Here is a 55,378-nt window from a genome sequence, read left to right as displayed (position 1 = left end):
CTCCCCAGTGTGAGGATGGAGAACATATTGTCTGTACATAACTGTTTTCTGCTGGGGAAGATCCTCAATATTAGAAGAAGACACTTTGATAGTGCTTTTAAACTTTTAATATTTCATAAAATCTTAATCAATGAAATTTTTGAGAGGTTTTGTTTTCAAACATCTGTTCTGCTTTTTAGCATATAACAATGAAAGCCACAACAATGTTATGGTATGTCATGAGAAAAAAAAAAAAAAATTGTGCCCCATCGTGAGAATGAGGAAAGATTTAGAAGAAAAACCTGAAATTGCCACGCTGGATTGGTGCTCCAGTTGTGGTTTTTTTTTTGAGGGGTGTGTGTAGGTGTCATATTCCCATTATGACAATGTATCATCCATCCTTCTCTTCGGAACACCATCCAGCACTGTAGACAAGTAATTTTCCTTTGGTACCTTGGGACAGTTTGTTCCCCTGCCTTCATTAGTCCTTCATTAGTCAATCATCCAGTCAATGGGAAAAAAAATAAGCCAGATCGGTTTGCAGTCACAGACAGAGGGGATTCCAGCAAAACCTCAGTCTTTCCCAGTGCTGCAGATCCAGCTGCAGACACTTGGTGGAGCAGGATATTCACAAATTGCTTCTCACTGCACGCTGCTGGCTCTGCCTGTTCCTAAAGAAAGCTTGGTGGAAAAGCACATTTTTTCACTTGTTTTTCTTCTTGCCCTCTCCACAGAAAGTTGTAAGAGGTTCAGGCAGCTCATGCACCCTTCAGTTCCCTCCTCGCCCAGGGCCACAGAAAGGAAAGCTGCACATGCAGCATTGTGCCATAAGGAACAGCTGCTGGATCCTAAGCCCATCCTGGGCACCTGTGTGAATTCCAAATGGAGATGACCTGCAATTGGAAATGGGGAATTTTGAGGCAGTAATATTTCCCCTGCGAAATACTTCTTCTGTGGGAGGCACAGTGTGGAGAAAATGTCACTCTGCACAACAGCTGTACCGAATGCCTTTGCAGATATATTGAACATTAATATTAAATATTTAATATTGATCCAAAGGGTGAGAAACATGGCTGATCATATATTAATCAGTGGGAACCAGGTCCAACATATAAACAGGGAAAGATACATACAGCACCTCTACATAATCAGATGTTCCCATGATCCATGTGTCTGGAGATCCTGAGGCTTGGAATGTGCACACATGAGCTTTTCTGCTCTTCCTAGGACAACATTCCCAGAAATGTTCCTTATGGTGCTTGAGTTCTCTGCTGGAGCTGTGTAATGCTAGGTTTAGTCAGCCTGACTAAGGACCTTCTTTGTCCTGGATTTTAAAAGAATTTCTGTGTCTCTCCTGTATTTCAAAGGAATTAATGTATTTCTGTTTTACAGAAAGAGAACTACCCAAACCTTAGAATCAGGTGAAAGGGATTCCATCAGAAATACTGTAATACATGGCAGGTACTTAGAAACAGAGGTGGAAATTAATGAGCAGAGAAAGGGAAAAAAGCTGGAAGTGGTAGGGAACTTTCTGTAACCAAAATTATACAAAAGGAACTTCAGCAAATTTGCACATGTACTTAATAGGATAACATTTGTAAAATTTCAAACCATTTGCTGTTGGCAACAGTGCTTAAAAAAATAAATAAAAAACACTAACCCATGCTGTAATATAATAAAAAAGCCTTTATACTGGCAAGAGAGATGATGCTCCTGCAAAGTTCTTCAAATATAATGATGATGCAAGGATCCTAAGCAGAACTATTTGATGCTCTTTCTAAGTTTTGATTTTATAATCTTACCAAAACTGTGAAAGCAAAGTGATGCTGTAGACAGAGGATGGACATTAGAGTTATACAGCAAATTCAGCACATGTTTATGTCTGCTTAACAGGGCCTTCACAGAATGGAACTTTGCCAGGCCATAAATTCTGAATCCCCACCAAAACAAATGGGAATTGCAAGTCTTAGCAGAAAATAAGAATCTGAAAATGATCAAGAAGGACATTATACCTTCAGCAATCCTTGATGGTACATCTGTATGGTTAGTCTAAAACTCAGGTGCAGAAGAGCATGAAAATCTACAGCTGAATGTAAAGATGGCTTCAAAGGAACATTTGATCTTTCTTGCCCCAGTTACAGGAATACATCTAAGAAATGATTCCATGGAAATCAATGTGGCTGTAGCAATGCAATCTCAGTAAAATCACAAAAATATATGAGCCCACAGGATACAAGATACATGCCATAAAAAATACAGTCTATTTCACCTGTTTCAAGGTTCCCTAAAAAACACTGGAATTTTAAGATAAACTTTGTGTATTCTCACCTGGCATTGCAAATAAGTCCTTCCTGGGGGAGCTGGATGCTCTGCTGTCACAGGCACATGCCTGAGAGTGTGCTGAGTGCTGGGGCACAAAACTGCAAAAAGATTCCCCAGGAGATGTCTGATATTTGCAAACCATATCCTGGGCTGCATCAGAAGTGACTCTGCCCCTCCACACCATTGACATCCCACCTGCAGTACTTCATCCTGCTCTGCTGGGCTCCCCAGCACACATGGCAAGGACATGGGTGGGCTGGAGAGACACTGAGATGCTGGGAGGGCTGGGGCACCTCTCCAGCAAGGAAAGGCTGAGACAGCTCAGCTTCTTCAGCCTGGAAAAGAGCCTTGGGCTTAGGCTTGCCCAAACTGTGGCCTTCCACTGACAGCAACCTACAAGAAAGCTGGGCAGCGACTTTGTAGGAGGGCAGGAAGGGACACAGGGCATGGGAGAATGGATCCAAATGGAAAGAGAGTAGGTTTAGAGGAGGGATTCAGAAAAAAAGACTGTCCTGGAACAGGTTGCCCAGAGAAGGTGTGGATGCCCCATCTCTGACAGTGTTCAAGGCCAGGCTGGATAGAGCTCTAGACAGGCCAGTCTAGTGCAAGGGGTCCCCAGCCGCAGCAGGTGGGTGCAACAATGTCATCTTTCAGGTCCTTTCCAAGCCAAACCATGCCACAACTCCATGATTCTGGGATACTTCCCCTCCTTATCCGCTGGCGGAAAAAGAAACTTGGGACCGAGTTCAACATTGCAACATTTTCTTTCAACAAAAGACCATGTCTTTTGGCTGCCTGCAACTGCCTCAACAGAGGATGAAAAGAGATGACATTACTGACACGATTTCCCTTTTCTACCTGAAAACTGAAAGCTCCACTACTGCCTGCTCTGGCACAACCATCAGGACAGGGAATTCTTCCCAGGGAAATGCCTCATCTCACCCAAAGAAGGAGGAAGCTACAAGCCAACGCTTTAATTCATTTCTGTATTGATTTATTCGGTTATTTCTTTCATAGGTACTTATTCCTTTGTTAATTTCTTTCGTTCCGCGGGACGCGCGGCTGCTCCTCTGTTGCGCTCACGGAGGCAGCAGCAGCAGCGCCTCTCTCCATCGGTTTTCCGCTCGACTCGCTGCTCGCTCTCCGTTCCCTTTTGCCTCTCACACCTTCTTCATTCCCGTGCCGTGCTGTGCCGTGCCGTCCGTGTTCCGCCTGTCCCAAGCCCCGTCCCGCAATGCGCTCCTCGGCGGTGCGGCCTCCACCGGGCTCTCTCCGTGCCGACTGTGGCACGGCTGGAAGTGCCGCTGGCTCTAGTCCTGGAGGAGTAGCGCGAACTTTTGGCTCCGCCTGGCCCGGCCTCGGCTCCGAACGAAGCCCCTCCCTCAGTTCCGCCCGCAGCCGCCCCGTTGCTGCTCGGCTCCCGCCCCGTCCCCGGCAGCATCGCCGCCGCCTTCGCCGCTCCGAGTTCCGCCACTCGCCGCCTTGGCCGCCGGCCCCAAGCCAGCTCGGCAGGCAGCAGCGCCCCGAGTTCATGTGTCCCGGGCAGAATAGCGGGATAGCGGGAGCGCGGTGCCGCCCGCACGGACGGAGAAGCCTCCCCTGGGGCAGCCCTACCGGGGGGGCAGCGGCGGCTGCGGCAGCGTTTGCTCCGGGACCCGGCTCGCCGACGGCGCCCCGGTAAGAGACGGAGCCGGGTCGGAGCGGGGCGAGCTCAGCCCGCCGCTCGCCTCGGCTCGCAGGTGGCCATCGAGCGACTGTCTCGGCATCGCATCTCGGGGTGGGCGCTGGGCAGCACCGGCGGTCCCGCTGAAGGCACCGCGGTTCCCCCGCAGCACAAGGGCGCCCTTGTGTCCCTGGAGCTGCTGTGGATGGTGTCGTGCCCGGGCTTCCGTGGCGTCCTGCGGCTCCTGGACTGCTTGTACAGCCATGCCCTCTGCACAGTTGTCTCTGATGCTGTTTCCCGACCCCATCAGCTCCTGGGCAGCTGTGTGCTCTGGCATGGCTTTGTGCAGAGGGAAGGGATGGGAGGTGGCCATGGGGAGAGCAGCCCAGAGCCCAGGCACACGATGGCCTTTGCAGCAGGGCCAGGAGCTGCAGTTGTTTTGGGTTTGCCGTGGGTGCAGGAGGAGGGAGGCAGATGAACAACAGCTTTGGTAGAGAGAATGTGCAATCCAAGGCTTGGGTACTTGGTTTCAGCCTTGCAGAGAAAGGGCCCAGTGTATCCCTGACAGGAACTGACCCTTGCAGTGAAGTTTGAACAGGTCCTGATTTGGCTCTTTAGCCAGGCCAGAAATGATGGGATATTAAGGGTGGGTGTGCATCTACCCCAGTACCTCCAGCCCCATTCCTGGCCATGGCCTGGGGGCCCTGGAGCAGCTTGGGCAGGCAGAGAGCTTGCAGAGAGCAGCAGGGCAGGGAGCTCTGCTGAACTTGCTAAATGCCAGTGAGCCTGAGCTGATGGATGTGTGGGAGCTGGAGAGCAGCGAGCATGCCGAGAGCTCAGCAGCTTCTGGGCTCAGAGGCTGCTGGGGAGCTGTAGGAGGGAAGGGCAGCAGCAGAAGATATGAGGGCCTTGAGAAAAGCAGGTTTTGGCATCCTGCAGAATGAGTTTGTGGGGCCATGGCTGGAGATCAGCAGTGGCTGTGAGCCACCTTAGGGGCAGGGAGAGAGCAGTGATCTAAAGCCACTGCCATGCCATCCTAAAGGCCAGTGGAGGCAGTGGCACCTCAGAATACCTTGATGTCTAACATGTGGATGCCAGCTGAGAATGCAGCCACACTTGCAGAGGAGTGAGCATGAGGTGAGCACAGAATGCATCAAGGTAGAAAACTTTTGACTAGACAGGATCTCTTGCATCCATTTCCCCCCAAACGTATCAATGGTGGCCCCATTGTAATACCAAGTAACAAAGAGTAGCACAAAGGACACAAAGAAAATGTGGCAAAAGAGGAAGAGGAGCGGCCCAGTGAGGAAAGGACGTGGTGAGACACTGGCACATCAAGTGAGCTGCACTCCCCTAACCTCTAGGCTAGCAGGTCCTGATGTCACAAGCTCCTTTGGTTTATTTCAATTTTATTTTTTTTTAAATAAATTTTTAAAAATAAAAAATAAATATTTTTAAAGAATTTTTAAAAAATCAAAGTTTAAATAGACAATCAAAATATTTATCTAAAACACCTAACATATTTACACCTAACGTACTCTACATGCTTAACAAACTTAACACTTACATACTCTACATGCTTAACACTTACATGCTTAACAAACTTAACACTTACATACTCTACACACTTAACACCTACACACTTAACACCACCTACATCTTATAAATGCACATAAATAAATAACTACATCTAAATAACATATGTACAGTTGTATCTATGAAGCCTAAAACATAAATCCTATTCTTGAAACACTCTTCGGTCAGTTGGCGACCTCTTCCTGATCTTTGAGCAAAGACAGCTTTTCTGGGCTGGAAGCAAAGACCTGGTTGATAAAGGAACATGGAAACTACGAGGCAAATCCTCTTGGCACAACTGTATCCAGTCAGGCCTGCAAAGTGGAGACACAAAATGGATCAGAGCCTGCAATGCAAAACTACAGTGTCTGAAGCTCCATATTTCATGGGACATATTTACTGGACTCTTCTAAACAGCTGTACAGGGAAACATGCTCCTGGCTGGCAGACACTTGAGGCAGGCCAGGGGAAAACCCTGAGCCACTTCCCCAGAGCTGCCACAGGCACAGCCTGGCCTCTGGGCTGCCCTGGGACAGCAGGGAGCCCAGAGCCCTGTGCTCTCCAGCAATGGCTCAGCTGCACATGCACCCTGCTGCTCCTCTCCCTGCCCCACAGCTCAGCAGCCCTACAGCTCCAGGGCCACTGGCAGCAGCACAGCTCCTTGCAGGGGGCACATGCAGGGCACAGCTGTTCCCTGCCAATGTGCTCAGCCTCTCTGCGCTGCCACAAGAGCCTTCCTCCCAACAGACAGCAGCCCTGCTGCCTACTTACCTTTTTGTGAGGCTGATCCATGCGTGGTCTTCACCTCGTCCTCAAGTCAGGAGTTCCTTCAGGCCCCCCATGCCATGACTAGGAAGGGCGGTGAACAGAGCGAGGGCAGATGCACACCCTTCCTCAGTATTTTGTCATTTCTGGCACAGCTCAAAGTCCCATCCGGAGGTCTCTTTGGCCAGCTTTCTGGAGAACATGAAACCTTCACCAGCCCAAAAGGCTGGAGAGGTTTTCCTGCACGTGTGGAGGCTTGCTCTCAGCACACTTGATCAGCTGGGTGCCCATCACCTCGCAGAGGGCACAGGCCAGCTTGGTGACCACAGTGCAGACGTTGGCGCTTCGCACCGGCAGCGCCTTGTTCTCCAGGCAGGACCAGAGCACGGGCAGGGCGTAGCGCTGCACCACTTCAGGGCTCCTGGCATGAACCCATTCCACAAGCACTGCCGGGACAGACACACAGCTCCTTACCCACCAGCCTCAATGCAAACAAGGATCTACCTCTGCATTTGCTTCTTGGGAGCCGCTCTGGCCAAGATCAGTGAAACAGCACACAGAGCCCCATGACCCAGAAATGGGAAATGCAGCTGATCATCCTTGAAACAGAACCACCAACCCCTCCGGACTAATTTCTCCAACCAGAGCCTTGTAGCTGTGGCAGAGTCTTTGTACCATTACTAAATTATTTCACAATTTGTTTCTGCATGAACAATGAATGAAATGTCAAATTGCCTTCTATTTCCCTTAACAAGTTGTCTAAACCCACATGGAAGATTTGGAAATGGACCCTAGAGAGGCAATTGAGAGATTTCTAATAAAAGGAATTATTCCATTTTTTCTAACTTTGATGTCGAGGGCCAAAAGTCTAATCTGGCACTTCCCTTTGCTCCATGGCAAAGGGCAGTATTAGAACACACTTCAAAACTCCAGCCCACCAGAGAAGGGTGCTGCTTGACAGCTGGATGAGAAACACCAGTGACTAGCTGGTGTCTTTGTTGGGAGCCACAAAAGCATTCTGCCAAAGACCTCTTTCAAACCTCAGGGTGTCTTAGAGAATCACCCAGACCCCATTGCCCTGGCATGTGGGCACCTCCACATTTTAATAGCATTTCCCCTCTCAATGTTAATGGCATTTTTTTCTTACAATGTGCGCCGAAATAGAGGCACAGAGAGAGAAAAAGGCTACACAGGGGACTGAAATTTAACCAAAACATGAGTGTTTTCTCTGAAATCCGCTGTCTGCTCGTTTTCTGAACTGAACTATATCAAACATAGATAAAAATTTACTACCAACAGGGTCCTTGCATGGCAGATTTGGCTGAGAGATCAAAACCTGAAATGCTCTGGAGACCAGTCTTATTTTCTGATCAGCTAAAATGTTATGTAGTAGCCATTTACTATTCTGTGGTGGAAGAGACTTCATTTTCTCTATGCTGTTAATCCACCAGCAGTCATCAACATTGAAAGAGCCCCTGAAAGTACCCCAAACCAATTCTGCTAAGCAGGAAAAGGGTTATGGTACCCATTTAAAAATGGAACTTCATTTGAGTTTAAATACAATTAAAGACATTGGTCACTGTGGAGGTTGAGAAAAGCCCCAGTGAGAGCTGAGCCCCGAGGCCGAGCGCTGCCCCCATCTCAGATGCTGCACAGCTCTGCAGCAGCCAGGGAAAGCCTGCCAAATACACCTGCCTTGGCCATTGGGCAGGAGGGACAAGCTCAGCACCTCCTCATGTGGAGGAGCTACTCTGCTCTCTGCTCACAGGCATTCCGACAATAATCCCTCAGAGACCTCTTGGCTTACCAGGGGAGGTCATACCTGTGATACGCTCCGTGACATCCAGCAGAGCTTCACCACTCAGTTGGCTCCATTGGTGGCAGAGCTCTTTCATCAGTGACACTTCATCTACAAGTGAAACACACGCTTCTGCTCACTCTTCTGAGGGCACAGGAGAAAGGACAGTGGGGAGGGAAAGGGCAGGGGCAACCCCATTTGATACAATAAAGTCAATTTCTGCTAATTTTTGAATCCTTTTCTTCTTTCTTTCCAGCCTACTTGGCAAGGTTTAAAATTCCAAAAGAAAAGCTCTCCTTTCACATTTGTAAATCCAAAGTTGTCTGCTGGACCAGGAGCTATGCTAAAACATTTCACACCAGGGACCTCAAGAGTTCAGTCACATGGAAGCAGTAGAAAGGTTTTGCATGCCAGAGCAAAAAGGAAGAAGCCCATACTTGGGACACAGAAAGGCACTGAGTCAGGCAGTTTGTGACTTCACAGAGCAGCTGAGGTGGACAAAGTGGAAACTCCCCTTGAAGACCTGACTCTTCTAACACTCCGTTTTTCAGGTGTATTCCCCCAGTGCGGCATTCTCAGAGCTGACATAAATCTGTGTGGCAGAGGAATTTACAGCAGCCCTTCCCCAGGCAGGTATTTCCCATTGCCATCTTGCCCCATTCAAAACAACACATGGAGCAAGGCATCATTGACAGCTGGACTTAGACCCATTTGTTCTAAAGAAATGAACTTGGTGAACCATCAGTTCCCCATTGGAAAAAGAAGACAAATGAAGAAGGTGGGAAATAGGCAGCTAATGTAGAGCCTTCCAGGTGGCTGCTCTGCAGAAACTCTGATGACCTGGTGTTCCTGCCAGCAGCAAAGCTGTTCATTTGGGAAGTCAGATGGGGCCCAAACAAACTGCAAAACCCCTTTGGTTCTGAATTGTAGCAAAGCTGGAGTCCAGGACTTGCTCTTCAGAGCAGCGGCACAGAGCCAAGGCAGCCTGGGACTGTTGGGAAATGCTGCTGCACATTCCAGCCTGTTGGGGATGGTGCATAAGGACTGCACCTGCCCAGCTTCTGGTGGGTGTCAGCTGGAGCCTTCCACAGACAACAACAGCTCCCAAGGCACTCGGCGCTCTCTTGTGTGGGACAGACAGAGACACAGGTGAGGGGAGTCCATGCCAGGCTCAGCCTTACCTAAATAAGCAATGGATTTGTCCAGTGCTTTCACAGCTGCGGCATGAACCCCGGGATCCTTTGAGTTCAGGTTCTTGGTTATTCCCTCCATCAAACGGGTCATCACCGGTGTCAGGGCATCTTCCAGGAGTCCAATCATTTCTGCCAGCACCTCCAGTGCCTGCTGCTTCACTTTTTTATGGGTGTCGTTTATTCTCAGGACAAAATAATCAAAAATCTGTGAGGAGAACAAACAACATGAAAGCTGGATTAAAATGACCTTGTTTGAAGAGGGCATGTAGAAATGAGCACTCAGCAATATAAAAGACGAAAGTGATCCTTTCTGTCAGGTCAGCCTGTGCTTGCACAATTTCACTGTTTTCCTGTGGGCCACTCACTGGAATGGTTGCACAACCTGATGCTGCTGGAAAGATTTTCATCTGTTTTTAAGAGTTTTGGCTGGGGACAGAAAAGTTCCTATGGTATTTCTCTCCACCTATAAATCATTAAATCAATTCTATTTATTAATTCAAAAGGGCTACCTTTGCTTTTGAGTTATGGAAGCAGATATTTACCATGCCCATTCTTCTATACAGTTGCCTCAAGTACTGAGGGCAATTATGATTTTGCCAAAACTTTGGTGGGAGGAGATCTAAGTTTTATTTTGTCTGTCTCAGAACCTGTGTCTGGAAAAGGGCAGGCCTCTGGTCAACTCTTCCAGGATCCAGACCATTTCTCTAAGTAAAAGGTGGACTTCTGAAATGTAATGTGCTCTACAGCTCTCATTAGAGTAGGTTCAGTCCCTTGACAGCCACAGTATCAGGCACCATTTTCTGGAAAAAGGGAAAAAGCAGCTATGGGAGGAGAAAGGATGGATCTGTCCTTAGCTGTTTTCCTCTTTTTCCAAAGAGAAAAAAAGGCCCCTCAAGAAGGGTGAGCACCATCTTTGCCAAGAGGAATAGGGATGAGGATGGAATGAGTAGCCAGAGTTGTGCCTGTGCAAGACAAGATGGAGTTACAGAAGTATCCTTTTAAAAACATTTTGTTTAAACCAACCCAGCCTGATACTTCTCTTCCCCATGAAAACCTATTTTCTGTCTAGAGAATAATTGCCATGCTTTCAGTGGCTGGATTCCCTTCACTTAACCCAACTGGGAGTAGGAGACAGCAGCAGTTACAGCAGCAGAAAATTCTTCTATCCTCTGATGAACGGCATCAATAGGCACCTGCCAGACAAATACAGCTGGACTGAAAGAACTTGTCCTGAAGCCCGGACTTCAATTGCATTTGTCTGGGTAAGAGGGACCAGCCTGTCCCAAACAGCCAGGATGTAGTGCCAAGACAAGCTGAATTAACTTTACTTCTGCAGGCTTGGGAAAGGAGCTAAATGAAAGGAAAAATGAAGATCCATACTTGGACAACATTAGTGGAGATCAGCTGGGGGCTGGATTTGCACAGGTCTAGGAGGAGTGCCACTCCTTCCATCCGTGTCTGAAACCCCTTGGCTTCCAGGAGATGGTAAAGCTTCTGCAGTGACTCCCTTCCTTCCACACTTGCAGGTAACGTGACCTGGGCTTTTGGACGGTGGAGGAGGCGTCCACCAGGGGCAGACTTCACCCTGGAAAACAAAACCAAATTTGGACCTGTTACTGATAATACCTTCAGTTAATTGTGAGCAAAACATTTTGAGGAGCCTTCCTAATGATGTGATTTCAAGCTAGAAAAAATCATGAAGCTCTGAAGGACAACATGGACCTCATGACAACCATTATGGAAGGCAATCTGCAAGTGACATTCTCACCACTGCTCACTCAGGAAAATCAAGGATGAGATGCATCTGATCTATCTTCAGATGGCTTCCAAGGCACACATTGCTTTGTGAGGAAAGAGAGACACTACTTCCAAGTTTAAATGTCTCCTCATGTGGCATGTGTGTGTTTTATAATATAGAAACTCATCACTCTGAAGTGTCTCTACACCAGGCATGACAATCTGAAAAGTAGCTCAGATTCATCAGAACAGACGAACAGGGGCATATCTGAAGGATCCAGAAAATCAGGAACAGAGATAAAAACAGAAGCCAGACATCCCAGAACTACACTCACATTTGGTTTGCTTCCCTAGAGACTAGATGCACAGCCTAACAAACCCACTGAGTATTATCCTCTGGGATCAACCTGTCTCTTCCACGAGCACAGGAAGATGCTAGCCATGCTATGGAGGCTTGTGGTCACTTTCCTGCCACCACTGAGCAGGACAGAGCTAAATAAATCCCCTCTGTTGTCAGAAGAGAACAGGTACAAGTAGCTCTGCCACTGGCATGAAAAGACAGCAAGGACCAAATTCCTGTCTTAAATGCTGATTGCAGCATAGGGGGAAATAAACCAAACATACTGTCCATCAAGCAAACCATATGAAGGACAGGAATACCAGGACAAAAAGTCCACATTGAGACACTTGTTGACCAAAATGGCTCAGGAATTGCCTTGCTCCTTACTACTCAATCTTGGTACTGTTTGAGGGTAAAAAAACCATGACTCAGCCAAACCACAGGGATGGGAACTGCTTGTTTGGGGAATGGCATCTTGTTTCTAAACTGGGACTTCTCATTAAAACACCCATCTAAAAAGGACTCCACTTGGATGAAAAAAACCCTGGTTGAATTTACTTGTCTCAAGCCAGGCAGCAGAGATTTAGCCCTCTCCTAGCCTCCATAGCACTGCTCTTGCCACTGCACTGGATCATCTGAGCTGCAACCAATGGGTGTCTTTGTGTCACCCAATTTCTGTGGAAAGCTCTCCAGAAAAGTTGTGTTCAACACAATACAGAAGGAGATATTTTTTATGCTAGAGCATTTGTAGGGAAAGGAAACAATCTCTGGCACTGGTCGTCTCCAGCAGAAAGATTTGCCTGAGGAAGAGGCATGTAGAGCTTGTCATGTGCTTTGTCACATCTGACAAAAGTGCTCAGTACCGTTTGATAGATGGCAATGGGGTCTGGGGCTTCTTGGGGCTGTCGTTCCTCTTCTTCACTGGCTCCTCGACAGATGGGCATTCACCCTTCTGGTTTTCCATCTCCTACAAAGACATAAAGAAACCCCATGAATCTTTAGAATATAAAATAGGAAATTCCCTCTTTAAAACAAGTTCAAACCAGGATCACTGCTACCAAGGCTTAGGGAAACATTTCCTAACTTACAGAAATACACAGACCAGAGATTCAGTGATGCCAACTTTGTTTTCAATAGCCCAAGACAGGTTATGGGTGCTACCACACTGAGCAGCAGTCTAAAATCCCAAATTCACTACTCTTGAGCATAAATGGGAATAATGCAGACCCATAGGCAATGAGTGGTCTTAAAGGAAGCCGCAGAAAAAATTGGACTCTTGGAGGTTGGCCCATTGTGTTGGAAGTTGATTTGGTTCAACACTTACTCTCCCTGCCCCTGCAGAAAGGCACACTCCCTTCTGTAATGTAGATGAAAAGAATAAAATCCCCCCAGACAAACAGATGATTTCCCACTGGATGCTGCTGAATTCACCAAGCTTCTTCCAGCTCCACAGGGCTCGACAGCAGGGCAGTATTCCCAAAAGACAGACAGCAACTGTAGTAACTAGGATTGACTTGGACATCTTTTGTATATTTGGAAATTTCCTTGGCACTGCTATTTCCAGTCTCTTGCAAAGACTCTGTTATGTTCAGAAGCACTATTCTCACTTAATTGCTTTACTGGGGGCAGAGTATGGAGAGTGTGGTGGGGGCATACACGTGAGTGCAAAACCATTTTCTCCTCCTTTCCTTTCCTCTTTGTGACTGATATTCAAAGTATTCAAAACTCTACTTTTTCCATAATAATATCAGTTCCTCTGTGGTCTGCAGATGAACAGGCTGAGGATTAGCAGCTCGTTCCCAGAAGCAAAATAATTCAGCAGAAGAGGAATGAGATAAAGACACATTGGGTATGTTTGATCTCACATTAGTAGTCAATACTTGCACAAAGGAGACATTTCTCCTGCCAAGCACTTGCCTTCTTCTTAATTCTTGTCAGGATATCTTCCAAGTCATGCGGGGAAAGAGATTGCTCCAAAAGCTTTTTAAATTTTTGGTTATTTAGCAACATCTTCACCATCTCCTGTCCACAATGCCTAAGGAAGGAAGGAAACAAAAGGAAATGAACAAAGGAAGAGTGTTAACAGAAGAGGCTGATGCCTTAAATTCATCAGGTGCAATCCTTGCATGAGAAGGCACTACCTACTCAGCAAAGAGAGATTTACCTCATTTGACACTGCACAACACAAGAGGCAGGAGAAGAATGTGGGGCAAGAGAAAAATACCATTACTTTCTGAAACTGGGGGTGTGCTTCTGTGGTATCAAAGGATCCCAGGGAACAAGCAAAACACATCTGCTTTGCTGTCAGAGCCTGTTAGCTTTGTTACTGTCCAGGGTCTTGCTGCCATTGCACAGGAATTTACCTTTCTCACCTCATGCTTGCTTTTGATTATTCTATACTATATGCACAGGGTCAGCTAGCTGCTCTGGTGTTCCTGGCAGCTATTAATGGGAATTCCAGCCTCAAAGTTATGGGATTTTGGTGGTTTGGGGTGATTTTGCTGATATGAAACCAGTTTTCTTCAAGAAGAAATTTGGACATCACTGAGCCACACATAACAGCATTCTAGAAATCTGCAGAAGAGGTTTAGAAAGACTGAATACATTGGCTGAAGACCTCTGAAATATTTCTAGGGAAGTCTTAATGTGAAATAGATGTTTGGGATTCTCCAGTGATGAACATTAGACAACACTTCGGCTTTATCTTGTGCACCTAAGGCCAATCAAAACTATTGGACTGGCTAATCTGAGCTCCTTTGATCTCAGTAAAGACTCCTTCAAGTCACAGGAAGGTGGCAATGCTCCTTCTTGCTGGCCAGCCTCAGGTTACCCGGTACAGTCATTTCCCCAGGCAGCCCAGAGCAGCGGTCACAGCACCAAGCCTGACAGAGCTCAAGAAGCGTTTGGACAATGCTCTCAGGCACATGGAGTGACTCTTGGGCTGTCCTGCACATGGCCAGGAGCTGGACTGGATGACCTGCATGGGTCCCTTCCAACTCAGCATATTCCATGATTCTGTGCCCCTTTGCCACACAGTGAGGTCACTCATTATTTCCTTTCGTTTCCACTCTTTTGTGGTTTTACCTTTAAAGCCTAACACAAAACGGTTTTCCTGGTTTTGGAGGTGAGATGAAGATCATTACCTTGTGTCCTTGTGACAGTCCTGAGCCAGTCTCCCTGCCACCTGTGGGAGCCTCTCAGCCCTGGGGGTGCCTGCGAGCTTGGTGACTCCCATTTTCTCCATCAAGGACAGGAGGAGTTGGGCCGCGCACTTGCGCACCTGGACGTAGCGGCTCCTGGGAAGGAGAGAGCAAACCCTGGGCCACAGGGACAAGGAGCAGCAGCAGCAGCACAGGCCTTGGCCAAAGTGTGCTCCCTGTCCTTGCTGGGGGAAGGAGCCTGGGCTCTCCCTGCACCTTCCAACACCTGCAGAAGGTTCTGTCCTCAGAGAAACACTAAGTTAGCATTGTACAGAAGGCCTGCCTGCACAGAAGAGTTCAGTCTCCCTGCACTAGCTGATACTCCATTTCTTTCCCAAAATTTACTTGGAGAAAGATTAAAGTAATAGATCACATATGAATTATTTAGAAATTAAGGACAATTCATGCTGACCCATCAGAGGACACTCAGTACACAGAGCTGCAGCAGCATGAGGCTCTTTCCACCCATTCATCCCTAAATCTGCAGACCTCTGGGGAAAGAAAAATGCAGGGAAAACATGCTGTGGGGTGTGTGAAGTTGCGGATTATCCAACAATGCAGCCTGTTTCTTTTCGAAGCTAGGCAAGGAATGCATCTGAGTGTTTTACCCTGTTCCAAAGCTGAGGAAAGGGTGGCAGGCATTTGAGCCAGGCTGTCCTGATCTAGAGACTGTCTCTTGGGAACTATCAGGCCCAGCAGCAACACTTAGGGCAGCATTTGCTTCAGCTGTCCCATGGCCCTCACCCTGGGAAGGTGCCTGGAAAGTGAATCATCATCTTAAGGCTAACATGAAACATCATTTTGAATAGAAAGCAGAGCTCTAAGGCCAGGACACTCACACAAGACTCCTTTTGGCAGCAGCTGCACCTGCTGGGCAGGCTGTGCCACACCCAGCAAATTCTCCCCCATGTGCTCCACACCCCAGCAAGGACACTCCTTATTTCTCAGGCTAATGGATCATGAGGATACGTGGTTTTTCCCAGGGCCTCTGTGGTTAGCACTGCAAAATATCCACAGCGCTTGCAGCTGCAATTGCAAGTGTCCCTCTTCCCGCAAAACACAAGGCTCTATCCTTAGACTTTGCAGGCACTTTCCCTTCCCCATCAGTCACCACATCTAGGAAACTCTGACAGACTGGGAGAACTCCAGGAAGCAGCAGCAAGCTGAGTCAGAGGAGCTTTAGTTTGGATTTTAGGAAAAGTTTTTCACCCACAGGGTGCTTGGGCCCTGCAACAGGCTCCCCAGGGCAGTGCTCACAGCACCAAGCCTGGCAGAGTTCAAGAAGCATTTGGACAACAATCTCAGGCACACGCTGTGACCCTTGGGTTGTTCTGTGCAAGGCCAGGAGCTGGACTGGATGGTCCTGATGGGACCCATCCAACTCCCCATATTATACAGTTCTGTGACTCTGTGACCTAATGGGCTGAAGAAGGGCAGAAATAGGTGACAAGAGGAAAGAAATGAGGTTGATCAGAGAATCAAGTCGCTGAGTCTACAGAAGATGCAGGATACAGGACCCTTCCCTCCCACCATTCCCATTCTCTCTCTTGGATCCCTTCCCTCATCCACACACTGGAAGGTGAAGAACATCACTAAAAGAAGAAGAACCTACTTGACTCCCCTGTCCATGAGAACAGTCATTGCTCGGGCAGGAGTCACGTTCTCTACCATCATCCCCAGGCTCTGACAGGCTGCCTTCTGAATAAACTCTGGGGAGTTCCACACCATGGGGAGAAGGACCGCAGCAACCTCATCTGCCTCGGAGTCCATGTCCTTCTTCAGGATGGCAAAGAGCTCTCCCAGAGTGATGATTGCAGAGCAGGACACCTTGGACCGGAGGTTGGTCACCTGGGGAAGTCATGAGGGGAAACATAAGAATCACCTTGAAAAGAAAACCAGTTTCCTTAGACAAAACTCCCACAAAATCACAGCATGTCTTGCTGTGTATAGAGGAACATAAAAGCACAGGAAGAGCAGAAGAGCCCAAGCACAGAAAGGCGCTTACTCTGGAATCAATTTCTGGCCTCACACCTGCTTACTGCAGGCATAAAAAAATTTGTTTCACTAAAGTCTTCTACTTAACCCTTCTATAATGTCAACCGCTTCAATTTTAGGCCCTTTGATTTGAAAAACAAAGCAAATTAAAGTAAGGGGTGCTTTCAAACCATAAAGGCCCAGGTCAAAGATAAAACAGTCAGGGGCTCCTGTTTAAAAAAATCAACACCTGTAGTTGAAGCACTCAGACAGGAAACAGAAAACACAGGCTCAGACCTACAGACTGATTGCAGTGTTCATTTACAGCTTGGGCAGAGATTTGGACTCTGGCATAGAATGTCATTAGTGTCTCCCATTCTGCCTTGCATTATAATGCACCACACTCAAAGACAAGTGCCAGATATCCAACCTGCCAGAAAATACAGCTGCACGTACACACAGATCCTACAGACAGCTGACAGACATTAGAAGTGGAAGGTCTAAAGCCAGAAGTGAAGGCAGTCCCTGAGCACACATGGAGATGAACAAGCACATATCTACTCTACAAGCCGTGTATGAAGTATGGGGGACAATTCAGAACAATGTTCTCACCTCACTGGTAGCTGCCAAGCAAATCTCACGAAGCCGACTGAGCAGGACTTCTGGATGGGACTCAGCCAGCCGTGGGATGTTGAAGAGTCCCTTCTTCTTCAGTTCCCTGAAAGACAAGTACCAAAAAGATTGATTTTTTTCTCTACCCAAGAACTAGGCAGCACCCTCTGAAATGACCACGCTGGCAGCTCTGCCAAACCATGGGAGGTGCTTTTCAAGGAGCACTTAATGAAATCATGGAACCCATTGCCACAGGATGCTGTGGCTGTCAAAAGCATACACAAATCCAAGAGGCAAAGAGAGGGCTTTCAGAGCGTTCATGTGTGGCCTTTCTGAAAATCTCTGCTATTAAGTCCCTCTGTCACTGCTTCCTAGAAGCTCTGAGGCCAGGCCATGCTGCTGTTTCTTGTCACCTCCCTGTACCTATCCCTGAGACACAGTCCCATTGGGCTGTCCCTGGGACAGTATTTTCCTTCTTTGTCAGCCCCAGCAGGCAGTTCAGCCCTGAGAGTCTGCACTGCCACTCTGGAGATGAGTTTCCACTCTACAATCTAGGCCTGTCACCCAATCCACTCCACCTCACACATTCCCCAAAAATGCAGTAGTATGTCATCCCAGATTATTAAGATTCCACCCCTGGGCAAGAACTGTTGAGACTCTGGCTTTTCCCACAACACTCCTACCTAAAACAAGCCCCACAACAGCAATATGTTATTTAAAAGGTGCAAACAACTCCATCTCTCAGCACTTGCTTTGTGCAGGCCCTCAGCCTCAGGAAGGTATGTGAGGCATCAGGGCTGCAGCCCACGGCTGGTGACTGATCTCACAGGCACCCTGAGTGTCATCAGGACCCTCCACACCTGCAGAAGCTCTCTGCACCTCACAGGGCACCAAAGAGAAATGGGGAAGAGAAAGCACAAGAGAAAGGGCAAAGCAAAGGAGATGCATTGAGGCCAATTTTTCATGCTTATCCCTGTGAAAATGAAGCATCCACCAGTGAGTGGATGCTAACCCAGACATCAAAAGATAACCTTACAAATGTTAGGTGATATTGGTTATCACCTCTGGGCCTCCTTCTGTCTGTGTAGAATTTTAGGACACTGTGAGTATTGACAAAACATCTCAGGCCCATATGAAGCAGTGAGAAGGAAAAGTTGAATTCCCAAAATGCAGGAGTCCTAGAGGATTTTATTTCTTTTTCCTTCTCTTCTGCCATGAGCCCTTCAGGAGTAATGGAAGGCTGAGAGACTTGAAATCACAATTCAGTCCATTTCTCAAAAAGAGGAGCTCCCTGGAGCTGCTTCTGGGACTCACATGCACGAGTCCCTGCCATTGCAATCAGCAGTGGGAGCAGAGAGGAATCTTACTCTGTCCCACTGGGCCAGTGGCCCAAGGCACCCAAATCTCTACGCCCAAAACTGCTGCCATCCTGCTTCTGCCTTCAGCCTGCAAATCATCTCATCCCACAGCTCTCTCTCTTCCCTCAGCATTTCCTTTGCAGCTCCGTGGAGCAGCAGCAAAGTCAGGAAACAGCACGGACCTGCTGCAGCACTGCTGCAGAGCAAGGCCAAGAAAAGGCTGCTCTCCAATCTTTATGCTCTCCCTGCTCTGCAGGGCTTTCACCAGTGCCCTTTGACCCTCTGGGCTCTGGGGGCTCCTAGGCAGGAGCAAGACACAAAAGCTTCTGACCAACCTTAACGCTCAGAGGGACACAGAGGGAACGGGGCCTTTCTTACCAGTCATCACTGCCCAGCATGGAGAGTGCCTCCTGCAAGGACTGCTGTGGGTCTGAAAATGCTCCGTCCTTCTGCCCACGCCCACGGAGCGGCTCCTCTCGGCACTTGGCACCAGTGGCCGTCTGCGGGGTCACTGTAAGGAGAGGGTCGGCCATGGGCGCTGCAGCCCTGGGCACGGCACCCGCCATGGCGCGGCCTGCAGCCCCGTCTCCCAGCCAGGGCTCCGTGTGGCACACACTGCCACTGCCTCAGAGATTCCCTGCTGCCTGCATCCTGGGGCTCCTTGCTTGCTCCCAGCCTCCCCCAGCTGGGCACAGCTCCAGGCTGAAGCTGACAATTGCCCCCGCAGCGCCAGCTCCCAAGTGCCACGGCCAGCGGCAGCTTCCTGAGGCCGCAGAGCTCCCACTCCCTGCCAGACAGTGCCCACAGCAGGACTGGCCAGCCCAGGAGGGGACCCCTCAGGGGCCTCTCTTGTCTCAGAACCCTGATTTCCCCCAGCCCTGAGGACAGGTACACTCTGCAGCTCCCTGAGGAAAGACCTGCAGCTGCCTTGTGATAGCACCAAGCCAGTCCTGACCAACCCAACCCTGCTGGGCCAGGCTCAATCCCCACAGAGCAATGACCAGGTAACAGCCACACCTGACCCTTCACACCTGACAGCACCTCTGTTTCCATTGACTTCAAATATTCTAGACAATCAACTTTTGGAGTAACTCAAAAGTAGATTTGCCAGACTATGGACCCAAGATCCCAGCTGTCCTGGCTGAGGCAGGAGGCAGTTTGTGCTCCTTGTGCAAATACAAACCCCTGCAGGAAAAAGCTGCTATGGAGCAGGCTTACCTGAGGAGCTGCGTGGGAAGCTGCCCTCCCCATGGAGGGTGGGTGTACTGGGCAGTGAAGGAACATTGTCCTGCTTTTTCACAACCTTCTTCTTCATGGCACTTCCAGGATGTTTCCTCTGCACACCAGGAGCTGTGCCATGGACAGGCAATAGGCTAAAGCCTGCAGGGACCAGAGAGGAGCTTGTAAGTGGAGGGTGCTGGATTGGGTGACGATGGAAAGGACCAGAAAACTTGCTGGAGATGGGTAACATCTCTTTGCTATCCCAAAGAACTTCAAGTATAACAATGGCACACCAATATGGGACAGGGATCACACAATCACAGAACCCTAGAGAGTTTGGGTTGGAAGGCACTTCTACCACCATCTAGTCCAACCCCTGTGAGCAGGGACACCATCTAGATCAGATTCCTCAGAGCCTCATGAAAACACCTTCAAGGATAGACCAACAACAGCCTCTCTGGGCAAATCTTGTCAGCTTTTCATCACCTTCATTTATAAAAAATTTTTTCCTTGATATATAATCTAAATCTATCCTCTTCTAGCTTAAAAGCAAACTGCAGTGATGCTTCCCCTAAGAACAAGAATAACCCAGTATTGTTTGCTTCTGTTCTGTTCCAGAGGCAGGCAGGGGCAGTTCCCACAGAAAGTGCAGAGAGCCCTGCGTGATGCCCTCGGGCTGAGTGCGGCCTCCTGCGGGCCCTGCTGCCGCCCTCGGGCAGCGCTCACAGCCCTGCAGGCAGAGCCCCTCAGCCGGGATTCCCTCGGGAACGCTGCTGGCTCCTGGGGCTACAACAGAAGCCCGGCCTGGGGCTCCAGCACAGCTCCACAGCGCCAGCTCCTCAGCAGGGAGTGGCAGGAGAAGGATCTCTGGAGGTGAATTTTGTTTCTTCCAGGTTGCAGCCTGGTTGAAAAGCATTCTTTTGGCCTCACCTTCACTGGAGGCTGCTCTCCAGGAGAGAGTCTGAAGCCCCAGTGTACTTGGCAAGACAGAACTTTCTACTTTGAAAGAATTTAGAGATGGAGGTGGGAAGCTGATATTCTCTTACTGACTCAGTGAGGCCATGGGCAAGACACTTCATACCTCTGTATTTTAATTTGGGAAACAGAATTAAATCCCACGCAAGCAGAACAGCCCCCCAGTCTGACTGCAACAATGTGCAAAGGGCAAGCAAGTGGTCAAAAAGGACCACCACAAAGTGTAGCCACCACTTACTTGCTTCAGCTGCATCCGCAGGCTCAACTGGCTTAGGAGTAAGCTGCCTTTGTCTCCTCTTCGTCACTTTTTCCAAAAGCTCCATTTTCTTCCACTCTAAGTTCTTTTGAGCCAACTTGCCCAATGCATCACGGACCTAGGTGCAATGGAGATACATCACAGACTGTGAGCAGGGACACACAAACCAGACACATCATCTCATCAGGAGCTCAGAGTCCATAGAGTGCCATGGGCTTCAATCAGCTTCCAAGGATGCACTTTGCCCACATTCACTGATATGTAGCTTGCTCTGCCATTCAGAACTTCTCTAAAACAGCCTTTGCATATAAAGAATGCTTCTGGCATGACCTTAGCACCATCTCCAAACCAGTGACCGTGGCACCACTGGAGATGGCCAAGCAATTGCCCTGGAGTTGTCAAATAAATTCCCAAGAGAATCCCCCTCCCCCAAGGAGTGGAAGATTATGATTTTCAGTGACATTTAGGGCCAAGCACTAAACAGCCACTGGAAAGGAAGTCTGCTCATCCCTGTCCTTATCCCTTACCTTTCCAGAGTTGTCCCTCAGCTCTTTGTCCCTCTTAAGACCAGGACTTCTGAGATGATCCATCTCCCTGGTCTGGTTCAGTGAGAGGCCTGGGAATGGAAGCAAAGGTTCCTGTAAATCTCTGGCAGATTTCAAGCCCCCAAAAATGCCATGCTGGCCAACAGGCAATCTCTCAGATTGCAGAGCTGTCCTAAAACAGAGATTGGGATTGAGGGTAACCTCCTTGGAACCATGGCAGTCAGTCAAGTCTGCAAAATGGACACACAAAATATAACAAACTGTGAAGCAAACCTAAAGCATTTCATGGGACACATTTCCTGTAAGCTTCTAAACAGCTGCACAGGGAAACATGCTCATTGCCAGCAGCAACTTGAGGCAGGCCAGGGGAAAACCCTGAGCCACTTCCCCAGAGCTGCCACAGGCACAGCCTGGCCTCTGGGCTGCCCTGGGACAGCAGGGAGCCCAGAGCCCTGTGCTCTCCAGCAATGGCTCAGCTGCACATGCACCCTGCTGCTCCTCTCCCTGCCCCACAGCTCAGCAGCCCTACAGCTCCAGGGGCACTGGCAGTAGCACAGCTCCTTGCAGGGGGCACATGCAGGGCACAGCTGTTCCCTGCCAATGTGCACAGCCTCTCTGTGCTGCCAAAACATCCTTCATCCCACCAGAGAGCAGCCCAGCTCCCACCTTACCTTTTTGTGAGGGTGAGCCAGGCTGCTGGGCCAAGGCCCCCTGAGACGGCCGGGAGCCCAGACCTCCATTCCCAAGGCCGGGCTCCAGCACATGAGTATCCAAACTGAAGGGGTCCATGAGTTCCTTTGAGAACAGAGGCATCCCAGGTCCTGTCTTGCACTGAGAGCTCTCTTCCTCCTTTCTCTGGGTTTTTGTTGGAGGTTCAGAAGAAGCTGCCGAACAAGGACAAGAGAAGAAGTGAGTTAATTGAACTCACGCCTTTATAATCAGCCCTTCTAATGATTCAGGAATTCAAAGTGTATTTTAGTTACTGAAAAGATTGCTTGGTTTTTGACTTTTCATGAAACTAGCATCAGTTTAATTTCTCTGAACAATATGGAGCTGCCAAGACAAGAGAGAAGGGTTGTACTACTTCACGTTGTGCCCCTTGCCTCCCCACTACTACAGGATCCCTTTCCTTCCAAACAGCTGGGAATTCACAGTGCTCTCTAGAATCTGGCACTGGCAAGGAAGTAATTGTTTTCAAAAGAAGTTTTCAAGGCCTTTGTTTTTTTATTTCCCACTCAATTCTAGGTTGGGTTTTGCAGTTTTGGGGATTTTTTATATTACTCTTTATAACAAAGGAAGTTCTAGGACACAAACAATGGCACCACGTGTTAGATGCAAAAGCAGCTTTGCTCTCTCCATTAGATGTGTCCAGTATTCTGTAAGTCTGTATATGTAAGGAACAAAGTCCTCATCCCCAGGTTCCACTTGTGCTATATTTACTTCTTCCAGGGGTTTATTCTCCGATTTCTTTTCAGCAGAGAAACCCAAACTGAAATTAACATAACCTGTCTCAAAACAATTCTAATCTTGGCTAATACTGACAATTCAAAATGCCCTCAATGGAAATAGCTAATGGCCAGTCATTCTGAATACTCCCCAACTGAGCTGTCAGAACTAGGAGAAATAATTCTTTACATTGGATACATTTATAGAGGATAAAATCATGTGGCATCCAAGCACTATGAGAGGAAAACCTGTTTCAAAACTGGATTCATTCACCCTGCAGAAAGCTTAGGTGAGTAACAAAAAGAAAGATAGGAAAAAGATTATTGGGATAAGTAATTTCTAGACCAGAATTAATCCAGAAAAAATGTCACCTTACTTATTGAGTAATACTTCTCCCTAGCTGCATTAAGCATTGCAGCTGCATATCAGCAATGAAGGAGCCATTCCAAAGGGGCCATATCCAGAATTTGGCAGAACTAACCCTAAGCCAAGGAACCAGGGGATCTGATCCCTTTTTCTGCATCACCAAAATTATTTCTCCAACTCTCATCTCTCCTATCATTACACACCCAGAGATGCCAAAGAAACAGCAACAGTGTCAATGAGGCTTCCAACCTGATAGCACTGCCTGACCCAGATGCACCAGACCCAGCATTCTGTCTGGCACAATTCCACTTGTCAGGGATCAGGCAAGGCAAGGACAGGCACAAGGCACAAGGCATCTCCTGCCCCAGCCTCAGCCTGCAACACTGACACAGACAGAGACAGCCAGGGAAGAGATTTGTCACTGTGAACCTGCCACAGGTGGCTTTGGGACTGTGCTATCAGAGAATGACAAACTCACACCCTTCCTAGGCTGCATCCATTTGGAAGTCTCCTTCTGCTTCATTGGAAAAGTCAAAAGGACTTTCTATCATAGGAGGTTTCCCTATTCCTCCTAGTGCAAGACCAGGCAATGTCCATGAATCCACTTCACATCTCAAAGGTTTCAGCTCAGAAACAGCCCCAAGGAAAGCTTTTCTCCTTCAATGGCAGGTGGAACGAGTGGGAGCATTCCTCATTTCCTGCTAAATGCATTTCTTTTCTCGTCTTATTTTGACACCAGAAAGGCTGCAGGGAGATAAAAGTCATGTGCAGGATGGAGAGGAAGGTTTCTTTTTCCTGCACAGCATTTCCAGGATGCCAGGGTACCACTGCAGCTCCTGACACTCAATGCTTCACACTGGAGGAATTTTCACTGCAACACCAGAGAACACTCCCAAGGGACTCTGCTCTGGGAGAGTCCACTCTGCCCATCGAGGAATGGCAACTTTCAAAACATTGCAATTTAGCCAAGCTTTTCAATTGACACCTCAGAGTCAAGACTAGAAAGGTCATTTTAGGACAGACATGCCCTGTACCTACCTGCATCTTCAAAGAACTCCTCTTCACTACTGCTGCTGGAGCTTGGCCTGGAGAAGATGGAGGACAAAAGAACGTGAAAAGTAGGAAGAGAAGCAAAATGGTGAATACACAGATGCTTGCCTTAATACATGGGACAGCTGACTGTGCAAAATGACCACAGGAGATGGGAAGAGTGAGGTGTACAGCACATTGGAGCAGCAGACACCTTGGCTTACCCCATATCCCAGTAGGCCTGCAAATCCAACTGGGGAGAGCTTGGCAGAGACTCCACAGAACTGTCAAGAGTGAGACTGCCTGCCTTGCCAATTGGGGGGATCAAAGACAGTCCAAAGGATGCCTTCTTCATTTCCCCACCACTGGCATATGGCAAGGAGGTCTGAAAAGAGTAGAACACAGTGCTCAGATCAAGCATCCAGCCTTGCCCACATTCATGCCTCAAGACATTTCGATATGCCCTCAACTGGAACCAGGTAGGAATAAACAAGTCAAACTGATGGAGATGATTGGCACAGGATGGAGAATGGAAAGGCAACTGGTGAGGGAGAGACCATGTCCCACATTTGACACCTCATCCCCCTGTTCTCTCCTCTGCAAGGGTGCCTACATTATCAGCTGGCATCCACGTGTTTGTGGATAAACTGAAAATCTACCATACAGGACTTAGCTTGGTGTCCTTACCTTATGTCCCTTTGTCTCTGAATTCTGCTCCCTGCTGCTTCTTACAATACCATAGTAGCCAGTGCTCATTTTCCCTTTCTCTCCATCAAGCACCTTGCTTGGCTTGATGGGAGAAGAGCTCTCTGGGATGGGAGGCAATGGCTTGGATGGAAGCAGTGAGGAGGGCCATGTCTGTGGAAGATTCTTGCAAATCCTGGAGTCAGTCAGGCCTGCAAAAGTGGAGACAAAGAATGTAACAGAGCCCACAAAGCAAATCTAAAGCACCAGAAGCTCCATATTTCATGGGACACATTTCCTGGAGACTTCTAAACAGCTGCACAGGGAAACATGCTCCTGCTGGCAGACACTTGAGGCAGGCCAGGGGAAACCCTGAGTCACTTCCCCAGAGCTGCCACAGGCACAGCCTGGCCTCTGGGCTGCCCTGGGACAGCAGGGAGCCCAGAGCCCTGTAGCCCTGTGCTCTCCAGCAATGGCTCAGCTGCACATGCACCCTGCTGCTCCTCTCCCTGCCCCACAGCTCAGCAGCCCTACAGCTCCAGGGCCACTGGCAGCAGCACAGCTCCTTGCAGGGGGCACATGCAGGGCACAGCTGTTCCCTGCCAATGTGCTCAGCCTCTCTGGGCTGCCACAAGAGCCTTCCACCCAACAGAGAGCAGCTCAGATCCAACCTCACCTCTCTGTGTGAGGCTGAGCCATGCTCACAAGGCAAGGAGTGAGTTGAGTGAACTCCCACATATACAGTCAATCCATCTCATGGATAAGGCATCTAAGGGGTGTTTTCATTATTCAGAAATTGCTCTGTTTTTAGTTTTCATGAAGCAAGCCTCACTACATTTCCTCTGAATGGAGCAGGTAAGCCAGGAGAGAAAGCTTCGACAGCTTTGCTTATGTGTTGCTCATTGGTCATGTACTATTTTGAAATCCCCTTCCTTCTAAACTGTTGGCAATCCACAGTGGTCTCTAGAATTTAACATTTACACCTAGGAAGTAATTGCATTCCAAAGCTACTGTTCATGGCCTTTGTGTCTGTAACTCCCACTCAGTTCTGGGTTGGGTTTGGTTGGTAGCTTTTATTTCTCTTCTCAAGAGAGGAAGTGCTGGCACATAAGCAATGGCACCTCATGGTGGAAGAAGCTTTGCAATCCACATTGCATATACCCAGTATTCAAGGAGTGTGTATCTGCTGGGAAAAAATTCTGGCCATCCAATTGCAAATTGCCACTTTTGCTCTGCTTCATTGTTCCATGGGTTTTTTTTCCCCTGCTTTCTATCCCGCAGACAAAACCAAAACAAAACATGACCCGCCACAAAACATTTCTAATCTTGGCTAATACTGACAAATTCAAAATTTTCTCAATGGAAACTGCAGACGGGAAGTCATTCTGAAATATTCTCCAGAGCTGTTAACACTCAGAGAGTTAATTCTTTACATGGTTTCACAGAGGATAAAATCATGTGGCATCCAAGTTGTTAGAGAGGAACACCCATCTTAAAACTGGATTTCTTACTCTGTAAGATGTCCCAGTCAGGAATATATAGAGGGACAGGTAAGGATTAATGAGATAGGTCACTCCTGGTCCAGAATTAATCCAGCAAAACTGGCAATTCATTTGATGGGCAATATTACTCCCTACCTACATTCAGCATTCCAGTTGCATACCAGCAATGAAGGAGCCATTCCAAGGAGGACGCACCCAGCATTTGGCAGAAATAACCCTGAGCAAAAGAATCAGGGGATCTGATACCTTTATCTGCATCACCAGAATTATATCTCCAACTCTCATCTCTCCTATTGTTACACACCCAGAGATGCCAAAGGAACAACAACAGTGTCAATGAGGCTTCCAACCTGAAAGCATTGCCTGACCCAGATGCACCAGACCCAGCATTTGGTCTGGCACAATTCCACTTGTCAGGGATCAGGCAAGGCAGGGACAGGCACAAGGCATCAAGGCATCTCCTGCCCCAGCCTCAGCCTGCAACACTGACACAGGCAGGGACAGCCAGGGAAGAGATTTGTCACTGTGAACCTGCCAGAGGTGGCTTTGGGCCTGTGCTGTCAGAGGGGGACAAACTCACACCCTGCCTAGGCTGAGTCCATTTGGAAGTCTCCTTCTCCTTCATTGGAAAAGTCAAAAGGACTTTCTATCATAGGAGGTTACCCTATTTCTCCCAGTGCAAAACCAGGCAATGTCCATGAATCTCCTTCACATCTCAAAGGGTTCAGATCAGAAACAGCCCCAAGGTAAGCTTTTCTCCTTCAAAAGCAGGTGGAAGGAGAGAGAACATTTCTCATTTCCTGCTAAATGCCTTCCTTTTCTATTCTCATTTTGACACTAGAAAGACTGCAGGGATGCAAAAGGCATGTCCAGGATGAAGAGGAATGTTTTCTTTTCAGCGCTGCATTTCCAGGACCCCAAGGTACCACATCAGCTCCTGCCACTCAACACTTCACACTGGAGGAATTTTCCCTGCAACACTGAAGAACACTCCCGAGGGACACGGCTCTCTGAGAGTTCACTCAGCCCATCAAGGAATGGCAACTTTCAAAGCATTGCATTTTATCCAAGCTTTCCATTGGTCACCACAGAGTCAAGACTAGAAAGGTCATTTTAGGACAGACACGCCCTGTTACCTACCTGAATGTTCTGAGGTCTTTTCTTGTCTTCGGCTGCTGGATCTTGGCCTGGAGAAGATGGAGGACAAAAGAACATGAGAAGAGGTAAAAAGAAAAGGGAGGGAAAGGGTGTGCCATGAAAGGAGACAAAGCTACTTAGCATGGTCACTTCTATGGAGGAGGAAATGAAACACATAAACCAAAAAGGATGCAAAGCTCATTAATTGTCCTTAAGCTGTCAGTTGCTGGAGGCACACAGAGCTGGCCAAGGTCAGGATGAAATAATAGCCAAGTGCAGCAGGGGACCCATCCTGAGGTGCTTTGAAGCCCTGCCTCCTCTCCCCAACCACCACATCTCCTCTTGGGGCATTGCTGAAGGGTTTGTCATTGGATGGGCAAAATGCTGAATACACAGATGTTTGCCTTAATACATGGGACAGCTGACTGTGCAAAATGACCACAGGAGATGGGAAGAGTGAGTGGAACTACACAATGGAGCAGCAGACACCTTGTCTTACCTCATCTCCCTGGACTCCTGCAAATCCAACTGGGGAGATCTGCCCAGAGACCATGCAGCACTGTCAAGAGTGAGACTGCCTGCCTTGCCAATTGGGGGGATCAAAGGCAGTCCAAAGGATGCCTTCTTCATTTCCCCACCATTGCAATTTGGCAAGGAGGTCTGAAAAGAGTAGAACACAGTGCTCAGATCAAGCATCCAGCCTTGCCCATATTCATAACCCAAGACATTTTCATATGCCCTCAACTGCAACCAGGTAGGAATAAACAAGTCAAACTGATGGAGATGATTGGCATGGGATGGGGAATGGAAAGGCAACTGGTGAGGGAGAGACCATGTCCCACATTTGACACCTCATCCCCCCTGTTCTCTCCTCTGCAAGGGTGCCTACATTCCCAGCTGGCATCCACGTGTTTGTGGATAAACTGAAAATCTACCATACAGGACTTAGCTTGGTGTCCTTACCTTATGTCCCTTTGTCTCTGAATTCTGCTCCCGGCTGCTTCTTACAATACCATAGTAGCCAGTGCTCATTTTCCCTTTCTCTCCATCAAGCACCTTGCTTGGCTTGATGGGAGAAGAGCTCTCTGGGATGGGAGGCAATGGCTTGGATGGAAGCAGTGAGGAGGGCCATGTCTGTGGAAGATTCTTGCAAATCCTGGAGTCAGTCAAGCCTGCAAAGGGAGACACAAAATGTAACAGAGCCCACAAAGCAAATCTAAAGCACCAGAAGCTCTGTATTTCATGGGAGAGATTTCCTGGAAATGTCTAAACAGCTGCACAGGGAAACATGCTCCTGCTAGCAGACACTGGAGGCAGGCCAGGGGAAAACTCTGAGGCAATGCTTTCAACATGGAAGCATTGTGTGACCCAGATGCACCAGACACGGAATTCTGACTGGCACAATTCCACTTGTCAGGGATCAGGCAAGGCAGGGACAGGCACAAGGCATCTCCTGCCCCAGCCTCAGCCTGCAACACTGACACAGGCAGAGACAGCCAGGGAAGAGATTTGTCACTGTGAACATGCCATAGGTGGGGTTTGGGACTGTGGAGTCAGAGGATAACAAACTCACACCCTGCCTGGGCTGAGCCCATTTGGAAGTCTCCTTCTCCTTCATTGGAAAAGTCAAAAGGACTTTCTGTCATAGGAGGCTTCCCTATTCCTCCCAGTGCAAGACCAGGCAATGTCCATGAATCCACTTCACATCTCAGAGGGTTCAGGTCAGCAAATACCCCAAGGAAAGCTTTTATCCTTAAAAAGCAGAAGGAAGGAGTGGGAATATTTCTCATTTCCTGCTAAATGCCTTCCTTTTCTAGTCTCATTCTGACATTATAAAGGCTGCCAGGAGATAAAAGGTATGTGCAGGATGGAGAGGAATGGTTCCTTTTCCTGCACAGCATTTCCTGGATACCAAGATACCACTCCAGCTCCTGCCACTCAACACTTCACACTGGAGGAATTTTCACTGCACCACCAGAGAACACTCCCAGGGACTGGGCTCTGGGAGAGTCCACTGAGCCCATCACGGAATTGAAATGACTTTAAAGACATTTTTAAAACAATGAGTTTCAACCAAGCTTTCCAAATGTCACCTCAGAGTCAAGACTACAAAGGTAGGACAGACGTGCCCTGTACCTACCTGAATGTTCAGAGGACTTTTCTTGTCTTCGCCTCCTGGATCTTGGCCTGGAGAAAATCGAGGACAAAGGAACATATTATGAGGAGGTAGAAAGAAAAGGGAGGGAATGGGTGTACCATGAAAGGAGACAAAGCTACTTAGCATGGTCATTTCTATGAAGGAGGGAATGCAACACAAACCCAAGAGGATGCAAAGCTGATTAATTGTCCTTAAGCTTTCAGTTGCTGGAGCCACACAGAGCTGGCCAAGCTCAGGCTGTAATAATAGCCAAGTCCAGAAGGGGACACATCCTGAGATGCTTTGAAGCCCTGCCCCTCTTCCCCACCACCACCTCTGCTCTTGGGGCATTGCTGTTTGGTTTGACATTGAGCTGGATCATCATAGATGGGCAAAATCCTGAATACAAAGATGTTTGCCTTAATACAGGGAACAGTTGACTGTGCAAAACAACCACAGGAGATGGTAAGAGTGACGTGAACAGCACACTGGAGCAGCAGACACCTTGGCTTACCTCATCTCCCTGGACTCCTGCAAATCCACCTGGGGAGATCTGCCCAGAGATCCCACAGCACTGTCAACATGGAGACTGCCTGGCTTGCGCATCATGGGGATCAATGATTTTCCAAATGCCCCCTTCTGGATTTCCCCACCACTGGGATATGGCAAGGTGGTCTGGAAAGAACAAATCACAGTGCTCAGATCAAGCACTCAGCCTTGCCTCAATTCATATCTCATGACATTTAGATATGCCCCCACCTGGGACCTGGCAGGAATACACAAGTCAAACTGATGGAGCTGATTGGCACAGGATGGAGAACGCAAAGGGAAACGGTGAGGGAGAAGACCAAGTCCCACATTTGACACCTCTACCCTCATGCTCTCTCCTCTGCAAGTGCACCTACATTCCCAAGGACATCAAGATATTCTGGGGTGCCACTGCCTCCACTGGCCTTTGGGATGGCATGGCAGTGGCTTTAGATCACTGCTCTCTCCCTGCCCCTAAGGTGACACACTACCACTGCTGATCTCCAGCCATGGCCCCACAAACTCATTCTGCAGGATGACAAAACCTGCTTTTCTCAAGCCCCTCATTTCTTCTGCTGCTGCCCTTCCCTCCCACAGTTCCCCAGCAGCCCGTGAGCCCAGATGCTGCTGAGCTCTCGGCATGCTCGCTGCTCTCCAGCTCCCACACATCCATCAGCTCAGCCTCACTGGCATTTAGCAAGTTCAGCAGAGCTCCCTGCCCTGCTGCTCTCTGCAAGCTCTCTGCCTGCCCAAGCTGCTCCAGGGCCCCCAGGCCATGGCCAGGAATGGGGCTGGAGGCAGCAGGGGCAAAGGGACACTCATCCTTAGTATTCCATCATTTCTGGGATTTGATTCTAAAGGGCCAGATCAGGACATGTTAAAACTTGACGGAAAGGGTCAGTTCCTGTCAGGTCAAAGGTCTGAGAGCTCTGCCAACAGCACATCAACTGAAAATTTACCACACTGGACTTAGATTGGTCTCCTTACCTTATGTCCTTTTTCCTCAGAAGTGAGCTCTTTACTTCTTATCTCTTCCTCAGAGCCAGTGCCAGGTTTCCCAGTCTCCTGCTCTCTACTCCATATCTTGCTTGCCATGGGAGAAAGTGAGCTCTTGGGGATGGGAAGCAAGGACTTGGAGGGAAGGACTATTGAAGGACTTGCCAGGGAAAATGTCTTGGCAAGAGGGGAGCCAGTCAGGGCTGCAAAGTGGAAACACAAAATATATCAGAGCCTGCAATGCAAACCTAAAGCATCTGAAGCTCCCTATCTCATGGGACACATTCCATGGAAACTTCTAAACAGCTGCACAATGAAACATTCTCATTGCCAGCAGCAGCTGCCAGAATCAGGCCAGGAGAAAATCCCTGAGCCACTTTCCCAGAGCTCCCACAGGCACAGCCTGGCCTCTGGGCTGCCCTGGGACAGCAGGGAGCCCAGAGCCCTGTGCTCTCCAGCAATGGCTCAGCTGCACATGCACCCTGCTGCTCCTCTCCCTGCCCCACACCTCAGCAGCCCTACAGCTCCCTGTTAGCCACACCTTTTCCTTCCACGGTCATTGCTTTTCTGGTGAAATCCATCTTCAAACCTGTGCTTCTGACAGGCAGAAGTGACAGGGTCTGAATCTGAGAACACTCAGCATAGACAGCGCCGGGAGCTCGGTACCCTCAGAACAAGGCCGGGTGACTCCAATCGCCAGCGCTCGGCACACAGAGGCAGAGCCAGACACGTCTGCTGCCGCTGGGGCCGTGTCCAGCACAACCTGCACCAGCCCAGCCTGGGGCTGCCCCTTTGTGACACGCTCACCATGCTCCTCTCGTTTCCATGGCTGCAAAACCCCACCCCAACTCCATCCCCTTCCATTCCCTTCCTTAGGCCAGCCAGCCCTAAGCCCGGCCAGGCCGGAGGCTTTCACACTGTCTAAGATGTAGACCCTTCCAAAAGCTCCTTTACATGTCCCATATTTCTGTAATTCCTGCTCAGTTCTGGGTTGCAGCTTGTTGGTGTGGGATTTTGCTTAATTCTCTTCACATCAAACAAAGTGCTGGGACACAAACAATGGCACCAGGCAGTGGAAGAGAAAGCAGCTCTGCACTCTCCAATGGACAGCCCCAGAATTAAGTGGGTCAAGAGCTGTAGAGAACAAGTTGACCATCCAAACCTTCCTCTTTTGCTGTACTTCATTGTCCCGGAGGTTTATTCTCTGCTTTCTTTTCAGCAGAGACACCCAAACCCAACATAAACATGACCTATCGCAAAGCAATTCATATCTTGGCTAATACTGACAATTCAAAATGTCCTTAATGGAAATAGCTGATGACCAGTCATTCTGAAATACTCCCCAACACAGCTGTTAGAATTAGGACAACTAGTTCTGCACATGGTTCCACAGAGGGTTAAATCAGACGGCATCCAAGACTATGAGAGGAACATCACTCTTAAAATTGGATTTCTTTCCCTCTGTAAAATGTCCCAGTCAGTAATCAAAGAGACACAGGTATGGATTAATGAGCTAAACCATTCCTAGCCCACAATCAATCCAGAAAAAAATTCACCTACTTCAATGACCAATACTTCGCCTTAACTGCATTAAGCATTGCAGCTGCAGATCAGTAATTAAGATGTGATTCCAAGGGGGACATACCCCGGATTTGACAGAACTAGCCCTAAGCCAAGGAACCAGGGATCTCATCCCATTTTCTGCATCAGCAGAATTATAATGCCAAGTCTCCTCTCCCCTATCATTCCCCCCACAGAGATGCCAAAGGAACAACAACAGTGTCAATGAGGCTTTCAACCTGAAAGCACTGCCTGACCCAGATGCACCAGACACAGCATTCTGTCTGGCACAATTCCACTTGTCAGGGATCAGGCAAGGCAAGGACAGGCACAAGGCACAAGGCATCTCCTGCCCCAGCCTCAGCCTGCAACACTGACACAGGCAGAGACAGCCAGGGAAGAGATTTGTCACTGTAAACCTGCCATAGGTGGCTTTGGGACTGTGCTGTCAGAGGATGAAAAACTCACACCCTGCCTTGGCTGAGCCCATCTGGAAGTCTCCTTCATTGGAAAAGTCAAAAGGACTTCCTATCATAGGAGGTTTCCCTATTCCTCCCAGTGCAAGACCAGGCAATGTCCATGAATCCACTTCACATCTCAAACGTTTCAGCTCAAAAACAGCACCAAGGAAAGTTTTTTTTCTTCAAGGTCAGGTGAAAGGAGTGGGAATATTTCTCATTTCCTGCTAAATGCCTTCCTTTTCTAGTCTCATTCTGACATTATAAAGGCTGCAGGGAGATAAATGGCATGAGCAGGATGGAGACAAATGTTTCATTTTCCTGCACAGCATTTCCAGGTCACATAGGTACTACTCCAGCTCCTGTGACTCAACACTTCACACTGGAGGAATTTTCACTGCACCACCAGAGAACACTCCCAGGGACTGGGCTCTGGGAGAGTTCACTGAGCCCATCACGGAATTGAAATGACTTTAAAGACATTTTTAAAACAATGAGTTTCAACCAAGCTTTCCAAATGTCACCACAGAGTCAAGACTACAAAGGTAGGACAGACGTGCCCTGTACCTACCTGAATGTTCAGAGGACTTTTCTTGTCTTCGCCTCCTGGATCTTGGCCTGGAGAAAATGGAGGACAAAAGAACATGAGAAGAGGTAAAAAGAAAAGGGAGGGAATGGGTGTACCATGAAAGGAGACAAAGCTACTTAGCATGGTCACTTCTATGAAGGAGGGAATGAAAAACATAAACCCAAGAGGATGCAAAGCTGATTAATTGTCCTTAAGCTTTCAGTTGCTGGAGTCACTTAAAAATGGCCAAGCAGTGGCTGACAAAAAAGCCAAGTCCAGCAGAGGACCCCTCCTGAAATGCTTTGAAGCCCTGCTTCCTCTTCCCCACCACCACATCCGCTCTTGGGCCATTGCTGTTGAGTTAGACATTGAGCTGGATCATCATAGATGGGCAAAATCCTGAATACACAGATGTTTGCCTTAATACATGGGACAGCTGAGTGTGCAAAATGACCACAGGAGATGGGAAGAGTGAGGTGAGCAGCACACTGGAGCAGCAGACACCTTGTCTTACCTCATCTCCCTGGACTCCAGCAAATCCACCTGGGGAGATCTGCCCAGAGATCCCACAGCACTGTCAACATGGAGACTGCCTGCCTTGTGCATCACAGGGATCAATGATTTTCCAAATGCCCCCTTCTGGATTTCCCCACCACTGGGATATGGCAGGGAGGTCTGGAAAGAACAAATCACAGTGCTCAGATCAAGCATCCAGCCTTGCCCATATTCCTGCCTTAAGACATTTACATATGCCCTTAACGGGGACCTGGCAGAAAAGGATGAGTCAAACTGATGGAGCTGATTGGGAAAGGATGCGGAATGGAAAGTGAAGTGGTGAGGGAGAGACCATGTCCCACATTTTCCATGCACTCCCTGCCTTCTCATTACACTGGAAATGTAGCTACATTTCCAGCTGCCATCCACATATTTGGCATGAAGATTTTCTGGGGTGCTACTGCCTCTACTGCGCTTTTCAATGGCATGGCTGTGGCTTTAGATCACTGCTCTCTCCCTGCCCCTAAGGCGTCTCACAGCCACTGCTGATCTCCAGCCATGGCCCCACAAACTCATTCTGCAGGATGCCAAAACCTGCTTTTCTCAAGCCCCTCATTTCTTCTGCTGCTGCCCTTCCTTCCCACAGTTCCCCAGCAGCCTCTGAGCCCAGATGCTGCTGAGCTCTCGGCATGCTCGCTGCTCTCCAGCTCCCACACATCCATCAGCTCAGGCTCACTGGCATTTAGCAAGTTCAGCAGAGCTCCCTGCCCTGCTGCTCTCTGCAAGCTCTCTGCCTGCCCAAGCTGCTCCAGGGCCCCCAGGCCATGGCCAGGAATGGGGCTGGAGGCACTGGGGATAGATGCACACCCATCCTTAGTATCCCATCATTTCTGGCCCAGCTCAAGAGCCAAATCAGGGCCCGTGCAAAGTTCACAGAAAGGGTCATTTCTTGTCGGGGAAAGGTCTCAGAATTCTGCTGACAGTACATAAACTGAAAATTTACCACACTGCACTTTGCTTGGTCTGCTTACCTTACATCCTTTTTCCTCAGAAGTGAGCGGTTTTCCTCTAAGCTCTTCATCCCAGCCAGTGCCAGGTTTCCCAGTCTCCTGCTCTCTACCCCGTATCTTGCTTGTCATAGGGGAAGGAGAGCTCTTGGGGATGGGAAGCATTGGCTTGGAGGGAGGGAGCATGGATGGGCTTGCCAGAGAAAACGTCTTGGCAAGAGGGGAGCCAGTCAGGGCTGCAAAGTGGAAATACAAAATATATCAGAGCCTGCAATGCAAACCTGAAGTGTCTGAAGCTCCATATCTCATGGGACACATTGCTTGGAAGCTTCTAAACAGCTGCACAGGGAAACATGCTCATTGCCAGCAGCAACTTGAGGCAGGCCAGGGGAAAAACCTGAGCCACTTCCCCAGAGCTGCCACAGGCACAGCCTGGCCTCTGGGCTGCCCTGGGACAGCAGGGAGCCCAGAGCCCTGTGCTCTCCAGCAATGGCTCAGCTGCACATGCACCCTGCTGCTCCTCTCCCTGCCCCACACCTCAGCAGCCCTACAGCTCCCTGCTAGCCACACCTTTTCCTTCCACGGTCTTTGCTTTTCTGGTGAAATCCATCTTCAAACCTGTGCTTCTGACAGGCAGAAGTGACAGGGTCTGAATCTGAGAACACTCAGTGTAGACAGGGCCAGGAGCTCGGTACCCTCAGAACAAGGCCGGGTGACTCCAATCGCCGGCGCTCGGCACACAGAGGCAGAGCCAGACACATCTGCTGCCGCTGGGGCCGTGTCCAGCACAACCTGCACCAGCCCAGCCTGGGGCTGCCCCTTTGTGACACGCTGCCCATGCTCCTCTCGTTTCCATGGCTGCAAAACCCCACCCCAACTCCATCCCCTTCCATTCCCTTCCCTAGGGCAGCCAGCCCTAAGCCCAGCCTGGCCAGGCCTGAGGCTTTCACACTGTCTGGAATGTGGAGCCTACCCAAACCTACTTGTCAAGGCCTTTAATTCTGTAATTCCTGCTCAGTTCTGGGTTGCAGCTTGTTGGTGTGGGATTTTGCTTAATTCTCTTCACATCAAACAAAGTGCTGGGACACAAACAATGGCACCAGGCAGATATGAAAAAGCAGCTTTGCACTCCGCAGTGGATGACCCCAGAAATGAGCTGGCCAAGAGCTGTAGAGAACAAGTTGACCATCCAAACCTTCCTCTTTTGCTGTACTTCATTGTCCCGGAGGTTTATTCTCTGCTTTCTTTTCAGCAGAGACACCCAAACCCAACATAAACATGACCTATCGCAAAGCAATTCATATCTTGGCTAATACTGACAATTCAAAATGTCCTTAATGGAAATAGCTGATGGCCAGTCATTCTGAAATAGTCCCAACACAGCTGGTAGAATTAGGACAAGTAATTCTGTACATGGTTTTAGCTAGGGTTATGTGGCATCCCAACTTCTATGAGAGGAATACCACTCTTAAAACTGGATTTGTTTCCCTCTGCAAAATTTCCTTGTCAGTAATCAGAGACACAGGTATGGATTAATGAGCTAAACCATTCCTAGTCCACGATTAATCCAGAAAAAATTTCAACTACTTCAATGACCAATACTTCTCCTTAAGTGCATTAACCATTCCAGTTGCATACCAGCAATGAAGGAGTCAAACCAAAGAGGCCATATCCAGAATTTGGCAGAACTAACACTAAGCCAAGGAACCAGGGGATCTGACCCATTTCTCTGCATCAACAAAATTATATTTCCAACTCTCATCTCTCCTGTCATTGCACACCCAGAGATACCAAAGGAATAACAACAGTGTCAATGAGGCTTCCAACTTGAAAACATTGCCTGACCCAGATGCACCAGAGCCAGCATTCTGTCTGGCACAATTCCACTTGTCAGGGATCAGGCAAGGCAGGGACAGGCACAAGGCATCTCCTGCCCCAGCCTCAGCCTGCAACACTGACACAGGCAGGGACAGCCAGGGAAGAGATTTGTCACTGTGAACCTGCCATAGGTGGCTTTGGGACTGTGCTGTCAGAGGATGACAAACTCACACCCTGCCCAGGCTGAGTCCATTTGGAAGTCTCCTTCTGCTTCATTGGAAAAGTCAAAAGGACTTTCTGTCATAGGAGGTTTCCCTATTTCTCCCAGTGCAAGACCAGGCAATGTCCATGAATCTCCTTCACATCTCAAAGGGTTCAAATCAGAAACAGCCCCAAGGTAAGCTTTTCTCCTTCAAAAGCAGGTGGAAGGAGTGGGAACATGTCTCATTTCCTGCTAAATGCCTTCTTTTTCTAGTCTCATTTTGACACTAGAAAGGCTGCAGGGAGATAAAAGGCATGTGCAGGATGGAGAGGAATGTTTTGTTTTTAGTGCTGCATTTCCAGGGTCCCAAGGTACCACATCAGCTCCTGCCACTCAACACTTCACACTGGAGGAATTTTCACTGCACCATCAGAGAACACTCCCAGTGACTGAGCTCTTGGAGAGACCACTGAGCCCATCAAGGAATTGAAATGAATTTAAAGAAATTTTTAAAAGAATGGGTTTCAACTGAGCTTTCCAAATGTCACCTCAGAGTTGAGATTCCAAAGGTCATGTTAGAACAGATATGCCCTGAACCTACCTGAATGTTCAGAGGACTTCCCTTGCCTGATGCTGCTGGATCTTGGCCTAGAGAAAATGGAGGACAAAAGAACATGTGAGGAGGTAGAAAGAGAAGGGAGGGAATGGGTGTAACATGAAAGGAGACAAACGTAGTTTGCATGGGCACTTCTATGAAGGAGGGAATGTAAAATATAAACCCAACAGGTTGCAAAACTGATTAATTCTCCCTAAGCTTTCAGTTGCGGGAGGCACAGAGCTGGCCAAGCAGTGACTGACAAAAAAGCCAAGTCCAGCAGAGGACCCATCCTGTGATGCTTTGAAGCCCTGCTTCCTCTTCCCCACCACCACCTCCGCTCTTGGGGCATTGCTGTTGGGTTTGACATTGAGCTGGATCATCATAGATGGGCAAAATGGTGAATACACAGTAGTTTCCCTGAGTACCTAGGATACTGTGCAAAATGACCACAGGAGATGGGAAGAGTGACATGAACAGCACACTGGAGCAGCAGACACCTTGGCTTACCTCATCTCCCTGGACTCCTGCAAATCCACCTGGGGAGATCTGCCCAGAGATCCCACAGCACTGTCAACATGGAGACTGCCTGGCTTGTGCATCACAGGGATCAATGATTTTCCAAATGCCCCCTTCTGGATTTCCCCACCACTGGGATATGGCAGGGAGGTCTGGAAAGAACAAATCACATTGCTTAGATCAGGCATCTAGACTTGCCCACATTCACGTCTCAAGACATTTAGATATGCCCTCAACTGGGACCTGGCAGGAAAAGGACGAGTCAAACTGATGGAGCTGCTCAGGAAAGGATGCAGAATTCAGAGGGAACTGGTGAGGGAGCGACCATGTCACACATTTGACACCTCTCCCCTCCAGCTCTCTCCTGTGCATGTTTTGCTGCATTTCCAGCAGGCATTAACATCAAGATATTCTGGGGTGCCACTGCCTCCCCTCGCCTTTAGGATGACATGGCAGTGGGTTTAGATCACTGCTCTCTCCCTGCCCCTAAGGTGGCTCACAGCCACTGCTGATCTCCAGCCATGGCCCCACAAACTCATTCTGCAGGATGCCAAAACCTGCTTTTCTCAAGGCCCTCATATCTTCTGCTGCTGCCCTTCCCTCCCACAGTTCCCCAGCAGCCCATGAGCCCAGATGCTGCTGAGCTCTCGGCATGCTCGCTGCTCTCCAGCTCCCACACATCCATCAGCTCAGGCTCACTGGCATTTAGGGAGTTCAGCAGAGCTCCCTGCCCTGCTGCTCTCTGCAAGCTCTCTGCCTGCCCAAGCTGCTCCAGGGCCCCCAGGCCATGGCCAGGAATGGGGCTGGAGGCACTGGGGATAGATGCACACCCATCCTTAGTATCCCATCATTTCTGGCCCAGCTCAAGAGCCAAATCAGGGCCTGTTCAAAGTTCACTGCAAGGGTCAGTTCTTGTTGGGGAAAGGTCTCAGAATTCTGCTGACAGTACATAAACTGAAAATTGCCCACACCGGACTTTGCTTGGTCTGCTTACCTTACATCCTTTTTCCTCAGAAGTGAGCGGTTTTCCTCTAAGCTCCTCATCCCAGCCAGTGCCAGGTTTCCCAGTCTCCTGCTCTCTACCCCGTATCTTTCTTGCCATAGGGGAAGGAGAGCTCTTGGGGATGGGAAGCATTGGCTTGGAGGGAGGGAGCATGGATGGGCTTGCCAGAGAAAACGTCTTGGCAAGAGGGGAGCCAGTCAGGGCTGCAAAGTGGAAATACAAAATATATCAGAGCCTGCAATGCAAACCTGAAGTGTCTGAAGCTCCCTATCTCATGGGACACATTGCTTATAAGCTTCTAAACAGCTGCACAGGGAAACATGCTCATTGCCAGCAGCAACTTGAGGCAGGCCAGGAGAAAACCCTGAGCCACTTCCCCAGAGCTGCCACAGGCACAGCCTGGCCTCTGGGCTGCCCTGGGACAGCAGGGAGCCCAGAGCCCTGTGCTCTCCAGCAATGGCTCAGCTGCACATGCACCCTGCTGCTCCTCTCCCTGCCCCACAGCTCAGCAGCCCTACAGCTCCAGGGCCACTGGCAGCAGCACAGCTCCTTGCAGGGGGCACATGCAGGGCACAGCTGTTCCCTGCCAATGTGCACAGCCTCTCTGCGCTGCCACAAGAGCCTTCCTCCCAACAGCCAGCAGCTCAGATCCAACCTCACCTCTGTGTGAGGCTGAGCCAGGCTCACAAGGCAAGAAGTGAGTTCAGTGAACTCCCACCTTTATCATCAACACATCTAATGGGTGTCACACTCAAGGTTTTTTTACTTTCTGAGACAATTTCTTTGTTGGTTTTTTTCTTTTTTTTCCTGGAACTAGGCTGTGTTTAATTCCTCTGAGCTGTACTGAGTTAGTTAGTCTGAAGGGAAAGATGGAAGGCTCCAATGGTAAGAGGGAAAAAAAAGATTCCTCTTGAGGCTGGTCTTCTCTTAATCCACAAGAGAAACCCACACAGCCATAACTTCTAGCTCTGAAAACCACAAAGACCTCTAAGCCACCAGGCAGGCCTTATTGGTATTTCTATAGCACTGTAATACCATTCTCAATGTTCAACCTGATCAGCAAGCAGAGGAAGAATGGGAAATTTCTCTGTAGTGAGACTCAAAATTGATGGCAAAGAAAGCAACAGAATTTGCATCTCATGACCATGTCCAATTGGGGGTCAGCTGTGGCCACAGACCCTGTCCTGGCTGACAGAAGGAGTCATTTGGCCACTGTCAAAAAGGAGAAACAGCGAAAACTAATGAGACAATGTTGTGATGCCATGGGTGTCCTTGCAGGATCATCTGTAGCTGTCAGGCACCTACTCTGACACAGAGCCAGCACTGAGCACCATGGACCAGTTTTCCCTGAAATCTGGGGGGATTTTCAATCCATTTTGTGCTGGCCTTTAGCTCCCAGCTATCCTCACCTTTTCCTTCTGTGGTCTTTGGTTTTCTGGTGAAATCCATCTTCAAACCTGTGTTTCTGCCAGGCAGAAGTGTCTGGGTTTGATTCTGGGAACACACTCAGTGTAGACAGCACCGGGAGCTCGGTACCCTCAGAACAAGGCCGGGTGACTCCAATCGCCGGCGCTCGGCACACAGAGGCAGAGCCAGACTCGTCTGCTGCCGCTGGGGCTGTGTCCAGCACAACCTGCACCAGCCCAGCCTGGGGCTGCCCCTTTGTGACACGCTCACCATGCTCCTCTCGTTTCCATGGCCGCAAAAACCCCACCCCAACTCCATCCCTTCCATCCCCTTCACTAGGGCAGCCAGCCCTAAGCCCGGCCAGGGCTGAGGCATTCACACTGTCTAAGATGTAGACCCTTCCAAAAGCTACTTTACATGTCCTATATTTCTGTAATTCCCACTCAGTTCTGGGTTGCAGCTTGTTGGTGTGGGATTTTGTTTAATTCTCTTCACATCAAACAAAGGGGTGGGACACACAATGGCACTGGGCGGATATGAAAAAGCAGCTTTGCACTCCCCAGTGGATGACCCCAGAATTCAGTTGGCTGAGAGGTGTAAAGAACAAATTGACCATCCAAACATTCCATGTTTGCTCTACTTCAGTGTTCTATGGGGTATTTTTACCTCTTTCTTTCTTGCAGAGTTACCCAAACCCAACATAAACATGGTCTGCCTCAAAGCAATCCTTATCTTGCCTAATACTGTCAATTCAAATTTTCTTAATGGAAAAAGTGGAGGGCACGTCATTCTGAAATACTCTCCAACTGAACTGTTGGAAGTAAGAGAACTAATTTTTTGCATGGTTTCACAGAGGGGTTAAACCATGTGGCATCCAAGTACTATGAGAGGAATACCTCTCTTAAAACTGGATTTCTGTCCCTCTGTAAAATGTCTGTCAGTAATCAAAGAGACACAGGTATGGATTAATGAAATAAGTCATTCCTAGTCCAGAATTAATCTAGAAAATATTTCACCTTCTTAAATGTTCAATACATCTCCTTAACTGCATTAAGTATTGCATCCTACAAAGGAGTCCACTAAGCCCATCAAGGAATGGAAATTAATTTTAAAATTAACAGTGGTTTTAAGGCCGTTGTATTTCTGGGAGGGTGAAACCTCAGTGTTCAACTCTCTGGGATCATCTCTTGGCCTTCTTGTGTTTTTCAATCTCTCAAAATAAAATTGACCCACCAAACTCATCTTTGTCTCAATCCTAATCCCTGCATCATCCTTATTTGATCATAGCCCTGCCCACATGACCATATTTGGAATTTGGCCACCCCCTCATTTCCTTATTTGGTCATAGCCCTGCCCACGTGACCATATTTGTAATTTGGCCGTGCCCCCCTTTCCTTATTTGGGCACAGAGCCGCCCACATGACCATATTTGGAACTTGGCCACACCCACATCACCATATTTGGAATTTGACAACACAGGATTCTTGTCCCACACCCAGAACAGTTCACAGCAGCATTTACACTTTGGTTTGCACCCGAGTGTGGTTGAAGGTCTTGTCTTAGATTTCCTGCAACAAATTAAAAGCTCAGATCTGTGGCTGCACAGCAGGTTTTGCAGGAAAACATTTCCAAGTATTTTTTACTCCCCCTCTGAAAACTTCCATAGGAAGAAGCTACTGTTAATTTTAGTAGGTGAATGGTGCTACATGGAGCGTGACCAAGAGGATTTTAGTTTTCCAAATGGTGCATCTTTCATTTTGAGAACTGAAATTCTGAGTAACAAAAAAGCAATATAATGGTTCCTCAGGAAATGATGACACATGAATCTGTTTGCAAAAGCAGCTCCATGCAGTCACTGTTTTTTAATGCTCATTAAAAAAAAATTTCAAATGTGCTATTCCCAAGCAGATCTAAGCAAAGGAGAACCATCTCCAAGGGAAGGCTAAAGTTCACCAGCCTTCTGAGTATACCACAGCTCGTGTGTCCCTTTATCTCCATCATTATGTATGCTTTTGATAAGGAAGATGAACTGAGCACTTTGACTGAGTTCAGCCTGGAGATTTGGGATTTGTTTGAACTGCTCACCCAGAGCTCAGCCCTGGACTCCAAAGCTTTGTGGCTCTGGAACATACACAGGGTGAGTGGTTAACTGGGAAGCTCTGTGTGTACACCCCTGTGGGCAGCAGCTTCTCTGCCTCTAATCCATGCAGATACATCAAAAGCAAAATATTTTCAACAATGGCTCTCTGGAGGAAAACAAGAGAAGGAGGAGTGGAGCAGTTTTTCCAGCCAGTGGATCTCAGCTTGGCTGTTGATGGGAAGAGACGCAGAGCTTCCTTGGCATATGTGGGGCAGTGGGGAGCATTGTCCTTCTCCTTTCTATCTTGGCAGAGAGAAAAGATGACAAAACATTGCTGTTTGGCTGTGGGAGAAGCCCACATGACCATATTTGGAATTTAGCCACGCCAAAATCTTCTTATTTGGGCATAGCCTCGCCCACATGACCATATTTGGAAATTGGCCACGCCCACATGACCATATTTGGCACTTGGCCATGCCTACATTTCCTTATTTGGGCATAGCCCTGCCCACCTGATTGTATTTGGAAATTGGCCACGCCCACACGACCACATTTGGATTTTTGCCACAACCACATTTCCTTGTTTGGACATAGCCCCACCCACATGACCATATGTGGAATTTGGCCACGCCCTCATTTCCTTATTTGGTCATAGCCCTGCCCACATGACCATATTTGGAATTTAGCCACGCCAAAATCTCCTTATTTGGGCATAGCCCCGCCCACATGACCATATTTGGAACTTGGCCACGTCCACATGACCATATTTGGCACTTGGTCACGCCTACATTTCCTTATTTGGACATAGCCCTGCCCATATAACCATGTTTGGAACTTGGGCACGCCCATATTTCCTTATTTGGCCATATCCCTGCCCACATGTCCATATGTAGGTGTAGCTAAATTCCACATAAGGACATGTGGGCGGCGCTATGCCCAAATGAGGAAATTTGGGCAGGGCTGAATTCAAAATAAGGGGATGTGGTCGTGGTTAAATCCGAAATAAGGAAATGTGTGCAGGGCTAAATCCCAAATAAGGAAATTTGGAGGGGCTAGGCCCAAATAAGGAAATGTGGGCATGGTTGAACCCAAATACAGAAATGTGGGCGGGGCAAAGTCCATATAAGGGAATTTCCCCCCCTTTTTCTCCAATTTTATTCCCATTTTCCCCCAGTTCTCCCCAATTTTTTACTTTTTTTTCCCCAGTTTTCCTTCAGTTTTTATTCCCCTTTTCCTCCCAGTTTTTCCAATTTTCATCCTATTTTATTTCTATTATTCCCTAATTTTTTTCTTTTTCTCCCCAATTTTCGTTCCCATTTTCCAGCATTTTTCCCTCAATTTTTGCCAATTTTCACACAATTTTTCCCATTTTCCTGCCATTTTTCCCCAATTTCCCCCATTTTTCCACCAAATATTCTTTTTTTTTTCTCCAAAAAATTTTTTTTTCGTAAAAAATTTGGGATTTTTCCCCCATTTTTTTGTGCAAGCTTCCATTTTTGGTGGCTTTTATCTTAAAATAATATTAGATATATTAGCTGCTGTGGAAATATTTTTTTTTTCTGGCAGTTACAAAACTGAAATGTTTCACAGTAAAACATTTCAGAACTATGGGAAGCTTTGAAAAATGCAACCAAATTTCTTTTTAATCTTTGCAAACTGGCCAGTGTTAAATGTGAATAATAATAATAATAAATGCTATTATTCTGCTTAGACCAATATGCAATTTGTGTGCATTTCCTTAGTCAAAGTCATTTTTAGTGGTTGGTAATAATTTCATTTGTATTTTAACAGCTAAACTGTAACGATAGGATGCAATTCACATTAATTATGTCTCAGATCAAGCCCCAGTTTGGGTAGGAATTGTCAGAATGATGATCACAAATAGAGTCTGTGCTTTCTGCCTTAAGTTTCTGTTGGACTCTGGCTGTGCTAGGAACCTGGATATTAATTCCTGAATTACACCTTGTAGTGATAAAAATGGATTCTGTACATGTGGCTTTTTTAGAGCCAAGAGTAACCTGCACAATGGAAAGTAAACTGAGAGTCAGATGGAAAAATCCCACAAGTCTCAGGAGGGAGAAGGAGGCAAAATGTTGTCAAGAAGTGTGATGGGGTGATTTCTGATTAAATTTTTTTTGTATTTTCTTTATTAATTACATGAAAGGCAGTAACTTACTGGACCTGACGACTCAGAAAATGATTTTCCAGCAGAAAAAAAGGGCTACATTTACTGAGTATGAGTGAAAAGACCATTGTTAAATTAATCTAATTCTGCACAACATAGAGTTCATTCTCTTTCAGGAGAATTTTAGAAACTGGCTGGATTTCAAGCTATGTTTTAATGCAACTTTTTGGCTGCCTGCCTCCTCAGAAAGTCAAAGGCCTCTGCTCAATAACTGAGTATAAATACAGTCAGAGCAGTAGATCTTTGTTTCAGTCATGCAGAACCAATTTCTTGTTTGATGGTATTACTGTTGCATATTTTTAATTGAAACTGTTTTGAGAAGTACTGATGTAAATCCTCATTATTATTCTGTTTTCCCCCTGTAAGATTATGGTGCTGTCTGACTTCGTTTGATATTGCTGTGATCACCAGCACTTACATTCAAACATAGACATATCCCCAAATTTGGGAATTGGGATAAGAACTACCTTTCAGTGATTAAAACCAGAGTGCCAGAGAGTACCAATGTATTCATTAGCCTGTTAATGAAATGCTTCTGCTAATGCCAGTTGTTATAAAGATTTAATAGGTTTAACATGGGGCTGTGGCACAACCCCAGCAGCCCTCGGTGCTGTTACTGAATCTCAATATTCATCTTGGTAAATATGCCTGATGTTTATTCCATAGTGATGATTACCTCTGCTGCCCAACAAAGAGAGGGGAACCTCTACTGTACATTAAACACACCCTTCAAAACAACATTCTCAAAATAACAAGCATTCCTCGAAAATCTGCTTTTCTTCCTTCTCAAAAGTAACAGTTCCCATTAATAAGGCATCTCTTTAAGAAAGACATTCTTTTAACCAGCAATTCTTTCTATCAGTGGCTCTTTTACAGAGAGTTAGATGCTGAAAAAAGGTGTGAGCAAAGTTGAATTGTAAGTTACAAAAAGTGAAATAACTCATACTGTGTCTGTAAAGTTTGTGTGTGGAAAATTCTTCCTTCTGCCCCCCAACTGGTACCTGACTCCCAGGAGGAGGGTGGAAGTCCTAAATATTCAGTCTTAGAGAGCGGAAAGTTTCTTTTTCCAGCAAGGGTCAGATTTTGAAATCCATCCATGGCTTTTGCTCGGCCTTGCATTTGAAATGGTTATCTGAGGTTTATCTTGGTGACCTCTTCCAGCCTCTTCAATCTTTCAGGTATCTCGGGAAGAATTTCAAATGCAGCTCTGCAATACCCTTGCCATTCAGGGAAATATGACTTTTTCTGTTCCTGTTTTTAAAGGATGATGCTGAAGCAAAGGCAAGACCAAAGGATGCAAGCTGTTTGCTGAGTGTCAGTATTTGGAGGATATTTTTTCTGGTCTGTGTGTTTTCAGACAGCCCTTGAGGGGCTTGGGGGATAGATGTGTTCTGTGACCTGTCCCAGTGAGAATCCCAGCACACTGAACACTTTCCCCCTTTTTTTAAGATGGGATTGGACTAGATGGGTTAATTTTTCTTCATCTATAGCTAAAATAAGTCTGGTCCTCAACTGATTCATAGCTCTTTTCTGTACTGTTGTGATCTATCAGGTCTGTAATTTATGAGATAAGGTGATAGAAATTAGTAACAACATTTAGCACAAGTGATGACAGCTACAATGCTTTAATATCAAAACATCTCACTTCCTTTGTCCTCAGTGCCTGCCACACGGTTGGTGTTTTGTCTTTGATTTTGCCACATAACAAACCTGGAATTTTAGAACTGATGCAAGGTTATAAGTAGTTGAGTTTCATGTTCGTCTTCCTTTCACCTTTCTTTTTAAACTGATCTTACTGGGTCTGCTCAGGGCAGATCTGGTTATTCCCTCTACTTTTTAAGGCTTATATGGTGGCTAATGTGATTTTGTCACCTCCTACTTCTTGCTCTTTACTCCATAAATATAATTTAAGCTGTGAAAATACACCTGTAGCACTTTGCCATCCCAGTCACTTCAAATAGATGACAGTCCCTCAAGGAAAAGTAAATTTCTAGGTTTTCTGTGTGCTCACTGAGTAGTTAAATATTTGAACACTCTCAATATTTAATCAATTAGATTTTTCAAAGGCACACAAAAAACCTGGCAATCCTTTTGTTTGTTTATTAGTAGTAGGCTCAGGTAGGGTGATTATATGTTGTGTCACTAACAGACTGAAAGGAATATTTGGGAAGACTCTGAAATGTAAATTTGGTGAGCAGCCTACCAAGAGGGAACAAAGACGGGGATTATAGGAAAGAATTTGCAGGCAAAGGCAGATTAAAGGGACTTTGTTTTACTCATTAGTTTCTGTTCCTTCAGGAGATGGGCTATAAATCACCTAAAAAAGCTGAAGTGCCCACTTGCAGGCTCTGTGCACTTGAAACTGTGTTGAGTTTTGCCCTCGCTTCTCTCTCAAATATCAAATTAATTGGAAAGAAAAAGTGTGACTGCCTTGTGGGTGGGATGGGTCATATAGAGTGTTACAGAAAGTGTGCCTATCAAACTTTTTAGCATCTTCCAATATTGTTGTTCCATAAGGAAAACATGGTCCAAATTCTGCCCTGACTCACTATAGCCAGGACACTGGGTAGACCATCTGGGGCAGTGTATTTGTGTGAAATTTGAGTAGTAAATGCCTACAAAAATACTCACTGATGGCAATTTAATGATTGGACTCAGTTTCCACAGGCAGTTTTAGGCACCACAAGATAAGAATAGAAAGCTGTAAGCATCTTTAGGTGGCCATTGAATCTTAGTATGTATTGTATAGGTGGCCTTTGAGCCATAGTGAAATATTTGTATTGTATAAGCGGCCTATGAGTCTCAGTAAAATCTATGTATTGTATAAGTGGCCTTGCCCCAATCCTAGTTGTTCTAAATGGGCTGCAGCTGTGATGTCCTTAATTGGGCAGCAACTGTGGCTAATGAAGATAACTGGGATAAAAGGGGGTGGGGTGGCTAGTTACGGAGAGCTTTGGAGGAGCTCTGATGAAGAAGCAACAACAACCCTGCTGTGAAGAGCTGCTCGTGAGAAAGCTACCCAGAAGGTATGGGACTCTAGAAATATAATAACAAGTGGTGACCCCAATGTGATAGAAGATAGGACAGCTGAGAGCTGTGGCAGCCTGAGAGCTGGGACTCTAGAAATATGAATGCAACAGGAGAACAATTGGATACTTGCAGTGCTTTTGAGGTAGTAGATTGTTTTGGTTTGTTTTTTTTTTTTTCTTACAGAAAATAAATTGGACCTGCTTCCATAAGAAGAAGCACTGGCCACAGAAGAAAGTGGGAGCTTTTTGTGGAGATTTAAAAACAACCAAAAGTAAGAAGCACACTGGCAAAGCATTCTGTTTTCTCAGCATTGCACAGAAAACACAGCACAGCCTCAGAGGCTGAGGAAGGGAAAGGCTACAAAAGCAGATTGGGAGACACAATGTGGTAAATTTCAGATTTGCCAGACTTTGTTTTGGAAGCCAGTGCTTGATGATAGGTTACCTCATGATAGGAATTGGATTTGCAGACTTTGCTAGCTCTTTACCCAAACATCTAAAATCTTTCAAAACACTTTCTTTTTCCAGCAGACCACTTCAATCCAGCAAATTATACTACCATGTACTGTGTCCCAACTCACTCTGGTGCTTAGAGCTGCCCATAACTGAATGTTCATGAATTCCAAGCATGAGCTCATGTTTTGCTGTGCTCTTGCTGTATTCCAGGAATATTCATGACTTGCTGTGCTCTTGCTGTACCTGGCAAATAAATTTACTGCACAAATACAGCACACTCAACCCCCACAATGCATTAACCTTGGCGGCTTTAATTTTTAAAGGCATTTACTCAACTTTTTTTTTCAGTTGATAAGGATAAAGCAATGTTGGTGGTGTTACCGGATTCCTGACCTCTCTAATTACACTATTGCCAGCATATCCTCTGCTGCTGGAGAGGGTTTTTGTACTGGGAAAGCTTGTTTTATTTTTCTGAATGAAAATAGGCCACCCATTATGCCAAAATACATAGCAGTAAAACACTTGCTTTGGTAAGGAGAACTTGGTACCTAAAATTAGAGGATTTTTTATTTTATTTTACTGTGAGTGAGTCTCCAGTGAGTTAGTAGTCACAAAAATGTGACTATTATGGCCAAAAGTTCTTTATCAGAGAGATGTTGAGACAAAAATACACTGTTTTTTCTGTATTGGCTATTTGTAGTGATAAATGCAAGTTTAATTACTGTCTATTGGTTTCACTTGGCCTGCAACCTGTCCCTTGTGTAATTTCTGCAGGGGATTCATTATGAATTAATTATTTCCATGTTTTAATTTCCAAAGACTATCAGTTGACTTTTACAGCCTCTTCTGTGCTCCCCAAGCTTCATACCTCACCCAAATGCTCATTTTCACTGCCTGAAGAGATTTTTCTGACCTGAATGATTCTATGAATCTGGCCTGTACTTCAACTTAAGGGAAAACCTACTCATGGATTGAGTTTTGGAGGAAAAAGATTTGAACATCCAGCTGTAAGTGTATCTTGTGTTATGTCTTCCAGGTTTCATTCACATTGTAATTTGCAAATGGCAAAGCAATGTTGCTATTTATTAAAAACAATATGCTCTCAAAATTTTGTTGGAAAAATGATGAAAAATAACTCCTACAAGATATGGAGAGACATTATGTTTATTCAGGGAGAGCCATAATTTCCAACTGTTTAAAGTGCACCAGGTATGTTTTAAACACACTGTGAACTCCAGAGTGTGTAGTGCACTTTTCTGCAGCACTGATTTGTTCTATTTTACATAATTCTATTTAACCATGCCCTGGGATACCGGGTGGGCTCAGTACCAGGACTGGGAGAAGCAGACCTGGGCGATGCTTTGGGCACAGCCCAGCCAGGTTTTATGCAGGCTGGCCTTGCACTACAAACAGGTCTGCTGCTGCCATCTCCTGGAAAAATCCCTAATGGAGATTCCCAAACACGGGGAGGAGGATCTGCTCCTGTTAGAGAAATACTTGTGGGGCTTTTGTGCTTTTTAAGGCAGGCTTTTCCCCTCGAGGTCCGTGTGATCTGCCCAAGAACAATGTGTGCACACATTGCCAAAGCCAGTGTAAGAGCAAAACAATTCCTCCAACAAAATCCTGCTGCTAGAGAGGGAAAAAAAATCATCCTTCCAAAGGAATTCATCCTTCCTCTTCCTCACAACTCTCCTCTTTCATCAGACCATAGAATTTGGGTTGGAAGGGACCTTGAAAACGAGCTAGTTCTGTGATGGTGTTCACAGGGGTTTTTGGATGAGGGAAGAGACAAGGGTCTGACTCCATATTTCAGAAGGCTGATTTATTATTTTATCATATATATTACATTAAAACTGTACTAAAAGATTAGAAGAAAAGGTTTCATCAGAAGGCCAGCTAAGAATAGAATAGGAAAGAATGATAGCAAAGGTTTGTGGCTCAGCGCTCTGTCTGAGCCAGCTGACTGTGATTGGCCATTAATTACAAACATCCAACATGGGCCAATCACAGATGCACCTGATGCATTCCACAGCAGCAGATAATCAATGTTTACATTTTGTTCCTGAGGCTTCCCAGCTTCTCAGGAGGAAAAATCCTAAGGAAAGGATTTTTCATAAAAGATGTCTTCAACACAGTTCCACCCCCTGTCCTGGGCAGGGACACCTTCCCCTCAGCCAGGTTGTTTGTTTTGCCCCCAGATGTGTCACCTGAGCTGAGCAGTCCCCATTCCACAAATGTCCACGCAGAATCCACACAAACTTTGGCACAAGGAAAAGTCCTAAGGATCCTGTTCATCCCAACCCATAAAATCTAGAAATTATTTCTTTCTATGCTGTTTGCACTTATTTCTTTCTCAAACTGTCATGCACGCGGAAACATTCCTGCAGCCTGCTCCTACGGGATTTTCAGAGGAATTGGATACAATTTCCTTTTCCCTCAGATATCTTTTCCTCCTAGCAGGAGCCTTCAAAATCCTTTCCATCTCTTAAGGATTCTGTGGCTCATCATTCTGTAAAACATTAGAGCACATAATGGTGTGGGACAGGAGAAATCCCTTCTCACTTCCACACAGGCTGCTGCTTGCCACGAGCAAACCCTTTGATAATTTTGAAGGCATTCTTAGCTCCATGCCATCAGGCCCCAATCTAATAATTGCTGTGGCATTAAATCCTTTTGCTGGGGGTTGAGTTTTTGGGATTACAGCACCCTGAGCTGGTGCTCACAAAGGCAGGAAGGGTTTAAGAAGTGAGAAAGTGTCCTGCTCAAAGGAGGAGTCAATGGGGTGTGAATTCCCCCCAGCAGAGCTGAGAATAGCAGGACCTGTGATTGTGCTGTCTCTAAGCTGTCCCCACATTTCTCCTTACAGAGAAAAGCAAGGCACAGTTCTTCCCAAGTATATATCTTCGTTTTGCATTCTCTGAACCTCGGAGAAAGGAAAAACAATTCTTATCAGTTGCTGTGCCTGTGTTTGTGCCAAAGTAGAATGCAACATGGAGGCTGTTTACCCAAAGGGATGGGGTTTTGTTTCCTTGGTCTATCAGGGCCGGGTGTGTGTGTGTGTGTTGGGACTGTTGGGTGAAAGTCATTAAATTCTGGGCAGTGTGAGCAGTTGTGTGCAGAGCTGAGTGCTTGGCAGATTCAGTTTCGATGTAAAGTAATATAGTATAGAATAATATAGTATAATGAAGTAATTAATTAGCCTTCTGATAAGGTAGAGTGCTCTTCATCACTTGGGCTTGATGACCTTAGGGCGTTTCCAACCTAAAGGATCTTGTGGTTCTAAAAAGCCTTGGCCCCTCTGGCTCTAACACAGCACCTGGATGTTGACAAAATGAGGCTGGTCACAGACTTTGGAGGTCCCTGTCCCTCAGGGAGAGGACAAGCCAGTGCCACCTGCAGGGAGAATCTCACTCCCAGAGAGCAGCCAGTGACTCCATCCCTGCCTGGGGCTCTCTGTGTGCACCCTTGGGGTGGACACCTGTCCTTGTGTTTCCCTTTGGGAAGAGAACCAGGACCCTCCATGTGACAGCCCCAGGGCTCGCAGGCTGTGGGGCTTTGCAGTTGTGGTGCCTTGTCACAAGGTGGCAGGGATGTCACACTGCCTGGCATGCTCCTGGCCTCAGATCCTTGCTGCTTTCTTCCTTATCCAGTATGGATTTATCAGCAGTCTTCTGTCTTTTCTTTAAAACTGTCCTTGGGATAGTTCAAATAGATATTTCAAAGCCTAAATTATATTTGCACTCAAGAAAAAAAGGCAAAAAACTGCTTTGCATCCCTGTGCCTGGAAGTCATTGTGACACAGGGAAGCGAGGAAGGAGCTGGCCTGGGTCAGCCTCAGCTCTGGCTGCTGCTGCTCCTTCCAGGTTAAACTCCAAAACTGTCCTGATCAAAAAGCCCTTCTGTCCTGAGTCACAGGGACCATTTATTCCTAAATAACTCAAGATGGAAAATCATTCTTGCAGCTTCAAAAGGAAAAAACACTGAACCTACACACATGTATAGGTGTATATATATACATTTCCTTCAATGAAGAAGAAAATCTTACAAGTATTATGTCTGGCTTCCTAGAGAAGATCTTTAACTCTGGGCTTCTGAAACCAAACGTCTGTGCATTTATAGGATCATTTCCTTTCTTTTTATAAGCCACCCGCAGTAATCTTTTACCTTTCCACCTGCCAAGAATTTAGTGATTTTGCTGCTCTGCTCTCTCAAGGGTGTTGCAGGCTGTGTAGCAGGGAGTGGAAACTTTGTCACTGCTCATCAAACATTTTCACACAGGATTCCACCTGTGATGATAACATTAGATTTGTGTTAATAAGCTGCTAATAACCACCAGGTAATTATTTAGCTTATCTCAGGAGTCCCAGCTGATCGTTGTCTCCTTGTGTTTGCTTGCCTGGCAGCCTTCAGGGACAGGGGATTTTCAGGTTTTTTAATCTGCAGCACCTGCAGGGAGAGATTACTCAGCTGTCACTCTGCAGAAAACATCCCTGCCATGCAGCAGGAGGTATCCATAGCAAATTGCTGCCATCCACATCCAGCTCTTCACACAGGGATGTGCAGGATGCCTGCTGCTCCCCAGCTCAGAACCCAACCTGGGTGGAGCAGAGGCATTGGCACAGCACAAGGAAATGAGCAGAAAATGACCCAAGTAGAGCAGATAACATTAGAAAATAACTCATTCTGAGCTGCTGTTCACTAACTAGCAAATATTTCCCCATTTCAGTACAGTGCAGAGGCCCAAGAAGGGATTTTTGTGGGTCAGCTGGATGTGTTCCTGCTTCATACTGAGCCTCTGAGTTTGACCTGAGGTTTGCCTTCCAATTTATTGGAATGGAGAGTAATCAGAAGTTTTCTCAGCTGTCTAAACCACAGACCCATGGAACCAAATAAGCCTGAGCTCCTACATGCTTGCTATGAACCTTGAGATGAGTGTGTATCATTGCAAGCTTGCAATTTAAATAAATATGCTACAGCTTTGAGGTTCAAGGCAGGCTCTTAGGATTTTCCTCCCTCCCTCCTTCCCAGCTTTCTTAACATGTGATGATTCATTTCATGGGGCACTCATCACTGCAGGACACCATTAAGATTGAAGTGTCAGAAGATGTGGAGTGGAATGGAGAATCTGACAGGTGAGAAGAGCAGCCAGGGTACAAGTGCACAAATTTTGCTTTTTGCTTTGGTTGAAACTCAAAGTTGTAAGAAATTTGGGAATGAGACGGCAAAGGTCTTTTTATCTTCTAAAATGAAAGCAAGGTGAACCTCAAGAGGAATTGGTTTCAGAGCAGCAGGTCAGGCTGTTTCATTTTGAGAATGCAGGGACTCTGCCTTTCAATTATTGTGTGCAGTTTTCTAACCAAGGGATTTGATGTGGGCTTGTGCAGGGCTTCAACTGAAGTAAATCAATGTTTTCCAATGAATGCAATTTCAGACTGAAAAGTTCCATTTCTCTTCAGTACAGCTTTATCATATTGAAGCAGAAAATGCAAAATAGCAAAGCCTCTCTAATTGCCTCAAAATATTTCCAGTTGGGAGTTGGATTAAGCTGGTATTGAGTTGAGCTCTTTCTGCCTCAGGAAAATAATTTTCATTACAATCTGAATTGGCTACATTCAGGAACCAGGGATTGGATATGAATGATCCATTCCTGAATGGAATGCCACTCCTCATGCCCCCAAATCCACAGTGTAGCTGTCCTTGTGGGCACCTCCTGGGTCCCTCCAGTTTTTCTCTTGTTTTGGCAACTTTTGGTGACATCAATTGTGATGGTGGTCACAGGGGCCTGAGGATGAGGGAAGAGACAAGGGTCTGACTCCATGTTTCAGAAGGCTGATTTATTATTTTATCATATATATTGCATTAAAACTGTTCTAAAAGAATATAAGAAAATGTTTCATCTCAGAAGGCTAGCTGAGCTAAGAATAGAAAGGAAAGAATGATAACAAAGGTTTGTGGCTCAGCTCTCTGTCTGAGCCAGCTGGGCTGTGATTGGCCATTAATTACAAACATCCAGCATGGGCCAATCACAGATGCACCTGTTGCATTCCACAGCAGCAGATAATCCATGTTTACATTTTGTTCCTGAGGCTTCTCAGGAGGAAAAATCCAAAGGAAAGGATTTTTCATGAAAAGATGTCTGCGACAATCAATGGTCTCAAGAATCCCCAGGTTCAATTCAGGTTTAACATCAGAATGAACTTCCATGAGAAAAAATCTGAATCTCCTGCTAGGGAACAGCCCCCAGATCTCATCCAGGGCTCATGGAGGTGTTTTAAATTTAAAAGGACATTTTAAAGTGTTCTTGTGCTGGCAAAAGTACATTTGGGCAGAATGGTCCACCGCACCTCCTGGAACAACATCAATGAAACTCGCTGGGAAAAGCAAAGATCTGCTAAAATCTCTATCTTTTGTGATGTTTGCTTTTTACTTTTGAGCATGACATATTTCTTAAGTGGACTGCAGATTTCTCGCCGGCCTGGACACACTGAGGTAATCCTGGAGGAAAGTATGTCCTTTTACCAAATCCCAACCATTTGCTACCAGGCTTGAAGTCTGATACCTGAACTTTCTGTCAGAGCTTTATGTGTGATGTATTAGTCAGGACAATTGATTTATTCCTTTGAAACACTGTGCTAAGCTATCCCCAAGCACAGAACCT

At 47.1% G+C, this 55,378-nt stretch overlaps 1 protein-coding gene across 1 annotated transcript; it reads right to left on the bottom strand.

Annotated features, from left to right (window-relative positions):
• Window positions 1-6,514: 6,514 nt before the first annotated feature.
• Window positions 6,515-19,082, bottom strand: LOC131080867 (TOG array regulator of axonemal microtubules protein 2-like). The gene is made up of 7 exons (XM_058019475.1): window positions 18,895-19,082; window positions 17,159-17,264; window positions 16,185-16,420; window positions 14,516-14,668; window positions 13,290-13,407; window positions 9,284-9,500; window positions 6,515-6,750 (listed from the first exon to the last, which is right to left on the bottom strand). The coding sequence occupies exons 1-7, from the start codon at window positions 19,080-19,082 to the stop codon at window positions 6,515-6,517; spliced, it is 1,254 nt and encodes a 417-aa protein (XP_057875458.1).
• Window positions 19,083-55,378: the final 36,296 nt, after the last annotated feature.

The sequence above is a fragment of the Melospiza georgiana genome, chromosome 3, assembly GCF_028018845.1.
Source record: "Melospiza georgiana isolate bMelGeo1 chromosome 3, bMelGeo1.pri, whole genome shotgun sequence".
NCBI classification, from domain to species: domain Eukaryota; kingdom Metazoa; phylum Chordata; class Aves; order Passeriformes; family Passerellidae; genus Melospiza; species Melospiza georgiana.
This window is presented reverse-complemented; position numbering and strand designations above follow the sequence as displayed.

Bases quoted from the DNA above. Each gene is read 5' to 3' on its own strand.
- LOC131080867 (XM_058019475.1), bottom strand. From the start codon at position 19,082: ATGGCGGGTGCCGTGCCCAGGGCTGCAGCGCCCATGGCCGACCCTCTC. The intron at 14,669-16,184 runs GTAGGTTCTTCT...TCTCCTTCCCAG, and splicing joins CTCATGGACAGGGGAGTCAA to GAGCCGCTACGTCCAGGTGC. The intron at 9,501-13,289 runs GCAAGTGCTTGG...TTCTCCTCACAG, and splicing joins TGACAAGAATTAAGAAGAAG to ATTTTTGATTATTTTGTCCT.